The sequence below is a fragment of the Triticum aestivum genome, chromosome 5A (assembly GCF_018294505.1).
Source record: "Triticum aestivum cultivar Chinese Spring chromosome 5A, IWGSC CS RefSeq v2.1, whole genome shotgun sequence".
Taxonomy (NCBI): domain Eukaryota; kingdom Viridiplantae; phylum Streptophyta; class Magnoliopsida; order Poales; family Poaceae; genus Triticum; species Triticum aestivum.
Window position 1 is genome coordinate 572,691,185 of NC_057806.1, and position 71,533 is coordinate 572,762,717.

Genomic DNA, 71,533 nt, shown 5'->3' on the forward strand with positions numbered 1-71,533 from the left:
GCCAGATGATAGGCGTCAGTACAGTACAGGGCGTAGGGTTCCAGTCGACCCCAGAGAACCAGGCTTCGACGCGCGATCCATTATCGTGCAAGGGTTGGTTGACCGGAACAGAGCCCATCGAGGTGGACTCGACAGAGATGTACCCACAAGCAGTCGAGTGCATGTTTCTGGTCCTGAATGTTTCAGCAGAGCTATCAGAGCCGCAGTTATCCCTCCCAATTTCAGGTTGGCAACAGGAGTCAGCAAGTTCACTGGTGAGTCTAAGCCTGAAACTTGGCTTGAAGACTACCGAGTGGCAGTTCAGATTGGTGGTGGGAACGACGAGGTGGCCATGAAGCACTTGCCCCTCATGCTGGAAGGTTCTGCCAGGGCATGGTTGACTCAATTACCTCCTAGCAGCATTTACACTTGGGAAGATCTGTCCCGAGTGTTCGTCAGGACGTTTGAAGGAACTTGCAAGCGACCAGCTGGATTGACAGAGTTGCAAGTCTGCGTGCAGAAAACTAATGAGACTCTCAGAGAGTATATTCAGAGGTGGATCACTTTGCACCACACTGTGGAGAATGTGTCTGATCATCAGGCAGTCTGCGCCTTCAAAGATGGTGTCAAGAACAGAGAACTGAGTTTGAAGTTTGGTCGAACCGGTGACATGACCTTGAGTCGGATGATGGAGATTGCTACCAAGTACGCCAACGGCGAAGAAGAAGACCGACTCCGAAGCGGCAAGCACAAGCCGAGTCAGTCGGAAAAAGGAAACACCAGTCGGAAACAGAAGCGGAAGGCTGAACCGGCAGCTCCTGGAGAGGCTCTGGCCGTGACTCAAGGAAAGTTTAAGGGGAAACCAAAAGGATCCTGGAACCCCAAGAAGGTAAAGGATAAAGAAGGGAACGACGTGATGGATATGCCATGTCACATTCACACGAAGAAAGACGAAGAGGGGAATATCATTTACCCGAAGCACACCACTCGCCAATGTCGACTCCTGATCCAGCAGTTTCAGGGAAAACAGTCTAAGGACAAGGAGAAGGAGTCGGACAAGGCCGAAGACAAGGAGGACAGTGAGGAAGGATATCCGCATATCAACTCCACTCTGATGATCTTTGCAGATGTGGAAAGCAGAAGTCGACTGAAAGTGATTAACCGAGAGGTGAACATGGTTGCCCCCGCAAAAGCAAATTATCTGAAGTGGTCTCAAACACCCATCACATTCGACCAATCTGATCACCCGACTCATATTGCCACCCCTGGGAGGCAAGCTTTGGTGGTCGATCCAGTTGTCGAAGGCACTCGACTGACAAAGGTGCTGATGGATGGTGGAAGTGGGCTGAACTTATTGTATGCAGACACATTGAAAGGTATGGGCATTCCGATGTCCCGACTGAGCACTAGTAACATGAGCTTTCATGGAGTTATACCAGGGAAGAAGGCCGAGTCACTCGGCCAGATAGCTTTGGACGTGGTGTTTGGCGATTCAAAGCATTTTCGCAAAGAAAAGTTGACGTTTGAGGTCGTGGATTTTCAGAGTGCATATCATGCCATTTTGGGGAGACCAGCTTACGCGCGGTTCATGGCTCGACCATGCTACGTATACCTCAAATTGAAGATGCCCGGTCCCAAAGGAGTGATCACTGTCACCGGTGATAGGAAAAAGGCAGAAGAGTGCTTTCAGAAGGGCTCCAAGATTGCCGATTCCCAGGTGACAGCAGTCGAGTTCGAAGAATACAAGCAAAACGCAGATCCGAGTGACTTGCTGCGATCCAAGAAGCCCGCCACAGAGTCTGCATTCCAGTCGTCCGGTGAGACGAAGCCTGTTCACATTCACCCGACCGACCCCGAAGCAGCTCCGACCCGCATCTCCACGACACTCGACCCAAAATAGGAAGAAGCGCTCATCCAGTTCCTCCGTGAGAACTGGGACATTTTTGCATGGAAGCCCGCTGACATGCCAGGTGTTCCCAGGGGACTGGCTGAGCATCGCCTAAGAGTCGACTCATCTGCAAAACCAGTCAAAGAGCATCTTCGGCGGTCCGCCGTCCAGAAGAGAAAAGCCATTGGCGAAGAAGTGGCTCGACTGTTGGCGGCAGGATTTATCCGAGAGATATACCACTCCGAGTGGCTCGCTAATGTCGTCATGGTTCCTAAGAAGGACAAGTCGCTCCGAATGTGCATTGATTTCAAGCACATCAACCGGGCCTGCCCGAAAGATCATTTTCCTCTCCCTCGCATAGATCAAATTGTTGACTCGACCGCGGGATGTGAGAGGTTATCTTTTTTAGATGCCTACTCCGGGTACCACCAGATCCGTCTGTACGGGCCCGACGAGGTAAAAACAGCTTTCATCACTCCATTCGGGTGCTTCTGCTATATCACCATGCCATTCGGCCTCAAGAATGCCGGAGCCACATTTATGCGAATGATTCAGAAGTGTCTACTCACTCAAATCAGTCGGAATGTGGAAGCTTATATGGATGATATCGTTGTCAAGTCGCGAAAAGGTTCCGACCTGCTCGCTGACCTCGCCGAAACATTTGCCAACCTCAGAAGGTATGATATCAAGCTCAATCCATCAAAGTGCACATTTGGAGTTCCTGGTGGCAAGTTACTCGGTTTTCTCGTTTCCGAACGGGGAATCGACGCTAACCCAGAGAAGATTGGCACTATTCTCCGAATGAAACGCCCTGTGCGAGTGCATGATGTCCAGAAGCTTACTGGATGCTTGGCCGCATTAAGTCGATTCATCTCACGACTCGGTGAAAAGGCATTACCTCTTTACCGACTGATGAAGAAGACAGACAAGTTCGAGTGGACTCCAGAAGCTGATGCAGCGTTTGCCGAGCTAAAAGCTCTGCTCTCCACCCAGCCGGTGCTTGCTGCTCCAATCAGCAAAGAGCCTCTGTTGCTCTATATCGCAGCCACAGGACAAGTCGTCAGTACTGTGCTAACGGTCGAGCGGGAAGAAGAAGGAAAAGCTCTCAAAGTTCAGCGCCCAGTGTATTATTTGTCTGAAGTCTTGACTCCATCCAAGCAGAGATATCCTCATTATCAGAAGCTTGTGTATGGAATATACATGACCACAAAGAAGGTTGCTCATTATTTCTCTGATCATTCCATCACAGTCGTCAGCGACGCTCCACTATCAGAGATTTTGCACAACAGAGATGCAACTGGTCGAGTGGCCAAATGGGCGATTGAACTTCTTCCCCTTGATATCAAGTTTGAGGCAAAGAAAGCCATTAAGTCCCAGGCAATAGCAGATTTCCTTGCCGAGTGGATTGAACAGCAGCAGCCGACTGAAGTTCACTCGGAGCATTGGACCATGTTTTTTGATGGCTCTAAGATGTTGAATGGTTCCGGTGCTGGGGTTGTCCTGGTTTCCCCCAGAGGAGATAAGCTCAGATATGTGCTCCAGATTCACTTTGATTCCTCCAACAATGAGGCAGAATATGAAGCCCTCTTATATGGGTTGCGCATGGCCATTTCACTCGGCGTCCGTCGCCTGATGGTCTATGGCGACTCGGATTTAGTGGTCAATCAGGTGATGAAAGAGTGGGACGTGAGAAGCCCAGCCATGACTGGATACTGCAGTGCAGTGAGGAAGCTGGAAAAGAAGTTCGAGGGGTTGGAGCTCCATCATATACCCCGACTGAAAAATCAAGCAGCTGATGATCTAGCAAAGATAGGTTCCAAGAGAGAAGCCATTCCGAGTGGTGTGTTCTTGGAGCATATACACACTCCGTCAGTCAAAGAAGATCCTTTCACCGAAGAAACTCCACAGCCCAAGAGTGCCACAGATCCGACTGAAGTTGAAGTCCCAGCGGTGGTCGACTTGATCATGGAGGTTTTGGTGGTCATTCCCGACTGGACGATTCCGTATGTCGCATATATCCTGAGGAAAGAGCTCCCGGAGGATGAGGAAGAGGCTCGACAGATCGTCCGTCGATCTAAGGCCTTTACCGTAATCAAAGGACAATTATACAGAGAAAGCGCGACTGGAGTTGGTCAGAAGTGCATAACACCAGAAGAAGGTCGACTCATCCTCAATGATATTCACTCGGGGACCTGTGGTCATCATGCGTCCTCTCGGACCATCGTGGCCAAAGCATACCGAGCCGGATTTTACTGGCCAAAGGCGAATGAGATGGCAAAAGAGATAGTGGATAAGTGCGAGGGATGTCAATTCTACTCGAATATGTCACACAAGCCTGCGTCGGCTCTGAAGACCATTCCACTCGTCTGGCCTTTCGCAGTATGGGGATTGGACATGGTCGGTCCTTTGAGAACAGGACGAAGTGGCTTCACGCATGTACTGGTGGCAGTCGACAAGTTCACCAAGTGGATCGAGGCTAAACCAATCAAGAGCCTTGACACCGGTACTGCTGTTAGCTTCATCAGGGAACTAATATTCAGATATGGAGTCCCACACAGCATCATTACGGATAATGGGTCGAACTTTGACTCAGAGGAATTCAGAGCTTTCTGCAACTCCCAGGGCACACGGGTCGACTACGCTTCAGTCGCCCATCCGCAGTCGAATGGACAAGCAGAGCGAGCTAATGGACTGATTCTTAAGGGATTGAAGCCTCGACTGATGCGTGATCTCAAACACGCGGCTGGAGCTTGGGTCGACGAACTTCCCTCAGTACTCTGGGGACTGCGGACCACACCTAATCGGTCGACCGGAAGAACTCCATTCTTCTTGGTCTACGGAGCTGAAGCAGTCTTGCCGAGTGATCTTCTCCACAATGCTCCTCGAGTTGAAATCTACAACGAAGCAGAGGCTGAACAAGCGCGGCAAGACGCAGTCGACCTTTTAGAGGAAGAAAGGGAGATGGCTCTGATCCGGTCGACCATCTACCAACAAGATTTGCGTCGTTTCCACGCCAGAAATGTGAGAGGTCGAGCCTTCCAGGAAGGAGATTTGGTTCTCCGAGTGGATCAGCACAAACCACACAAGCTTGCTCCTTCTTGGGAAGGCCCCTTCATCGTCACCAAGGTTCTCCACAACGGGGCGTACCGTCTTTACAACGTCGAGCATAATATCGACGAGCCCCGAGCTTGGAACGCGGAGCTACTCCGCCCATTTTACACTTAAGTTTTATCACTCGGATGAGTTGCAATAAAGTACTTCTGTAGTTCATGGACCTCAAAATAATAGTGTCATAGTCCCTCCATAATTTCTGTCGCTTTTTATTTTTGTCCAATAAAATTCCCCCTCAGTGGGTGACTTAGCTGCGAATCCGTTTCGCCTAAGTTTGTAAAAATCCTACCGAGTGGCGAGCCAGACTCCCACTCGGAGGCTTAGCTGCGAATCTGTTTCGCCTAAGTTATCAAAATCCTACCGAGTGGTAAGCCAGCCTTCCACTCGGGGGCTTAGCTGCAGCCCTGTGCTCGCCTAAGTTATAAAAATCCTACCGAGTGGTAAGCCAGCCTTCCACTCGGGGGCTTAGCTGCAGCCCTGTGCTCGCCTAAGTTATAAAAATCCTACCGAGTGGTAAGCCAACCTTCCACTCAGGGGCTTAGCTGTAGCCCTGTGCTCGCCTAAGTTATAAAAATCCTACCGAGTGGTAAGCCAGCCTTCCACTCGGGGGCTTAGCTGCAGCCCTGTGCTCGCCTAAGTTATAAAAATCCTACCGAGTGGTAAGCCAGCCTTCCACTCGGGGGCTTAGCTGCAGCCCTGTGCTCGCCTAAGTTATAAAAATCCTACCGAGTGAAGAGCAACCCTCTCACTCGGAGGCTTAGCTGCAGTCCAAGCACTCGCCTAAGTTATCAAAATCCTACCGAGTGAAGAGCAACCCTCTCACTCGGAGGCTTAGCTGCAGTCCAAGCACTCGCCTAAGTTACCAAAATCCTACCGAGTGTAGAGCAACCCTCACACTCGGGGGCTTAGCTGCAGTCCAAGCACTCGCCTAAGTTATCAAAATCCTACTGAGTGTAGAGCAACCCTCACACTCAGGGGCTTAGCTGCAGTCCAAGCACTCGCCTAAGTTATCAAAATCCTACCGAGTGTAGAGCAACCCTCTCACTCGGAGGCTTAGCTGCAGTCCAAGCACTCGCCTAAGTTATCAAAATCCTACCGAGTGTAGAGCAACCCTCTCACTCGGAGGCTTAGCTGCAGTCCAAGCACTCGCCTAAGTTATCAAAATCCTACCGAGTGTAGAGCAACCCTCACACTCGGGGGCTTAGCTGCAGTCCAAGCACTCGCCTAAGTTATCAAAATCCTGCCGAGTGAAGAGTAAACCTCTCACTCGGGGGCTTAGCTGCAGCCCAGTGCTCGCCTAAGTGGACTGAAGAATAAGTCGATTGCAGTAAAGGCGCCTTGCTTTGAACCTGCAAAAGACATTTCGAGCCAAAGGCAATCATATTCAAGCACCAAATTCAAGTTTGAATCGATATCTAAAGGAACCGAGAGTGCTCAGGCGTTAAGCCTGTTAAGGTTTATCGGTTACAATTCCACTCGGCATACTGAGGCAAATTTAAAAGCGTCGAGCCAGAAGAAGTTTTTTACCCCTCCTGTGGAGGGCTGGAAGGAGCAACGAATTCATCAAGGTCAATTCCGTCGGCGATCCGAGTGGCAGCTGCAAGGAAAGTTTCCATAAAGGACCTGAAGTCGTGCTTCTTGGTATTGGCCACCCGAAGGGCCGCCAGCTTCTCTTCTCGTGCATCCTTACAGTGGACTCGGGCAAGACACAGAGCAACATCTGCACCACACCGAGCCGAGGACTTCTTCCATTCCTGCACTCGACCAGGGATCGTGTTCAACCGGGCCATCAGCGATTCAAGGTCATTCTGAAGTGTCTCCTCAGGCCAAAGCGTCGAGTCGATGCGAGATGTGGCGGCCTTCAGCCTTGCGAGATAGTCCACGACAGCTGCAACACGGGACTCCAGTCGGAGAACATCCATGGCAACTTCATCGTTCACCGGAGAATTGACGGGGTCGAGGTTTGGCTCCAGCCGGCTAGTTTCTTCTTCAAAGTTTTGACAAAATTCTGCAAGGGTGATCACTAAGTCAAGGAGATGGTCGAATGGAAAAATCACAATTGGAAATGTCTGCCAAGCATAGAGGTTTACCTTCAAGCATGAGAAACAGCTTCTTGGCAAGTCCACTCAGGAAGGCCTCCAGATCAGTTTTCTTCCCAGTCAATTTGGCGACTTGGTCGGTCAGGGCAGCTTTATCAGTTTTCAGTCGACTGACCTCCTTGTTGGCAATCCCAAGAGCAGCTTTCAGATTGGTATTGTCTTGTTCGAGCTTGGTGACTGAAGCTAACTTCTCGTCAGCAAGCTTGATCTTCTCAGCTAGCTCAAGGTCTTTCTTCTGTTGGGCCTCCCTTACCTTACCTACAAGTTACAGCAAGATCAGATTTTGAAACAAGCAAGGGGAAAAGCAGTCGTCAGGGTCTCACCAAACATACCTTCGGTCTCCTCCTTTGCCTTTGTCAGCTTCTCCTGAACCAGCTTCAAGCTCAGCTCGACTTGAGTATGCTTGTGTTCCAGCTTCGAGTAGCGAGCCACAAGATCACAAGAGTTCTGCGAAGAACCAATCGACTAAAATGTCAAATATAACTCACTTCCGAGTGAAAAAGGGAAAAAATTCACGTTTCTAAGACTACAGCCGAATACAAGCATTCGACCGTAGTCTCGGGGACTACACCCAGTGGGTGCACTCAGCGTGCCCCCACTAATCCTGTTGAAGACAAAGTCGACCAGTCGACCAGTCGACCTCAAAAAAAAAGTGCGAGATGCATTCTCTAAGACTGTGATCACCTACAAGCAGTCGACCACAGTCTCGGGGACTACACCCAGTGGGTGCACTCAGCGTGCCCCCACCAGTTTGTGAAATCCAGTCGACATAGTCGACTGACAGAAAGACTGAAATTATAAAGCCTAAGGCCGACTGCCAGCAGTCGACCTTAGCCTTGGGGACTACACCCAGCGGGTGCACTCAGCGTGCCCCCGCTAATACGGAGCTTAATCGACAACACCCATTGGGTGACTACTATAAATTCTGGAAAGGGAAAGTGGTCGACTGACCTGAACATTGCTTTGGAGGGCAGAACTGGCGTCATAAGCTGCCTGGTTCGCATCCCGGATGGTCTTCAGCTGCTCCATCATGAGTCCCGCCTGGCGTATCGCCTCCTTCGCTGCGCCAGCTTGGTCCTCTGGGACGTGGTGCGTCGTGAAGAGGGAGGGTTGCTGAGCACTCGTCAGTGGATTTGCGAAGGACACTGTATGTCGAGTGGTGTTCTCTTCCTCCACAGTCAGAATCTCAGGCGCCGTCACATCCCGAGGCACCTTACTGGCGGACACTTTCCGACTCCTCCTGCGCTTCAGCGGTTCTTCATCCTCGTCATCATCAGGAAGATTGATAACAGTATTGGGTGGAGCTGCGGAGAAGAATCAGGGTCAGAGATCACGAGTCAGTCGACTAAGAACGACGTTAAGAATACAGTACCTGGGTTCGAAGTTGCTGCGTCCTCCATCTCTTGGTCATCAGCCCGGGCCGAAGTTTCAGAAGTGGCAGCACTGCAACTCCGAAGGGTCAGTCGACTAACTTCAGCGTCGACCAGAGACAAAGTTCACACAGAATAAGAAAATATGAGCAGCACGGTTACCCTGATATGGTGGGGATGGACACCTTCATCTTCGGCAGGAGCTTGATCGGCTTCGACGAGGCCGCCCTGAGCTGCTTCGGCGCCTTTTCAGTCAGCACCGGAGAGGTGGTCCGAGGGCGCTTGGTCGACTGAGTGGCGGTCGCAACCCCCTTACCACGTTCGCTCGAAGGGTCGTGGACAAGCTTCGACCGCCTTTCTGAGCGCGGTGGTACGACCTCCTCCTCCTCTTCTTCCTCGTCCTCGACGTCATCTTCATCACCGTCATCATCATCGTCGTCGTCATCATCCTCTGCAACATCCGAGTCCCATTCCTCCTCTTCCTGGCTCTCGCCCCCGCTCGCCTTGCCCTCCTCAGTCGAAGCTTGTGCCCCATTGGGCATCGAGTACAGCTCGGTGAGGGCCTAGCAGATGTCCAGACAAGGATCAGTCGACCAGTCGGCAGGGTAAACAGAAATGAATGCGACAAGAGCGCAGTGGAGAGCAGGGCAAGTGTACCTTGTTTGGGTCGCTGTTGTGGTCGAGTGGAGGAATCCTTCTGGCTCCGCGTGGGTTATCCTTATTTCCGGTAACGGCTACCATCCATCTTTCCAGAGTGACGTCGTCGACTGCTTCTGGATGGACTCTAGTCTCGTCTTCGGTCCCACAGTACAACCACATGCAGTGGCTCCGGAACTGAAGGGGCTGGATGCGACGCCTGAGGAAGACCTCCAGGAGGTCCATGCCCGTCACTCCCTCCCGAACCAACTGCACCACGCGCTCCATCAACATCTTCACGTCAGCTTTCTCCTCCGGAATCAGCTTCAGAGGGGAGGGCTTGTTCACTCGGTCCATGGTAAACGGAGGGAGTCCACTCGACTGCCCTGGCGTCGACTGGACCTGGCAGTAGAACCAAGTCGACTGCCAGCCTCTGACGGACTCGGGAAAGGTCATGGGCGGGAAGGTGCTCTTATTCCTCACCTGGATCCCCAGGCCCCCACACATTTGGACGACTCGGGTTCTCTCATCACCTGGGCTCGCCTTCTTCACGGTCTGAGAGCGACACGTGAATATATGTTTGAACAAACCCCAGTGCGGTCGACAGCCCAAGAAACCCTCACACATGGACACGAATGCAGCAAGATAGGCAATGGAGTTTGGGGTAAAGTGGTGGAGCTGCGCTCCGAAGAAATTCAAGAAGCCACGGAAGAAAACACTCGGCGGCAAGGAAAACCCACGATCAACATGGGTGGCCAAAAGCACACACTCACCCTCTTCAGGCTGAGGCTGCCACTCCTTCCCCGGAAGCCTCGCAGCTCCGTGAGGGATCAAGCCCTCGTTGGCCATGTCGAGGAGGTCATTCTCTGTGATGGTCGACTGGATCCAGTCTCCTTGGACCCAGCCCTTCGGCAGGCGGGATCTGGACGAGGACCCTCCGCGGCTGGTGGATCTCCCCTTCGCCTTCTCCGACGCCGACGCCTTCTTTGCGCGCTCCAGCGCCGCCGTCTTCTCCTTGGCCATGGTCGCCGGCGAGATGCGCGAAGGGAAGTGGTGCGGGGGCGAGAGCGAGCACGCTGGGCGGGAAGAAGGAAGCAGAGAGAGGGAGAGAATGCTGAGGCGCAGCACAGAAATCCTCGCCGGGCACATTTATAAGGTTCCTTCCGAGTGGATGACAGGTGGGCCCGTCGATCTAATCATATCTGGGAGCAGTTATGCAGACGGGATACGTGGCGAAAAAGGCGGCGCGGAGATCGAGGCGTCTATGCCCCGTCCCATCCGAACGCCGCGGTCCGCCCCGCTTCGCGCGCGTCCCCAAATTTCGCATCCCGCGGAATCCGCGAACAGCAAATCAGTTTGTCAGACGCGGTGTTTCCGGCGATCCGTCGCTCGGAGATCGTCGAAGCCCGAAAGATCACTCGACGCAAAAATAGAATGGATCGAGTCGACTGAAGGCGAATTGCTCCCTGTCGACGAAGAGATTCTTTGGTCCAGGACACACACACGACCAGGGCACAAAGGTTAATCGGAAACGACATCAACTCCTTCCTCACTCGAAGCCTCAATCCATTCGGGGGCTAATGATGGGGTTATGTACCTAGGGTAGGGTCATGGACCTGATCTAAGTACCTTACCCAAGGACACCCTCAGAAGAAGTCGCCTTCCAGTCGACTAACGAGGGACACACTCGACTGACTTGAAGGACTCGACCACGAAGACTCACTCGACCACCAGAAGGTCAAGAGGCACTCTGCACTGCAACGGCCTGTAATCAAGTAGACTTTATGATAATAAAGGCACTTTATGTGGGGCGTTACCAGTAACGCCCCAGACTTAACTCACCTTAAACCCTCTCCTACGTGGGCTGGCTGGGGTCCTAGCGCACTCTATATAAGCCACCCCCCTCCACAGGCAGAAGGGTTCGGCACCTTGTAACTCATATACTCATAATCCACTCGACCGCCTCCGGGCTCCGAGACGTAGGGCTGTTACTTCCTCCGAGAAGGGCCTGAACTCGTACATCCTTTGTGCTTACAACCTCTCCATAGCTAGGACCTTGCCTCTCCATACCTACCCCCCACTCTACTGTCAGGCTTAGAACCACGACAACTACCGCTGCCTTCCAAGCACCGGAAGTGCTATCTCCAACCACCGGTCTGTACCAGACGAGCGGTACAACCGCTCCCCGGAGCGGTTCTATTGGGGCGTGTCTACGGGCCTATATATACTCAACGGGGATGAAGGGTTTTCTTTTTCCCTTCGCCCTCGTTCCTCTTCTCTGTGCCCTAGCCGCCGACCCTCTTTGCCCCTGCCCCGGAGTGTGTCTCACACTTCGAATCCTTGGGCTCTCCGTGGATTCTCTCCGTGGAAGCCTCCCGGTCTCTTCCCATGGATGGTGGTAATGCCTCGTGCTCTTTGCTCCTAGATCTTTCTAGGGTTGTCTAGGTCATTACTTAACTTTCCGCAAATAGTGTTTGATCTATGGAGTAGAAGAGATCTTTGTTTGCCTCCTGTCTTGTTTGCAGCACTTAGAATTTGGAATATTACTTGTGTGATTAGTATGCCTCGGTTAGACCTCTCTCCCCTGGTAGTGCCACTGTCAGCGGTTCTACCGCCCCTACGGGCGGTACAACCGGTGGAGGAACCGGTACAACCGGAGTATATCAACCACCCAGCACTGTTCTATCTTCTCTGTTGCCGCAACATGTTCCTTTTTTGCTGGTGTGTGCAATCCTCTCATCCTTGCTGGGTTTTGTGTGCTTTTTCGTGTGTGTGTTCAGGGGGCTCTAGTTCTCGCTCTGCTCCTCGCAAGACCAAGAAGAGGGCACGAAGGACCTTGCGCCCGGTTGTGTCTGATGATGAAGAAGAAGTTGTGATTCCCACCAAGCCCACTCGCCGTGAAAAGTCTGCAGCTGCTAAGCAATATGTGGTTATGCCGTTACATCGTTGGAAAGCCAATGATTGGGAAGCCTTCCGATCAAAGAATCCGTATGAGGTTCCCATTGCTCCCCGTTGGACCACCGTTCAGTTCCGGAATGAGATGCAAGTGCGGATTGTTCATGAACTCCTTGAGCACAACAAGAACAGATATGCCAAGCAGTGGACAATTGATCTTGACCATTGGAGGAACAACATGGAGTATTTTGGTGAGGCGCTGGCTCTCTGCGAGGAGTTTGATCTTGTCAAGCTCATGTCAGTCAACTGTGACCTTGATGTTCAACTCATCCATCAGTTCTATGCCACGGTTCATTTTGGGGAAGATGATGCGCGCACTCTCACCTTCATGTGTCGCGATGAATTGTTTCATGTTCCCTGGAGGGCATTCTGCGATGCTATTGGGTACGAGGATACCGGTCTGGAAGGAAGGGGAGGCATTCGTCCTCATGACTTTCCTGAGTCCATGCTTAAGGAGAAGCTTGCCCCTCTGTACATTCGGGGCCATGGGATTATTGGAGAATCCAAGGATTTGGAGAAGGTCTATGACATCATGCACCGAGTGTTCCGCAATGTGCTCTTGCCCAAGGTGGGCAATCAAGATGAGATTCATGGTTATCTGGTTGATTTGATGGTTGCTATGAAGACCATGGTGGGGACAGGGGCAACGTTTGATGTGTCAAATTGGATGTGGCATGAGATGTACAACATGGTCATCTACCGTAAAGTCCCAATCTATGCTCCATTTTTTGTGTGCTTTCTGAACTCTGTGTGGGCTGTTCGTCGTCCTGGAGAGCTCCTCACTTCTCCAGACAACCTCAATGTTCATGAGGTCAAGCTCCTTAAGAAGAAGAAGCATGCCGAGCCTCGCTTCCCTGCAAATGCTCCTGAGGATGTCTATGCTACTTCTGACGATGAGGACTTTGAGCTGGAGCCAGGGGCCAAGCCTTCGTGGGTGGCCAAACTCACTGCCAAGGTGAAGAAGACCTTTTGTCTCCAGGCTGACATCCAAAAGAGGATGTATGAGGCACATGTCAATGAGAAGCTTCCATGACGTCGCCAAATTGCAATGATGAAGCACCTCAACATGTCGGTTCAGAGTGGCTCTGAGAAGAGCATCACCCCAGAGGAGCATTGGATATCTACCCATAGCACCTGGACTGATGATGAAGCCCCTCCCCAGCCATCCTCCTCGTTTGCAGCAGCTGACAATGCCATGGAAGAATCTGATCACGACGACGATGACGACTCTGATGATGAGGATCCAGATGCGACCGAGGAGTCAAAGGAGGATGCCTGAGCTTTGGGACACTAGCTTCGCTCTTTTCCTTTTTGGTGTCTTGATGCCAAAGGGGGAGAGGGTTCTATAGGTCTCGGGGATGGGTTTTTCTTTTTCTCGTTTTCTCGTGTTGGTCTTTGTTCGTGGACTTGTTTCGTTCCTTGCTGTTTGTGAGACTTGTTACTCCTATTCCTTTCCGTTCATCGGTCATTATCGTTATTATTGCACTCTAAGCTTTATATTGTCAGAGTGGTGAGTCTACAAAATCTAGGGGGAGTCTAGTCTTGAAAGTGTGCCCATGCTTTCTAACAGCTAGTTCCTATTGGGGCACATATTCAGGGGGAGTTCCGTCTAGATTTTGTTAACTTATCTCTTGCAATTCGTGTTGTTGTCATCATCCACCAAAAAGGGGGAGATTGAAAGGGCATTTCCCTACTTTATGTTTTGGATGATGATGACAACCCTTTGTTGGTCTAATCGTGTGCTATATGTTTCAGGTTCTCGATGCTTAGGCTTACATCGGATTGCTATTGCCTCTCGTAGGAAAAGATCGAAGACGTGTCCTCTACGCTTTTATTCTCTTTGGTCGTAGGGAACCCGTACTATCAAGAGGGAATCCTCATTAGAAAGCACTGGGGGAATCTTTTCACATACACATTCATCACCCCTCTTTGTCTTCCTCAGGTGTTAGAGAGTGAGAGTTTTTCCTTGTCTCTTCCCCTAACCTTCCTGCTCACTGTTTCTGCCCAGCGGTTGTACCGCTCTCTGGAGCGGTTGTACCTCTGGGTCTTGTCGCTCACCAGCTTTGCTCGAGCGGTTGTACCGCTGCCTCCGGGCGGTGGTACCGCCACCATGCTCTGCAACTGCTGGGGCGGTGGTTCCGTCCATGTACCGCTCAAGTACCGCTCGCGCTTCTGTTTTGATGCGGTTCTTGGGCGGTAGTGGCCCGGTTGGTCCAGTCGTTCCACGATGACCGGTACCACCGGTGGTCCGAGCGGTTCTTCCGCTCGGAACTTAGCTGCCCAAGAGATCAAGGCCATGCGGTTGTTCCGGCCAGGCACCGCCCAAGTACCGGTCAAGCTCCTGTTTTGATGCGGTGGTTGTGCGGTGGCCAGGCGGTTAGTACGGTTATTTTTCTTAACTGGTACTACCGCCCACCTGTCCGGTTGTACCGCTTGGTAGGGTTCTGTAGATACACCGTGAGTCCCGGTTGTACCGGGACGAGGACCGGTTGTACCGCTGCAGTGCAAAAAACGCAGTAACGGTTGGAATTGAGGGCTACTATATAAGTGAGCTTCTCCCACCTACCACTCTTACCTTTGACCTCTCTCACTCCACCATTAATGCACTTCAAGCTCTCTTGCCTGATCTCTTTCTCTCTAGCCACTCAAACTTGTTGATTTGCTAGGGATTGAAGGAGGAGACCTAGATCTACACTTCCACCAAAGGATATTTGCTTCCCGCATACTTTCTTGTGTGGATTTTGTTACTCTTGGGTGTTTGAGCACCCTAGATGGTTGAGGTCACCTCGGAGCCATATTCCATTGTGGTGAAGCTTCGTGGTTTCGTTGGGAGCCTCCAATTAAGTTGTGGAGAGAGCCCCAACCTTGTTTGTAAAGGTTCGGTCGCCGCCTTCAAGGGAACCAATAGTGGAATCACGGCATCTCGCATTGTGTGAGGGCGCGAGGAGAATACGGTGGCCCTAGTGGCTTTTTGGGGAGCATTGTGCCTCCACACCGCTCCAACGGAGACGTACTTCCTCTCAAAGGGAAGGAACTTCGGCAACACATCCTCGTCTCCACCGTCTCCACTCTTGGTTATCTCGTGCCTTTATTTGAGCAAGCTTATTTGTTTCATATCACTTGCTTGCTTGTGTTCCTATCCTTGTTGCATCCTATAGGTTGCTCACCTAGTTGCATATCTAGACAACCTACTTTGATGCAAAGTTTAAATTATTAAAGAAAAGCTAAAAATTGTTAGTTGCCTATTCACCCCCCTCTAGTCAACCATATCGATCCTTTCAACTGGGCTCTAGATCAATATGTTAGTCCCAAAAATAGTATAAAAAGTTACCAAAAAGTATATGGAAGTTGTAGAATAATGGCATGGAACAATAAAAAATTATAGATACGACGGAGACGTATCAGCTAGCTTAGCACGATGATCGTTTAGTTTACTGCTATTGCTTTCTCCATAACTTATACATGTTCCTATGACTATGAGATTATGCAACTCCCGAATACCGGAGGAACACTTAGTGTGCTATCAAATGTCACAACGTAACCGGGTGACTATAAAGATGCTCTACAGGTGTCTCCGATGGTGTTTGTTGAGTTGGCATAGATCGAGATTAGGATTTGTCACTCCGTATATCGGAGAGGTATCTCTGGGCCCTCTCGGTAATGCACATCACTATAAGCCTTGCAAGAAATGTGACTAATGGGTTAGTTACGGGATGTTGCATTACAGAACGAGTAAAGAGACTTGCCGGTAACGAGATTGAACTAGGTATTGAGATACCGATGATCGAATCTCGGGCAAGTAACATATTGATGACAAAGGGAACAATGTATGTTGTTATGCGGTTTGACCGATAAAGATCTTCATAGAATATGTAGGAACCAATATGAGCATCCAGGTTCCGCTATTGGTTATTGATCGGAGATGAGTCTCGGTCATGTCTACATAGTTCTCGAACCCGTAGGGTCCACACACTTAACGTTCGATGGCGATCGATATTATGAGTTTATGTGTTTTGATGTACCGAAGGTTGTTCGGAGTCCCGGATGTGATCACGGGCATGAAGAGGAGTCTCAAAATGGTCGAGACATAAAGATCGATATATTGAAAACCTATGTTTGGACATCGAAATGGTTTCGGGTGAGTTCGGAAATATACCTGAGTACCGGGAGGTTACCGGAATCCCCAGGAAAGTATATGGGCCTTATTGGGCCATAGTGGGAGAGAGGAGAAGGGAGCCTAGGAGGGGGCGCGGCCCCCAAGCCCAATCCGAATTGGGTGGGGCCCCCCCTTTCCTTTCCCCCTCTCTCCCCCTTCCTTCCTCTCCTAATCCAACTAGGGAAGGGGGGGGGTCCTCTCCTAATCCAACTATGGGACTCCCTTGGGCCGGCCCTCTCCCTCCTCCACTCCTTTATATACGGGAAGGGGGGCACCCCATAGATACACAAGTTGAAAATTGTCTTGGCCGTGTGCGGTGCCGCCTCCACCATAAATCCACCTCGGTCATATCGTTGCAGTGCTTAGGCGAAGCCCTATTCCGGTAGCTTCATCATCACCGTCATCACATCGTCATGCTGACGAAACTCTCCCTCGACACTCAGCTGGATCTAGAGTTCGCTGGACGTCTCCGAGCTGAACGTGTGCAGATCGTAGAGGTGTCATACCTTCAGTGCTAGGATCGGTCGGATCATGAAGACGTTCAACTACATCAACCGCATTGTCATAATGCTTCCGCTTACGGTCTATGAGGGTACGTGGACAACACTCTTCCCCTCTCGTTGCTATGCATCACCATGATAGATCTTGCGTGTGCGTAGGATTTTTTTAAATTACTACGTTCCCCAACAGAAATGTGCCGGACTGGTGGGTGCCCCATACCCGGCAGGCATCCTGGTTGTGACCTCAGGTCTTAGATGTTAGGTTTGGCTGCGAGATCTGTTTGGTATTAGGCCGAGACTATCGGCATCCCTACATCAACTGGATAGGATTAGCGACAGATGTTGCCTAGACGGTGGCTTTAGTCTTACTGTTGTATGACTTTATAAGGTCTTGTGTGAATAATTAATAAAGTGGCTGCATGCATCATGCAGATGCAGAGGCCAGGAGTCCTCCTTCATTTCTAAAAAAAGAAATGTGCCCAACAACTCCAAAAGTAACAAGTTTAGAGCAACTCTAGCACACCCCGCAAAACGCCAGCCCGCAAAACGCGTTTGCAGTTCGCGCAAAACCGCTTTTGCGGGCCGACGAGGGCTAGCACAGATGCAGACCCCCCAAACGGACCCGTAGAAAAGTATATTCGCGGAATATGCTTTTTTACGGGTCGGCTATGCGGGTTTTGCTCGGGCAATAGCACAACGACCCGCAAACAGAAAAACTACAAATCTGAAATTTGTCATAGGGTCTCACAAACAAGTTCAAATTCAAATGACATAAACAATTTGCGCACAAATAAAAGCGAAGTTCATTACGCAAAAGAGGGCATGCAAAGGTATGCGCCCATGTCTGGCATCATCTTGGGGGTCGATCTTCACTCTGCGCCATGGAGTCCATCTTAAAGTTCATCGGCGCCACCGTAGCCACCTCTGTCGCTTGTTCCAACCCCCGCACCGAAATCATCCACATTGCCACCATATGGAGCAGAGAAAACATCACCGGAACTGGCAGACGGACCGGCCGAGGCGACCATTCTCCTCTTCAAGATCTCTCTCCTTGCCATATCATGCCATGTTTTGGTGATGTCGTCCATGTCATTGCGGTTCATTGACATGATCTTGTTCTCTTCAGCGAGCAATAATGACAGCGATTTGTTTTCAGAGGCGCGTGCTTTTCTCTCCTCAATGGCAGCTCTGCGCAGCCCCTCTTCCTTGAGCATTTGCCATTTTTCTTGCTTCTCTTTTGCCTTCTTTTCGGCCAACTCTTTCTTGATCTCCAACAACTTCAACAACATCAACTCGTTTGATTGCACCATGGCATCAATCTTATCCCTCAAGCTCGATGCTTCTTGCTCTCTCTTTATCTTCTCTCTAGTCTTCTTGTCGCCATCAGGCTTGTTCAAATTTCTTGGGCCATCATCATCCTCATCTTCATCCATGTTTGTAAGTGAGCCTCTCTTTGGTGGGGACTCTTTGTCAATCAACTTCCACTTGTCGCACTTTTGGAGAAACTCCCAACAATGCTCTAATTTGAAGAATCTGCCTTCCGAAGCTTCCATGTCCTTGTATCTATGTTGAGCAATCTTGTCCTACACAATGTGAACAAAGTGATGCAATCATTTTTCATGATACATTATGATGATGCACAACTTTAACAAAGGCAAAGCAAACTCACATAGTTGGACTCCACGGTGCCACTTGGAGGTGCATTGCGTACTTGCTCCAAGCAAGCTGCCCAACGGCTGCACATAGGCTTAATGTTCTCCCAATGACCTTGAAGAGACCGAAATGTGCGTGGAGTATTATTGGGGTAGTTTTTCATAATGCGGAAGTATTGATCTTCAATCCTTTGCCAATATCTCTTGGAGGTTTGATTAGTACCCGTGCATGCATCAAGAGACACCGCACTCCATGCTTTGATCAAAGCTTGATCTTCCAAGATAGTGTAGTTCTTTGATCTTTGGCTTTTCCCAGTTTTTGCTTGTGAATTCTCAAACACTTCCACTTCGATCTCCGCCAAGTCGTCCGCACAACCATGATCGTCCATGCCGCCCTCCGTTTCATTGTAGTCAAAAGGTTCGAAAGGGGCTTGATCAATGTCAACCGCGTTCGTGTCCAACAAGTTCATGAACTCGATTGTTGCATTGTTTGAACCACCGCTATAACAAACGATAACAAGTCACGAGCTATCGAAAACAATGGCGAAAATGAAAGAGAATCGCCAAAGCCCGAAGAGATATACCTTGTGGCCATTTCGTCGAACACATCGCTCGCGGGTGGAGCGACACCGTTGAACGGCATCGCCGGAGCACCTCCTTGCGGGGGGATGGAGTGAGAGGTTGAAGAAGATGGCTTCCTTGAAGTCGGAACCTTACTCCGCTTTGCGCCCGCGGCCTTGCCGGCCTTCTCCGCCGCCGGCCAGGATCGCACAACGGCATTGGCGCCCGGAGCGCGGGCCATCACGGCGGGGGTAGCCGGATTCCCGCCTTGCACAACCACGTTGCCCTGCCGCTTGCGGGCAGGCGCGACGTGTGCTTGGGCGACGCCGGCGGGGCCAACATGGCCGGCGACGAGATCCACCCGAGGGGAAGGGGCGTGCGCGACCTCGACGGTGACAGGGGACAGCATGGGGTCGTCCATGGCAGCGAGGGACGGCCGGGGAGGAGCATCCGGAGCTTTCGGAGGGGGGGCAATGGTGGCGGAGAGTGCGGAGAGCGGGAAAGGGCGCGCGCGGAAATGTCCCTCCCGCCAAATCTCGCGCCGGATGGGGGTTGAGCTCGGGTCGGCCTCCCAGCCCGTGAAGATAGAGGTTGGGGGAGAAGATTTGCCGCGCCCCGCAAAAATTTTTGCGGGCCGGTGCCGGATGCGGGGTCTGGTCGTGCATATTTTTGGCGGTTATTTTGCGGGCGGGGGCGTTTTGCGGGGTCTGCTAGAGTTGCTCTTAGTATAGCAAAGGTAGTAGAACACGATTTTTTTGGTGGAAGTGTTGATTTTGGGTTCCACTTTGTATCCTCGAAGTTTAGAGATATGTGGTTGTAGGAATCAAAGTGGAGTGACCTTTACAAGCTTGACAATGTGTGTGTGTGTGGTGGTGGTGATTTTGTGGACAGTGATGGAGGTACAATAATGGATCTTATGTAGCTCCCCTCGAAATCCTGCCATTAATCCTTCACTTGGCGTATCCCAAAGATCTGAGAGGTCTAGACCCCGAAGTTCGACATGTCTACTACCGAACCCATGACTAACACAGACTTGGGGGCACAGAGCCCAAAGCTTTAGAGCGTTCAGAGCCGAAACCAACCAATATGACATCAACAATTAAGTAAGAGTGACAATGGGGTCCCCTTATCTTGAACCCCTATTCGTAAATAAAGAATTATCCTTCAGAATCATCCACCTTGACTCCTAGAGAGCCTAGATGTATTATGCTATGAACTCAGTTTATCCATGTAGACCTGAAGCCTGTGAGACCAAGCATTTCCACAACAAATCTAAATCTACGTTATCAGAAAATCTCATAATCTACCTTAACAACCAAACCTTTTTCTTTTTAACTGATCTATAACATGAATCATTTCTGGAGGCAATGTGAATTCATGTCAAGTGCATATCAAGTGATGAACATTAGCCCCACAAGATTATGCTTCAGTTCTTTCCCCTAGCCAGTTCACTTTTTTGATGAAGGATCAATTTTTGTTTGCGCCCGAACAAGATGACATGTGCCAAAAATTCATTTGTTGTTTTGGTTAGTATATTGTGTTGTCCCCCTCTCATTTATGTCATATAGCAATGAACATGATCAAGTGTAACGTGTGGCATTTTCTCAGTTGCCAAAGCTAAGGGAAAATCCATCGGTTCCTCTATGATTTCTCTCATAGATCTCAAAACCGTGGACTTCCTAAAAGTGATTCTTCATTGTTACAAAACATTTTCTAAAAGAGGTGATGAGGCAAGCGATCACGAAGCCCTAGCCACCACCCAACACCAACACCTCTCGCCGCAGGTAGGGCGCGTGGTGCAGGTGGCGGCGAGGATGTCCGGTTCAGGGCGGTTTTTTAGGGGAAGGCCTGTAGGTCTTGGAGGGCTGCTGCAGTCGGAGAAGGAGATGAGGGCTCGAGTGAAGGTATTTTCCAGGCGGTGCTTGATGACTGCGTTGGTGAAGCCGGTGGCAGTCAGACGAATCCAACACGATTGCTTTTCTACAGTTGCTCGACCTGGCTAGGCCACCGAAGAAGACATGATAGATGCATGGCCCTGAACGTCGGTGTTCGATCTCAAATTCTGAATCTGGCGTACATCGGCATGAGAAATTTGTCTTATGTTTTCATTAGGGAGTCTTCATGTGGTTTGGTGCGATATATTGGAGACAATTTCTCATATCAGGAATAATGTCTTCCTCGCCTTATCCCCGTTTCGTTGGTGTGCTTATCCCCATCCAGGGCGTGTGGTCTCTTATATACATGCCCTCATCAGCATTCTCTTCTTTGGGGGTGGCAATTTGCTTTGCAAATCGCAACAACCGACGTCACCTGATCTAAATCGATGACTTCCTGATCGTTGCCTCTATAAGGTCGTTGTCGAGCTATGCTCACGTGCGTTGACGGTGGATGCATGAGGCAGAAGACTCTGGTACTCCCAAATCTTTGATTGTATTTTTATTTTTTCTATATAACGACGTTTGTAAGGTTGCGTGAAGCTTAATGTATGGTCTTAGCCCTTTTTCGCAATAAGAATTAAAATAAAAAAGATTATTCTTTAAAAGTTGTCAACTCCAACCCAGTTCAAATGCTTCAATTCGACATCGCATTTTCAGGTTGTCCACTTTCTCCTGGCCACCGCTTCGTCCCCGCCGCCAACAGCCCGCGCCGGCCGGATCTGCCGCCTCCGCGCCTCTCCTCTCAGCTGCTCCACGTTCGCCGGAGCCCCCCCCCCCCCCCCCCCCCCCCGCGCAGGTCAACCTCTCCGCCTCCCTCGATCTGAGAAAAAAATGGCCAAGGGGCGAACTTGCGAGAGACGGAGCGACTGCACGCTGGCGGGCAGAACCGCCTACCATCCCCATCCCTAAACCCTAGCAATTATCCCCTCTTATTGCAGGCAACCGACGGCATCTAGGCAGAGCCGCCCACCATTCCACCGGAATCGGAAAACCTAGTCGCGGCGCCTCGATCTCGCCTGAACTTACCGTCGATGGCGGCCGCTGCGGGGTCGTACGGCAAGCTCCACAAGTCATTCAAGCTTGCCGCTCGCTCCATACTCACCGCCTTCTCCCGCGAGGTTGGTTCCCTCCCGCCTAGTGAAAAAGCTTCAGGCCCACGCCGTGAGTCAGATCAGTTCCTCTTATGTGCTCTTGGGATGAATTAACTCGTGTGTTATTCTTGCATCTTAGGATCTTAACAATGCTTTCCCATCATTCACTGATGCTGAAAGGGAGCGCCTGTACCAAATGTTCATCTATGTGAGTGTTCCAATCTTTCCTCAGTCCACAGTTACTGCTAAATCTCACAATGTTTGCCCTACGTGCAACTCAATATGCCATTAAAAGTTTGGATTGTGTATCTGTGTCTGAATGTAGCTCTTAACTTCTGATCTGTTTTCCTTTTTATTTTATTTCAGGTGATCAAGTCTTTGCATGGCAACATTGTGGTACAGTTATTGCGCCCAAGCTGGTTTCTACTTTCCAGTATGATGCAAATATCTAAGGCTGCACTGAATACTTAATTTTCAGCAGAGTTTAACTGGCTGATCAACTCCTGCATATGTTGAAAAAAACATACATTACGTGCATTTCTAGATATGTGTGGTGCTAACTGGCTGGTGACACAATCTTATCTTCAGAAACAGAAATACCCAGCACCTTGTCTTGTCCTTTTTTCATGGAATTGTATTACTTGTAAACTGTGCAATTACTCACAAAAGTGTCATTTCACTTTACTATGCGCCTTGGGGTATGGCAAGACATACTCAATGTCTAGGCTATCAAACACCATTTCAATGGTTAAAAAGAAGGCGATGAGCTAATAACTATATAGTGCAGGATTAATTCATAATTAGTAGTGCCAATTTTGCTAGTATCTGCTCTCCTTTGATCCCTTTACATGTGCCTAACCACAATATTTTGAGCGGACTGGGCGCTTAATTTGTTTACTTTTGCATATGCAGCTGAACTACGAAGCTGATATATCTTATGTTATGTTTGCTGAACCTGATGATGTTTTATTTATTTCTTGCATGTGCCAGCACTGTATTAATGCCATTGTATTGAAGTGATTCCTCTTGTTCATGCTGCAGGAGGAGTTCCGAAATGTGTGCGACGAAATAGAAGTAATTTCTTGACCAATACTTCCTGACGATGCTGATAGATTTTGAGCACACCTTTGGGCTCAACATAATCAGCGTCAAGTTTATTAACACCCGCGACAAATGCTGTGATTTGTAGCAGCATTTTTAAATGTTTAATGACATGACTATCAATTGTTTTAGATTGCTACTGCCCTTGACAAGGTAGATCAGTTTGTTGAAGAACAAACTCTGGATGTTTTATCTTCAGACAAGTATGAACTTTTTCCTTTGGCTTTGAGATTCTGTTGTGGAATTTCTGGGTTCTAAATAGTGTTTAATCTTCTAAGAAATTTGATCATACGGTATGGATAGGCTGGGTAGGATTTGCAATTGCAGTGGAGGTTCTCTTGTGCATGCTACTCATTACCAAACCTATATAAATGCATGAATATGTTCTTTCTGGAAATCCAGCACAGCTTTCCTTGAATTATCCTTTGTCCAGGGTTAACCAAATACAGTTCACTTGGAATGAAAGCTCATTCAATTATGAGCCTATATAAATGCATAATGATGTTCTTTCTGGAAATTCAGCACATCTTTTCTTGAATTGTTGCTGTTTGTTAAAAGTCACAGAATATAGTTTATTTGAGATGACAGCTCATTCGTTTACAGGACTAGCATTGAAGACATCAAAGAAAGGATATCAAAGGAGAAGAAGGATGAAATTGAACGTTTAAAAGGTTTACTAGAGAAGGTATTATCCATCTGAAAAGCAGATTTGCAACCTTTAAGTTTATCATTGAAATGGTCCTTCAGCACTCCATGCCCTGTGGTTGAGTTTTGAATTTGTCTTTTTTAAGTTTTGACTAAATAGCAGTTGAGTTCTTATCACTCCATTGCTGTCAACATGATATTTAGTTGCAACATGTTACCCTCCCCACCACAAAAAAACAAAAACAAAATTTATGGTGCTGTTACTGCTGTAAGTGTTACATGATGGTCACCTTAAGAAGCGCCGACAACGCAATTTATCTTCGTCTCAAACTAATATTGATTAGCTTTCTGCTCACACCATAACGCAGACTCAAGAAAGGAACAATGCCATGAAGGCCCGAATCGAACCCTTGAAGCAAGGGGAGGATTTCAATGACACAAGAGATGTTCTCACGAAGGTCTTACTTTAGGTCTATGTTTCTGTCGTGCTTTCTTCTTATTACCCTTCCTGTTTTGATTCGATTTCTTGGGACTTGTTTTGCAGCTGAAGCAATGGAATTCTGCGTGTCAGAGCTACGATGACCATTGAGCTTCTCTGGTGGAATCAAGAGACATCTGCTGTGTAGCTTTGTGTGGTTGTAGAGTGGAGGTCGAGTCAGGAGTCATGCTCCCCCATGAACCAATGGTGCTAACCAATTGTAGCGTGATTCTGTTTCTGAGTTGCAAGACGTAGCTGTTGCGTTTCTGTATTTTTGTGGCTCCTGTTTCCTGCACCCATAATTGATGCTTGCTTTAGTGATCATCCAGATGACACTCCTGGTTCCATTTTCTCCCTTGACATTTGTTTTTCACTTTGGTGTCCAAGTCTTAATGAGAAAATCCCAAGAAAAAAAATGCATGTATTCCCCAAATTACTGCAGTTATATACTCCCTCTGTAAAAAAATATAAGAGCGTTTAGATCACTAAAATAGTGATCTAAACACTTATATTTCTTTACTGAGGGAGTAGAAGGAAATCTGTCAAAAAGGAAATAATGAACACATTTTGATTCTGAAGTTGAAATCTCAGAGGGGTTGCTGTAACACCCATAGCATAGCCGTTTTACCTCTTCTTCTTCTTCTTCATTTTTTTTTCTTGTAAATTTCCACCCTAATATGGTGCCAGTTGTTGCCTCCTTTTCTTAGGGAAAAATTTCTGATCTGAATCATGGCATAGGTTTAGCTGCTCCTGATATGCTACTAGCATGTAGTGTAAAAAAACATACAAGGAACAGCTCCCTCGTATGCTGAATGATAAACTGAATTGAACTTACAGAAGGATTGCAGCTAGGGACGGGATTAAAATTGGTTGGTTTGGGATGTAATCATGGTGGGGTGTGGAGTCTGAAGGGAATGCAGCAAGTGACCAAGTGCTCTACACAAGCAGCTTCTTTGGAGATGAAACTCTGGCCGGCAGAGAAGCTGGGGTTCACCAAGACAACCATCCAGGCAAATCCAGACTCTGTTTACTTTGTATAGTAAGCAGGCGTTCTCCTCGCCTTTTGCGTGCATAGTTAGTTTGTTCAGAGATCAGTCTCAAGTCTGAATTTTAGGAAAATTATTTCCCTGTAAGATGGGGTGGGTTTCCATTGATCCTGAGGTCTTTGTGAAATTCTCATTTTGCATGATGAAATCAGGGGTGGTGGTGATATTGGCCAAAAGTTGACTGGTTCACTCACAGAAGGTAAGATCAAGATAGTCTACTGAGTTCTCTTGTGGACCTCAATCTTCCAGGCTAGGTTGTGGATACATACATGTACTTGCTGAGACATGTTTTTCCTTAATTCAATTAGCAGGAATCAGCTTTTCCACATGTGTAGTTTGCCTGATGACTCATGGCCGATTTTCTCATTCTTAGCCTGATTATTGAATGGTGTTGTAAATGCATGAATATGACCTGACCTTTAAGCATCCTATTTATATGCCATGTTTCTCCAGGATTTGTTCATCTACCAGATTAAAGTAGGCTCACTGCCTCCACTATACTCCAGGACAGTAGACATCAGCATCCACAAGCACAGGTAGTTACAATTAGTTGCAACCAGAAGAAGCTGATGAAACCTGCATTATATATTTATATTGTCATCTTCTACGGCTAGCCCACTACTACTTATTAGCTGCAAGATCAGAAGCGACATAGGGAGCAAGCTGAACGAAGAGGCTGCCATGAGCTACTGGGGCACCTCGCCATCGTGGGGGGCGGCCCGCCACGGGCCATCTCCGATGGTGCCCCTCATGGTGGTGCTGGCCCTGGGGTGGGTCATCTACAACGAGACCCTGCTTGAGTGTTATGAGCGGGTGACTGAGGTGCGGGACACCGTGGCCGACAATGCCATGGTCTTCATCCTCGCCGCCGGGTTCCTGCTGCTCGCCGTCGTCCTCCTCAGCAACCAGATGGAGGTGGTCCTGGTGCCGGCGGTGCTGGTGCTGGTCATGCTCCTGATCCAGAACATCGTTCTTGCCGCGCTCCTGCTGCTGCTGGCGGTGTACCTGGCTGGGATATACTACTACCCGCCTCACCGGGGCTACGGCTACGGCGGCGGCGGCGGCGGCGGCGGCTTCAGCGGGGCCGGGGGTGACTGGACGGGCTGGGGCTGCGGGCTGGGGTTCTACATGCTGCTGCTGCTCTGCCTGGTGCTGTGCGCCATGTTTTCGGAGGAGGGCGGCAGCTGGTGGATCCCGGGCGTGCTGCTGGCTGCGTGCCTGCTCTGCCTCAACCTCTTCTCAGGTGGCAAAGTCTTGGGCCAGGAGTACTTTTAACCCTTGTGTTCTTCGGGACAGAGCTTAGTTATTGTTGTCTCGTGGCATTACCAGATGGTGATGTAGCCGCTCATGGCTCCCTCCTTAGATTTGTCTGCTACCATCATAAGAATTTTAGCAGACGCGTGGTGACCGGTGACGCTCTGCTGCAAGGATTTGGAAAGTAAAATGGACCTTTAACAGCGTCCCATGCATCCCATTTGGTCATGTTGAGCATGCCGGGTCGAGCTTCAGATGATTAAAACAACGGGAAAAGGCATACAACTGAACTAGCACTCTCAACATGAGCTTCAGATGATTAAAACAACGGGAAATGTTGTAAGATGGGCCACTAATAGCACCTTCATATGTGGAGTTTCAGGCATACAACTGAACTAGCACTCTCAACATGATTCGGCAAGTCTATCTGCAGGTGAAGTTTGCTCGCGCCCAAGGGTAATCGATTTGGGATGTCGTTGCACTTCGTAAGGTAAATAACTCTTATCAAGTACATGCAGACTAAGGCATAGCCTAGTGTTAGAAAGGGGCTCATGCCTTCCCACCCACCCTCATGTTCTATTACTTACAATTTAAATTTGTTGCATCAATTATACTGTAGGACAATAAGAGCAACTCCAACGGCCGCGCCAAAAGACGCGCGCGCGGTAAACCCAGCTTTTAGTGCGCGCGGGACGTTTTGCCGCGCTCCAGCGGTGGCGGGAAACTCACACGCGCGGGAACCGTTTGCGCGCACGCACGAAAAGGCGCTAGCTCGCGTGCCATTTTTTGCGCACCGCTTTCGGCGCGCGCCACGTGCCTTTTCCACGCCTCCTCTTCTCCTCTTCCTCTCCCTGTCTGCCACGCGCCGCTCCAGCGCCCCGCCACCGACGTGCCTCCACCGCTCCAGCGCCCCGCCACCGCCGCGCCGCCGTGCCGCCGAGGAGCGTCCGGCTACCGCAGCGTCCGCCTACGCCCTAACGGCGGCTACTACTTGGAGATACGCTCCGGCGATCTTCGGCTTGGCCTCGGCACCTACAGGACTGCGCGCGAGGCCGCCTGCACGTACGACGCGGCGGCGTGGCGCCTAGGCCGGCCGCGCGGGCAGATGAACTTCCAAGATGTGTACACGCTCCAGCAGGCGCTCGACGTCGCCCCGCCGCCTCGTCTGAACACGGCACAAGACCGTACGGAGCACGCCGAGCGGCAGCGCCACCTCCTCGTCGCCCAGGAGGACGAGCGGGTCATGGCGGAGTGGGGCCGGCGCCACCCGGAGGACGTCGCCTACGAGCCTACTGGGCAAGGCGTCGCGAGGAGGATACGCGAAGGCGCCGCGAGGAGCGGTTGGACAGGTGTCGGCAGAAGGCATTGGCGAATGCGCAGCCCGATCTCGTTGCAGCAGGTGGGAGGTCGTTTTTCACGAAAGACGATGATCGTTGGTTGGACATATGGCTAGATATCTCGGACGACATCGCCGAGGATGATAATGATGATAGCGACTTAGAGTAGTTTTCTATGCAATCTATCTAGGCCTCCTTTGGTTTAGAGGAATTTCATAGGAATTCTAGAGGATAGGATTCTTATAGGATTTTTTTCCTTTAGAGCCCTTTGGTTCATAGGAATGGATTCCTATTCTTACATAGGATTGGTTCCTATCCTCCACATTTCATAGGAAAATAAAAAAGAGCCTAGACTCAATGGAAAAATTCCTTTGGTGTCAACCAAATGACATCTTGTTTCCTATTCCTATTTATAGGATTTGAGATACATGTCATCTCATTTCCTACAAGATTCCTATTCCTATGATAATCCTATCCTATGAACCAAAAGAGATACAATCTATGTTTTCAATGTAAAATACCTTTATATTGTTTTAAAAATATATATGCAATCTATCTAGTTTCTATGCTTCCGATGCATACATCTAGTTTGTAGAATGAGCGCGCGTTGCTGGAGTGGCGCGCGCGCTGCATTTTAGCGCGGCTGCTGGAGCGGGCGCTGCGCGCCGCGCCAAACCAGACAATGGGCGCATGCTAAAGCTGTTTTTTGTGCGCGGCGCGTTCGGCGCCTGTTGGAGATGCTCTAATGCTAAACGTATAAAGAGTTACACTTAATTACATGCTGACTAGGATTCTTTCTTTCTAACTACCCCCCTCCCCCCCACACACAAATATCCAATCAAAACTCACGAGCGTGTAAATCCCCCATAACTCTTTGTATGTCTAGCATTACTCTACTGGAGGGGCCTCCTTTACAGTCCTTCTGTCAAAAAAGAAAAACCTACCAAGAACATATTGTATTTAAGAGCATCTCTAGTCCTTCTCCCATCCTTCAATTTTCTAAAATTTGAATTTATTTCCACCTAATCTTTTCCCTAAACTTAATCCCTCAAATGATCTCAACCCTACATGTAAGCCTCACTTCATCTTCTTCCTTCTTCCTCTCCTTCCTTCCAAGCGACCAACAACTACTTCTGGCCAGTAGACGGTGTCCATGGGCTAGCATGGGCCTGGGATAGATGATCCTCAAAAATAATTTTATAAAGGCTCACCGAACACGAAGTACGAATGCGAGAAAGTAGAGGAATTTTGTCCTCCATGGGCCTTGGTTTGGGCAGTTCTTCGTTTGAATGCTTTCTTATCCTCTTCCTTCTTCTCCTAGTGGCATGACCATGTTGTCCAAAATAGAACGATTCATCAGAATCTGCAATGGCAGCCGTTGGCCAATGTGTTCTTCTTTATGTGATGTTTTTCCTTTGTGCGTGCTCCTCCACCCATATTGCAGCTTTGCTCATGGCGGGAGACTACGGGGAAGAAAAAAAAAGTGAATAAGTCGGAATTTTGCCGGAGACGGTGGGGGTGGGGGATGTGGGGTCGCGGGATAAGCCAAGGGGTGGCTGACGGCAGGTGCCAGCAATGGTCTTGCCCAACCGAGTCATGAGCATCCCCTTATTTTTACTAAGAGTAGGTTAGTAAGAGAAACTTTGGGGCGGGCGGGGGGGGGGGGGGGGGCAGTAAAGGTTTTGGGGAGGGCTAGGGTGGGTGATAATCCTGCCAACTATTTTTTAGGGGGGGGGGGGTTAATGCTTTTAAGAGGAAGGGCTAAAGATGCTTTGATATATCACACCCATTTAATACTCACACGATTCAACTCAATAGACAAATGCCAAAGAAGGGAAAACGAGTACTACCGTGTTAAAAATGAAAAGAAAGGGATATCTTACATTTTTATTCGTTTTTTTAGCCCAACCTCTAGATGTAGTATTACAATATTAAGGACCAGTAACCCGTAAAAAGGAATGAATGCAATAGACAGTAGGTGGCATCGGCACTGGCAAGGGGGGCGGAAACCCTAATCGCCTAGGAGGTAGAGGAGAACAAGTGGGGTAAGAGGATTCCAAATGCATTTTACAACATGACTATCATGTGGGTTTCTTGCATAAGTGATTATTATGTTTCTTGTATAAAGGACTATATATGATTTAATATGTTTTTTCTTGGGCGCGCGGGGGGGGGGGGGGGGGGGGGAGGATTTTAGTGTGTCGTTATGGCCCAACGATTGTGCTAATATGTTGTGTATCATTCAATACTACAAAATGTCCCTTGAAAGATATGGTTTTAATCTATATTAAGAGTTGAATGGTATATTTCCCATCCTAACCTTCAAAAAAAATTATATTCTTATTTTCTAATTTGTATGTGGTTGTTGTGCACATAATGAGATGATTCCTCTATCACTCTTATAATGATTTCATGATTGCACTCACACTCTATGTGTACCTTCTATATTCCATAGTATCACCCCTTACAACAAATATGCGATATCTTATGTTACAATGTTACCAATTCTTGAGAACCATATGACTCATAGAAGATTGAGGACATTTTGATCAGCCTAATTTTAAAAATGCAGGAACCATGATAACATAAGAGTTGGAGTGGCGTGTTCTCTTGAATTTTGTAGGATTAGAAAACCACGGGAATTTGGATGACGAGTCTTTGATGCTATAGGAAAAACAAAGAAATGTACCGAAAGGTTTGAGTGGATAGAGGTTTTCTTCCAAAATAGAAGACCAAAACAGTTCTTAGGAATATTTCCGAAGGTACCAATCCTACAAATCAGGTGGAGGAAGAGGAGGACAAGATGGACATGGCAACGTCGACAACGCCGCAGTCCACGGAGCTCAAGCCGTGGGAGGAGGTTCAACGTGAGCTCGAGGAGGGGGAGCTCGAGGAGCACCTTGGTAAAGCACACGCCGAGCTCGCCGTCATCCACGCCGACCAAGAGGCGGTTGAGCAGCACCTTGCTGTTGAGGCGTTCTTTGCGGGCTTCGGTAAGGGGCGTGAGCCCAACGCAATCCCCTCCGACAAGGAGGAGAGCCATAGCTGAGCTTAATTAAGTGATAGTTTAGGTTAATTTGAGTGCCTTGTGCAGACTTGTGATCTGGGAAGTTAAATTTGGAGGAAGGACTATGTGCCAAAAGTTCAAATTCTTAAAATTTAAGGAGTTAAATTCTCAAAGGTGGTTTGGAGAGCTAATTATATAAGGGCGGAAATAGTTTGCTTGGTTTTTCGAGTCTCAAACAAGAGCGTTGCTATATACTCTCTCCGTTCCTAAGTATTCGTCTTTCTAGATATTTCAACAAGTGACAACATACGAAGCAAAATAAGTGAATCTATACTCTAAAATATATCTATATACATCCGTATATGATAGTCCATTTAAAATTAAAAAAACAAATATTTAGGAACGGAAGGAAGGAGTAGACAACAAGTTTATGGCCGACGCCTGCACGATCTGTGTCAAAGTCCACGCAATTAAGTGGTAGCTTAGGTTAATTAGAGTTAAAATACAAGGGGAGGTGCTAGGAGTACTGTGTCAAAGTCCACGCAAAGACTACACGACTCTGCTCACACTGCTCAGCTTAGAAGTTGATTGATGATACTAGCCGGTTGGCAGTCGACGGATTGGTCTTTGCTTGCCCAAGCAAAAACTCGATGTCGGCTCGCTATTGGCATCGACTTTTTCTTCTCTCGAAAACACTTCAAATAAAATTGCTTGTAATTTATGTACTACTATATTGTAAATGGCATCGGTATAATCGGCGTATGTGAGATGGGGTTCTAGCCTCTTGTCCGGTGCCCATTTGCACAATGCATTGCGATAGAATTTTCTTGGTAACTGACGTGACAATACAATATTTTCCTTGGAAGAAACGGAAAGTTAAAGAATTTGCAATCGCCATTTCCACCTGCAAATTGAGCTGCAAGCGCGCATCCTCTGCTTTCTTGCAAGAATTCAAGTCCTACCAACTGTAACAAGCACGCATCGAAAAAGAAGGCACGCTAAGCTAATGGGACGGCGGCATCCGCGGGCACTCCGGCCGTGGCAGCCCTGGCAGCGGCGCCGGCGGCGGCCCGAGCCCTCCGCGGCAGAGCGGGCACGTCCGGCGCTTCCGGAGCCACTTGTCGACGTCGCAGCTCGCGTGGTAGAAGTGGCCGCAGGCCGGCACCACCCGCACCAGCTCGCCGGCCTCGCCCTCGCCGTACTCCGACAGGCAGATGGCGCACCGCTCCTCCTCTTGCTCTTCCTTCGCCTTCTCTTTCTCCTTCTCCTTCTTCCTGGCGGCCGCCTGCTTGTACGTCATGAGCGTGTCGTCGCCGAGGGCGGCCTCGACGTCGGCGTCGTGCACCGCGGCGCTCCCCATGGCGCCGGCCGTGTCGTCGCAGGCTCCGCCGGAGGCCGCGACGGCTAGAGCGACGATGATCACCGCCATGACGACCACCGCGGCGATCTGGAGGTGGAGTGCGACATCCGGGTCCATGCTCCTTGCCTCCTTGGCCAGTGCCAATGCCGGCGAACTACCGCTCCAGTCGAGCCTTTGTATAGGAGCTCCGGTCCCAGAATGTTTCCGCTGATTTCCGCCTTTCTTCTTCCACTCGACAATTCCCTTGCGGCTGTCTTGTTTCGCCACTCTGGTTTTGGACTTAATTCAATTGTCTTCTTCTTCACTCTTTTTTTCCCTTTTGAAAATGAATCAGTGTGTGATTACGCGTAACTTGTATCCCTTTGCCATTCCTAATAAAATGAAATGAAAAAACACGCAGTATTATCTCTCGTCATACGCCTGAGAAGACCTAGCCAGCCGCCGCCTACACAATAAGTTAGGGTTTCTTAGCCTCCCGCCTCGTCTTTCTATGGCCTTAAGGTTATTGAGGCAGAGTGGATCCCGGCTCTTACAGGTGTGAGGGCTTCATTTTTAGATTTTTTTTTGAAATTTGTTAGGGTGTGGGTTCTACTCAGGAAGGCGAAACGGCGATGGCTCTCTAAAGATGAATATAAGATCTTCCTGCCTAGCCCCCGTTCCGGTGACACGTCTAGCATCGTCGATGGGCGTGTGGAGGTGCGTCTCTAGTGGATATGGCTTTGGTGGATTTGCTCGGATTTGTTCGTCGTTCGTCTTTGTTCGTGTGTCTTCAGGTCCGTCTTATCTACATCTTCATTGGCCACGGTTGCTGTTCTGTTGTGTTGGTTTTATGAACCTTAGCATGACGACTTTTCGACTGTCTACACAATAAGGTTTGCCCGGCTCCGACAAGGGAGGGGCGATGACAGCGACACGCCTTCGACTCGCTTCAGTGCTTGCAGTCGTCGCTAGGTGGTCTATGAATCTGGATGTAATTTTTATTATTTTTAGTATTTATTGTACTATTATGATTAAAGATGAATAGATTAAAAGTTTATCTCGTAAACAAAAATGAAACGGAAAACAACGTCGCTGTCTTCCATTTACAACAGCCTCACTGGCTATGACAACCGAAACTTTTGTTCATCAATTGACTTCTGTATTTTTCTAAAACCCAATCATAATTTTTATTCCTTTCAATAACAAAATAGCTATCACATTAGTTTTTTTTTTCTTGCGATGCACATTGGGTTACATATAAAGAACTGTTCTAAAATGGATTGTAGTACGTCAGATAGAGCATAGAAATCGATTGAGCCTCAGTCACAGAATAGCGAAAAGGCGAAAGGAAATGGAAGACAACGATTTATCCATCTACCTCTTTGGGGCAAGATTTTGGTTACCGGTTGAAAATTTCAGATTTTTTTATGGTTACTGTGTATTTCTGTGCCCCTCGGTAAATCTTCATACAGAGTAAAAAAGTATCTTTTTTTAATTTAAACACTTGATTTATAGTAAAGTCGTAGGATCTACTTAATGCCATGAGAGTTGGTTCTGGCTGTCTGTAGCAACCTAGTTCCTGTTTTGAGAAGTCTCTAGTTCAAATGTTCGTTCGTTCACTTATTTGAATTAAAAATTTAACTATAAAATTCATTCGAGATATTCTTGATGTTTCTCGGTAACCGTGGTAACCACGTTTACCAGTGTGCCTGGGTAAAAATGCCTCATTTTCATTCGGTAACCAAAACCTTGCTCCGGGGTATGTTGGTGCAGAACTTAACGAGATTCGTGGATTTATCCCTAGCATCCGTGGATTTCGCCCACATGATTAGTTGATGCGCTCGCTCGCGTGCCGACTACATACTACATAGATAGAAAAGCAAAAGGACTAAGATTGTGTCAACTCACACTGAGTAGTACTAGTGCACTTCCTCGGACAGTTACGTTTTGGCTTCTAAATACTCCACGGTGACATTCGCAGCAAAATCGTCGAACTTTTCAATCGTGTCACAGGCCGGCCCCGCTCGAGGAAAACCTTCTCGCTTCTAGAACATCTAGTTCTTGTGTTGCTTTCCTGGTGAGCTCTTTGACTCAGGTGACATGTCGTTTCAGGCCGACATCTCTCGGGTCGGAGTCCTTCCTCTTCCGACTGGAAAGAATCTCAGCTAAGTCGTAAGGAGAGAGTAGCCTAGTTAGAACCTGGCAAAGTCAACTGGTCTGGCACCTTCACATGTAAGTGTTGGTAGATTGATGGCGATGTTATGAACATTTTGATAATCAACTTAACGGTTCCGCTGACGATTTACAAAACGCGTAGAGAGTCACAGGCGAGTGGAAGGAGCACAGGAGCTCCGAGGCCGATCGAAGACGGCGGGGACGCCGGCGAGGTCTCGGACCAGGAACCTGCGATGACATGGCTGGTGAGTATATTAGCAATATTTCAATTAATTTAATCCATGAATAAATCATGAGCATGGCATCGATAGAATTAAATACATGTTGATATTTGATCACGCAAGCACATATTATGCTGATAGCAGTCTACGTATAACGCTAGTATGGCTAAGACAGAAATAAATAGGAGCGAGACAAACGAGTTATACCCTTCAGTAGACCATGACGAAGCCGCTGCTGTGGCGACGACGGCGTCCTCGGCAACCTTCTTCTCGGCGACGATACAATCAGCTTCAGTGGCGGTGGACATGGTGATGATAAAGACGATGCAGACGTAGATGAACGGCGACGAGCGATCACGTAGGAAACACTTTCCAAAAAGCTAATCGCCCCTCTACCGTACATGATCTAGAGAGGTGGGGTCATCACTGTCATCGACGCCGTCGCGTCGTACCGCACCTCCCGTGCCTGTGACCGCGGCATGCAGGCAGAGACAGAAACCGAGTGCACGGAGAGCAACGAGTCGGTGGCCAGCGCCTCCGCGTCCGTCGTCGTCATCGAGAAGAAGTAGAACATAAGAGACCGCCGCCGCTTGAGTACTATGAAGGCCACCGCCGAGGCAACGCCGGCGTACACAGTCGGTGTCTTGCCCGGTTCTTCTCTTACGAGGACCTCCGTCGATCCCACATGGGCTCCACGGAAGCCAAGGAGCCGTCTTTCCCTCCCGCTGAAGCATCAACCGGATTTCCACTCCGCTGAAGCGAGTAAGCCCTTGAAGATATATTTTTATAGCAGTTTGTCTAATTCACATCTAGATGTTTTTTAATGATGTCACATCTAAGCTCTCACAAGTATATAATGCACCAACAAAAAACAAAAAAAATTAGGATAAAAAAATAGATCACAAACAGAGTAAAAATTAGCTTAGATGTAATATAACTATGTCATATCTAGATGTGTCTTAGACAGACCCCTTTTTACACAAGAAAATCTTGCATGGTGCGTCACCTACTGGACTCGCATACGGGGGCCCTTACTCGCTCCGTGCGAGCCGAGCCAACAGGCGTGACGCAAAAACTAATTCGCACCAGAGGCAGTAAAATTCTTGGAGCAAAGAAAGGCTGTTCCATTTCACCGGTAGCAAGCTGACGTACGCGCGTGCCCAATTGGAGGTGTACAATGCATCTTTCTCTACTACTACGAAGCTCGAAGCAGCTGAAGCTGATCGGGTACAAATGATCGACTATGTTACTACGACGACGGCCACGACGACGGCGCGGGCGGCTAGAGCGGGCAGGTCCGGCGCGTCCGGATCCACCGGTCGGCGTCGCACGCGGCGTGGAAGAAGCGCGCAATGCTGCAGCATCCTCTGCACTCCGCGAGAACACAAATCCTAACAAGCATCCGTCGGAAAATGAGACACGCTAAGCTGAGGACGGCATCCGCGGCGGCATCGGCGGGCACTCCGGCCGCGGCAGCCCCGGCAGCGGCGGCGGCCGGCCGAGCCCTCCGCGGCAGAGCGGGCACGTCCGGCGCTTCCGGAGCCACCCGTCGATTTCGCAGCTCGCGTGGTAGAAGTGCCCACAGGCCGGCACCACCCGCACCAGCTCGCCGGCCTCGCCCTCGCCGTACTCCGACAGGCAGATGGCGCACCGCTCCTGCTCCTCCTCCTCCTCCTCCTTCGCCTTCTTCTTCCTGGCGGCCGCCTGCTCGTACGACATGAGCGTGTCGTCGCCGAGGGCGGCCTCGACGTCGGCGTCGTGCACCGCGGCGCTCCCCGTGGCGCCGGCCGCGTCGTCGCAGGCTCCGCCGGAGGCCCTGACGGCTACGGCGACGATGAGCACCGCCATCACGACCACCGCGGCGATCTCCAGGTGGAGCGCCAGGTCCGGATCCATGCTCCTTGGCCAATGCCAGCGAACTACCGCTCCAGTCCAGCCTTTGTATAGGAGCGCTCCGGTCCAGAGCCTTCTCGGCCAAGTCAGGACGTAGTGTGTAGGAAAGGGGTTGAGCTTTCCCAGAATGTTTCAGCTCATTTCCGCCTTTCTTCTTCCACTGGACAATTCCCTTGCGGCTGTCTTGTTTCACTTCACTACTCCGGTTTTGGACTTAATTCAATTGTCTTCTTCTTCTCTCTCTTTTTTTCGCTTTTGAAAATGAATCAAGATGCGATTACCGCGTAACTTGTATCCCTTTGCCACTCCTAAGAATAAAATGAAAAAAACGTCGTGTCTTCCATTTACAACAGCCTCACTGGTTATGACAACTAAAGCTGTTTGCTAATCAATTGACTGCCTCCGCCTTTGAGGGAGTATTTTACATCATTTATTGGAAATGCTCTCATAGAGTAGCAAAAAGACAGAAAGTAGTATACGATTATCCCCGGTATTCGTCATACAGTAATACCATATGATTAGTTGATGCGCTCGCTGGCGTGCCGACCACATAGAAAAACAGAAGCACTAAGATTGCAGTAACGCGCTTTATTTAAACCGTATGTACATATACTGCACTTGCTCGGACAGTAACGTTTTGGCTTATACATACTCCACTGTGAAAATTCGTCCTTTTAAAACAAACTGCGAAAATTCGTGGCAGTTGACACTGGCAAAATCGTGGAACCTTCCAATTGTGCTCCGAGGCTGAAGACGGCGGGGACGCCGGCGAGGCCTCGAACATGAGTGACCAGGAACCGGCGATGGCAAGGCAAGGGCGACACAGGTGGAGGGGAGTCGAGGTTGACGGTTTCGGATGAGGGGGGGGGGGGGGGGGGGGGGGGGGTACGCACTCGCCGGAGAAAATCTACCGTTGGCATATCACCTAATCTCGATTAATTAAGCCGTTGGCATGATGCTTGATGCACCGTAACAAATTCGTATCGGAACCAGCAAAATTCTTGAAACAAAGAGCGAGTGTTACATTTCACCAGCAAGCTGACGCGCATATAGGCCCGGTTTGTTTTGGATTCTGGAACCGGATTCGGCTTTGCCAGTGAAGCTGAATCTAGAACTTGAATCAAACAACTATTTGGAACCAGCTTTGCTAGTGAAGCTGAATCTGGATTTAGGATATTTTTAGTGCAATTTTCTAAAGCACATCAAAGTGTATTTCAGTGGCCAAGCTGTGAATTAGTTTTGCCAATGAAGCGAATCCACATGTGTGATTAAAATCCAAACGAAGCAGAAACAAACAAGGCTTAAGTGAGACGAGTGTATAATGCATCTTTCTCTACTAGTGCGAAGCAGCTGCAGCTGATCGAGAAGAAACTGATCGACTATGCTACTTCTACGATGATGGCGGCGCCGCGCGGCTCGGCTCAGCTCGGCCTAGATCCATCCAACATATAACAAGGTAAACTGAATCCATGCCAAGAAATATAAAGGATGGGCTCGATTGAAACCATATGGACTAGGTGCAGAAGACCACGGCAACACACCTGAATACCAGATGTTTCTCCCCAGATTTGAATTTGGAGAAAGGGCTGGGTGCCAAAAAGTTTAAATTATTAAAATCCAACTTATGCAGATTTTTTCGAGTTTCAAGCTAGGAACACTGTGGCTGGAACGTTTCAAAGTCAACTCAAAGACTCTGTCCACACTGCTCAGCTTAGATGCTCATTGATAACGTGTTCAAAAAAAAATTATGCTGATTGATGATAGGTGTGTTTTCTGGTTAGTGATGGTAGTCGACGTGCTGGTAAAAACTCGACGTATCGCTCGCTCTTGCTATCAACTTTTTCCTTTTTTTCTTTCTATCAATTAAAATTGCTTGTGATTTACTTCTTTCATCTTATAATATAAGATGTTTTCTGACGTTAGTGTAGTGTTAAAAACGATCTTATATTATAGGACTAAGAAAGTATATTGTGAAGACATCAATCTAATCGCCTGTTTGTGAGACGCCCATTTTCATAACGCATTGTTGGCATGATTTTCTTCGTAACTGACGTGGAAGCAACGGAAAGTAAATAATTTGCATTCACAATCTCATCCTGCAAAATGAGCCGCCTCACATGCGCAAGCGCGCAATGCTGCAGCATCCTCTGCACTCCGCGAGAACACAAATCCTAACAGGCAGCCGTCGAGAAAGGAAACACACTAAGCTGAAGACAGCATCCGCGCCGGCATCGGCGGGCACTCCGGCCGTGGCAGCGCCGGCAGCGGCAGCGGCGGCCCGAGCCCTCCGCGGCAGAGCGGGCACGTATGGCGCTTCCGGAGCCAGCGGTCGACGTCGCAGCTCGCGTGGTAGAAGTGGCCGCAGGCCGGCACCACCCGCACCAGCTCGCCGGCGTCGCCCTCGCCGTACTCCCACTGGCAGATGGCGCACCGCTCCTCCTCCTTCCCCTTCTCCTTCTTCCCGGCGGTCGCCTGAGCGTACGTCATGAGAGTGGCGTCGCCGAGGGCGCTCTCGACGTCGGCGGCGTGCACCGCGGCGGCGCCGGCCACGTCGTCGCAGGCTACGCCGGAGGCCAACACGGCCACGGCGACGATGATCACCGCCATCAGGACCACCGCGGCGATCTCGAGGTGGAGCGCGAGTTCCGGGTCCATGCTCATCGCTCCTTGGCCAATGCCAATGCCAGCGAACTACCGCTGCAGTCCAGCCTCCAGCCTTTGTATAGGAGCTCCGGTCCAAACCAGAGCCTTCTCGGCCAAGTCAGCCCTGTAAGCGTTGGTAGCTAGACTGATGGCGATGTTATGAACATTTTGATAATGAACTTAACGGTTCTGCTGACGTTTACAGAACGCGTCGAGAGACGAGTGGGAGGAGCAGCCAAGCCCTGAGGCCGAAGACGGCGGGGACGCCGGCGACGGCGAGGCCTCCGACAGGAGTGACCTGGAACCGACGATGGCACGGCGACGACTGACACATGTGGAGGCCTGGAGGGAAATCGAGGTTGGCGGGTTCGGGTGGACGGTGTGGCCTCGCCGGAGAAGAAGATGAGCATGCCAGACGTGAGCAGGAGGAAGGGATGGCGGCCGTTAGATTTTAGTAATTCACAGCTGGGACAAAATCGTCCGATGCAAATACAGTAGTTTTTCCCAGGCAACTGTGGCATGGGTGCCTCTCACCCAATCCCGATTAGTTAAGCCGTTGGCGTGATGCACCGTAACAAATGAAATTCGCGGGACTGGCTACTGGTCAATCGACTGATTTTTTCTTGGGTCAGTCGATTGACCTCAAACTGTTTCAGTCGAGCCTAATTAATTAGGCAGTCCAGTTACGGTAGTTGCAGCAGCAGAAGCCCAACGCACAGGTGCAAGCTGCAGTCCAGTACTGCCAAGCGGGTCTGCTTTTTTGTACAATGATTATGGCTGCTCTAATATATTGTTGGACAAGCCTTTGTAGATGATCGATGAATAGCACTCTCACACATATTCGCTTTGCTCAATAAAAGAAAAATCTCACATGTTGGCAAACAATATGTATATTTATTTTATACATATAAAAATATATACATACGTGTATATATAAAATGTATTGTTACTATGCAAAAATGAGCATATAATAGTGATATCTCCAAAAACAAGTGTTTCCTAAGAAGTAATGGATTAGGGACATCGATGTTATCCTTACAAAAGAAAAGAAAATCAAAACTAAAACAAAGTAAAAAAGAAATAAAAACTAAAAAAATAAAAAAGAAGTTTTCTATGAAAGAAAGAATTCGTGGCATTGGTATTACCCTTCCAGATGAAAGAAAAAATGAAATAAAAATACTGAAGTTTTCTAAAAATAAGTGAAACCCTTTCAGAATAAACTAAAACAAAACTCAAAACAATAAAGTTTTCTAAGAAAGAATGAAACCCTTTAAGAGGAAAGAAAATGAAAAGGGAAGAACTTTCAAAACTTGCACACAATTTGCACTGAAATTGCACTTTTTGGAATATGCAAATAATAAGCATATAATAGTGCAATTTTTGCATTCTACTATAATTTACACATAGTGTAACAGAAATTATGTATTTCCTTTAAGAGGAAAGAAAATTAAAAAGAACTTGCGCATAACTTTGCACTGAAATTGCACTTTCTCGTAATATGCAAAAATAATCATATAATCATGAAATTTTGGCACATATTTTATAGTATTTGTTTTTATATAATTACAGTGAGCCAAAAATGCACAAAAAACAAAAAATAACCAATAAATGAAAGAAAAAAGGTAAAATAAAACTCATAGAAATAGAAAACAGAAATAAAAAATAAAGTAAAATGAGCATATTATAGTGAGATTTCCACAAGAAAAGTGTTTTCTCAAAAGTAATGGATTAGTGACATCGGTATTACCCTTACAAAAGAAAAATAAAACAAAATAATAAAAAATGTTATAAAAACTGAAACAAAATAAAAAATGTTTTCTACGACGATTGAATTCGTGGCATTGGTATTGCCCTTTCATAAAAGCCAAAATAATGTAGTTTTCTAAGAAAGAACGGAACAGTTTAAGCAGAAAGAAAATAAAAAGAAAAACCTTTCAAAACATGCACACAATTTGCACTGAAAATTGCACTTTTTGAAATATGAAAAGAATAAGCGTATAACAGTGCATTTTCTGCATTATACTATAATTTACATATAGTGTAACTGAAATATTGTATTTTTCTTGAAGAAGAAAGAAAAATAAAAAAACTTGCGCGCAACTTTTCAACAAAATTGCATTATCGTAATATGCAAAAATAATCATATAATCATAAAATTTTGGTACATATTATATAGTATGTGTTTGTATATAATTACACTCAGCCAAAAACCCACAGAAACAAAAAAAATATAATCAATAAAAGAAAGAAAGAAAAACTGCATAGAAACAGAAAACAGAAATAAAATAAAAGAAAAATACCCACAAAAGAAAGAATTAAATTTCCTAGGAAAGAATGATTTAGTGGCATTGGTATTACCATTTAAGAACAAAGAAAATGGGAAAAAGAATCTAAAACAAACACTGACAAAATTTACATGAAATATACATAAAATTGCGCTTCAAAAAATATGCAAGAATATGCATATAAAAGTTGAACTGTTGCAAAAACAAAATCTGAGAAAAAAATGAATAGTGGAATTGGTATTAACCTTAAAGTAGAATGAAAATAAGTAAAGAGTAAAACATTATCGAAATAATGATTTTTCCTGAAAAAATGAATTAGTGGTGTTGGTATTTCTTTAAGAAGAAGAGAGAATTAAAAAAAAATGTGCACACAACTTTGCACCAAAATTGCATTTTATCATAATGTGCCAAAATAATCACATAATCATGAAATTTTGGCACATATTTGTATGTATATAATTACACTCAGCCAAAACCCACAAAAACAAAAAAAATAACCAAGAAAGGAAAAAAAGGAAAATAAAAACGGATCCCAGAAAAACAAAAACAAGCCCATGAAGCAATTTGACTGACCCAAAATAGGGGTCAATCAATTCCACAGAGCTAAATTCACCACCAAAATGACACAGAAAAAAAATAGAAAACAGCACACATCTTAAAGCAAAATCAAAGGGTCACAAAATCGACTGACCAGAAAAGGAATTTTCAGCTGACTGACATATAGCTAATTCGGAAATTCGCACCGGAGCCAGTAAAATTCTTGGAGCAAAGACAGAACGTCCCATTTCACCAGTAGCAAGCTTGCGTAAGTGGAGGTGTGCAAGTGCAATGCATCTGTCTCTACTACGAAGCTCAAAGCAGCTGGAGCTGATAAGAAAGAAAGAAAATGATCGACTACGGTACGACCACTACGACGACGGCGGCGCGGTCCAGCGGGCGCGGCGCGGGCGGCCAGAGCGCGCCCCGGCAGAGCGGGCACGTCCGGCGCGTCCGGATCCACCGGTCGGCGTCGCACGCGGCGTGGAAGAAGTGCCCGCACGCAGGCACCACGCGCACCAGCTCCTCGGGCGCCTTGGCGTACTCCGACTGGCAGAAGGCGCAGCAGCGCTGCCGCGCCCTCGCCGCCTCGCCCACCTGCGCGTACGCCACCAGCGTCGCGTCGCCGAGCGCGCGCTCCACGTCCTCAGCGCCGCCGTCGTCCCTGCAGGCGCCCGAGGCGGCGGCGGCGAGGGCGACGATGAGCAGCGCCAGGGCGACCACCGCCGCCACCTCGAGATCGAGCGCCATGGCGGGGCTCATCTCTTCCTTCCTTCCTCTCTGGCCTGATCGGTCGATGGAACGAACGGCAGGGCGCGACGCCAACCTTGTATGCGCAGTGTGCGTCCTCTTCCAGTCTCCCCTTCCTCCTTGGGCTGACCTCCTTTTGTAGTAGTATCTTCCGTGTTTCAGCGAACCAAATTAACTAACGGCAGCCGGCAGGGCTCGCGATCTGCTTTGTGTACGAGCTGGCGGTTACCACGAAGGAAGGAAGAGATGAGCTAAGGCTGGTCGGGGTGAGTATCATGTATTAGTATCATCATGCATACGATACTAGTGTATGATACTACATCTGTAGTGTATAGTATCATATGTTAGTATCATAGATGACTTCATTTATTGACATGCATGACACATAGTAGCATAGCATTTAATATGATACGGTATTATGATATGATACTCAACCCTCTTTTTTTAATTTAATTCTATGTCACCTCATCAAATTTGCCTAGGTGGCATGTATGATACTATTTATGATACTCCTATTACAACCAGCCTAAGGCCAACCAGCACGACACACACAGCTGCGAAAAACAACACAATGAAGGGGATTAAGATCAACATGCAAATGCCAGCACGGGCACATAATCCAGATAACTTTTGTCAATGTTTGTCATTAAAAAAATAGAACTTTTTGAAAAATTTCACTATTTTTTTGATTTTACTTTCCACCCGAGATCATTTGAACTCAAGACTAGAAGAGTACTTTCGTCGATTTCCTTCATTCTTCCCGTGGACAATTCTGTTGCGGTTGTCTCGTTGCTACTCCGGTTTTGGACTTGGTTGTCTTCGTCATTTTCTTCTCTCTTTGCTTTGCACTGCGGCAGATTTGGACTTAATCAGGATGTGATTACCATGTAACTTGTATCCTTTGCCTCCCTAAATAAAATTAAATGGAAAACAACGTCGCGGTCTTCCATTTACAACAGCCTCACTGGCTATGACAACTAAATTGTTTGTTCATCAGGCGACTTTTGTAAAAAAAATGATATTTTTTTTATTCTTTCACTAGAAAAATTGGCTATCCATATTAGTTTCGAGGAAAACCTTCTTGCTTCTAGAACATCTAGTTCGGAGTCCTTCCTCTTCCGACCAGAAAGAATCCATGCGACCTGCCTCGCCAGGAGAGCGTAGCCTCGTTTAGAACACGTCGTCAAAGTCCACGCGAGGACTACTATTTGGTACGTACTCCGGTGCACGTGTTGCTTGATTGATGCCGATATTATTTGATCATTAACTTAGGGTTTCGCTAATACTCAGCCAACCGGAACTAATCTTTGCGTCAACCGATTTCCAGAACGCGTAGAGAGACGAGGGGAAGGAGCATCGAAGCCCCGAGACCGGAGACGGCGATGCACGAGGACGCCGGCGAGGCCTCGGACGGAAGCGAGCCCGAAACCGGCGATGACGCGGCAACGGACGACGCAGATGTTAAACGCATCAGGTGTATGATGAAATGTTATCAGCTGGGCACGTGGTCACCACCTAATGCCGATTACTTAATTATTACGCCGTTGGCGTGACGCGCCGTAACAGATCCGTGCAGGAGCCAGCCCACCAAAGTTCTTGGTGCAAAGAAATGGTGTACCGTTTCATTTCACCAGCAAGCTGACGTGCGTGCCCAAGTAAGTGAACAATGCATCTTTCTCTACGATGCAGCTGAAGCTGATAGGGAAAAGAATGATCGACTATGTTCAGCATGTCTGGAAGCACGGGAGAACGTTTTTTTGCTGATATTATTAATGCAAATACCTAACTAAATACTAATAAAATTCTTTGAAACTTCTCAAGAAAAATCCCGAATTGGATGAGGGGTTTCTCTGTCTGGATGATGGGGCGACCGTCGTGGCTGGCCGCTGGAACACTTTGCTGCCTTTTTATCACCTTTAAATTCGGGCGGCGCTAATTCGAATCCCCCGGGCAAAATAAGAACAGCACCTACATTCAACCATAGGGATATATCTATCCGGATAGACAATTTTGAGAAAAATCAAGCAAGAAGTGTAGGTCTTTTTCGGCCACCGAGGACAAAACGGCCTCTCCAGCGCATAAATGGTCAACCAATTAAATAGTAGCGTAATATTTAAGAGTTCTACGTCAATGATCTATTAAATGAATTGATTATTAACTATATTATAAAAAATAAGGTGAATAACTGGTTTAATCTAGGTATATATTAAATATGTTAATTATTTAATATTATATATATTAACTATATATTTAATTTAGGATCTATTAAATGAATGATAATATATATATTAAATTGGTTAATTATTTAATAGAGTTCATTGATATAATTGGATCCAATTTTTTTGACCACTTTACCCTGCACGCAACCCACAGTACACATTAATTCCTCCCCGCAAAAAAATATATTCATTAATTCCAAGCACATGATGCAACAGCTCGAGCCTTCCAAAAATTTTCTTTTGCGCTAAGAAAAACTTGAGGCCTTTTCCCTCCCAAGTAGAGAACTGTTACAAATAAGAATTCAAATTCAATTGATGCCGCATAGGCTGACCATTTAAAATAGGGAATTTTTTATTCCATTTCTTAGCCAGGGCAAAGCCCTACCGACCTACGACCGGAGAAGATCCTTCTATCTATCTATCTATCTATCTATCTATCTATCTATCTATCTGTATTGCCACTCCAACGGTTTTTTCTGAATAGAAAGTCGATGTATCTAACTTAGCTGCCCGGCGCTCCTATTGGCATAACAACCGGAATAAAAGTAGGATTGTTTATCCAATCCAAAACAGAAACCGAGGAAGAGGAAACCACACCCCCTTGTTGAGGTCTTACTCCAAAGATTATACATTTTTCTTGATCTATATCGAGCAGGTTTCCATGAAGAATATCTTGTTCAACCCAAACCTGGTTATGGGCTTAATGAAAAAAAAGTAAAAGGCTTAAAGGCTCTGATCAAGGCAATGAACATTTTGCACTTGGAAACTAATAAGAAAATATTCTGAATTTCTTGAAGACCAAAAGTAGAACGAACCTTCAAAATGAGCGAATCGTAATAAAAAGATGTTGGGGGGGGGGGCGAGGGTAGTAGTTACGAATCCAGGGCAATCAACCACTATCTAAAAACCCGCATTTCAGGGAGAACCAGCTAGCTCTAGGTTTGAGTGCCATTTCACCCCCTACTAGTACCAGGAACGTCATCTACTACTGCGAAACTCCCGGGGGACGCTGTTGTTCTAGTGATTAGATCAAAATAGAGTTCTTTCTACAAGAGCATCTCAAGTTGGTCAGGCGTCGTCCAGTCATTAATAACTTGATTATTTTTATACCGTTGAGTTCCTTAGTGTTGGGGAACGTAGTAATTTCAAAAAAAAAATCCTACGCACACGCAAGATCATGGTGATGCATAGCAACGAGAGGTGAGAGTGTTGTCTACGTACCCTTGTAGACCGAAAGCGGAAGCGTTATGACAACGCGGTTGATGTAGTCGTACATCTTCATGGCCCGACCGATCAAGCACCGAAACTACGGCACCTCCGAGTTCTAGCACACGTTCAGCTCGATGACGATCCCCGGACTTCGATCCAGCAAAGTGTCGGGGAAGAGTTCCATCAGCACGACCGCGTGGTGACGATCTTGATGTTCTACTGTCACAGGGCTTCGCCTAAGTACCACTACAATATTATCGAGGAGTATGGTGGAAGGGGGCACCGCACATGGCTAAGAAAACGATCACGAGGATCAACTTATGTCTAGAGGTGCCCCCCTGCCCCCGTATATAAAGGAGAAAGGGGGAGGCCGGCCGGCCCTAGGCCGCGCCAAGGAGGAGGAGTCCTCCTCCTAGTAGGAGTAGGACTCCCCTCTTTCCTACTCCTACTAGGAGGGGGAAAGGAAGGGGGAGAGGGAGAAGGAAAGGGGGGCGCCGCCCCCCTCTCCTAGTCCAATTCGGACCAGAGGGGGAGGGGGCGCGCGGCCCACCCTGGCCGCCCCTCTCTCTCTCCACTAGGGCCCATAAGGCCCATTACTTCTCCCGGGGGGGGGGGGGTTCTGGTAACCCTTCGGCACTCCGGTTTTCTCCGAAATCATCCGGAACACTTCCGTTGTCCGAATATAGCCGTCCAATATATCAATCTTTATGTCTCGACCATTTCGAGACTCCTCGTCATGTCCGTGATCACATCCGGACTCCGAACAACTTCGGTACATCAAAATATATAAACTCATAATGAAACTGTCATCGTAACGTTAAGCGTGCGGACCCTACGGGTTCGAGAACAATGTAGACATGACCGAGACATGTCTCCGGTCAATAACCAATAGCGGAACCTGGATGCTCATATTGGCTCCCACATATTCTACGAAGATCTTTTATCGGTCAGTCCGCATAACAACATACTTTGTTCCCTTTGTCATCGGTATGTTACTTGCCCGAGATTCGATCGTCGGTATCTCAATACCTAGTTCAATCTCGTTACCGGCAAGTCTCTTTACTCGTTTCGTAATACATCATCTCGCAACTAACTCATTAGTTGCAATGCTTGCAAGGCTTATGTGATGTGCATTACCGAGAGGGCCCAGAGATACCTCTCCGACAATCGGAGTGACAAATCCTAATCTCGAAATATGCCAACCCAACATGTACCTTTGGAGACACCTGTAGAGCTCCTTTATAATCACCCAGTTACGTTGTGACGTTTGGTAGCACACAAAGTGTTCCTCCGGCAAACGGGAGTTGCATAATCTCATAGTCATAGGAACATGTATAAGTCATGAAGAAAGCAATAGCAACATACTAAACGATCGGGTGCTAAGCTAATGGAATGGGTCATGTCAATCACATCATTCTCCTAATAATGTGATCCCGTTAATCAAATGACAACACATGTCTATGGTTAGGAAACATAACCATCTTTGATTAACGAGCTAGTCAAGTAGAGGCATACTAGTGACGTTTAGTTTGTCTATGTATTCACACAAGTATTATGTTTCCGGATAATACAATTCTAGCATGAACAATAAACATTTATCATGATATAAGGAAATAAAATAATAACTTTATTATTGCCTCTAGGGCATATTTCCTTCAGTCTCCCACTTGCACTAGAGTCAATAATCTAGATTACACAGTAATGATTCTAACACCCATGGAGCATTGGTGCTGATCATGTTTTGCTCGTGGAAGAGGCTTAGTCAATGGGTCTGCTACATTCAGATCCGTATGTATCTTGCAAATCTCTATGTCTCCCACCTGGACTAGATCCCGGATGGAATTGAAGCGTCTCTTGATGTGCTTGGTTCTCTTGTGAAATCTGGATTCCTTTGCCAAGGCAATTGCACCAGTATTGTCACAAAAGATTTTCATTGGACCCGATGCACTAGGTATGACACCTAGATCGGATATGAACTCCTTCATCCAGACTCCTTCGTTTGCTGCTTCCGAAGCAGCTATGTACTCCGCTTCACATGTAGATCCCGCCACAACGCTTTGTTTAGAACTGCACCAACTGACAGCTCCACCGTTTAATGTAAACACGTATCCGGTTTGCGATTTAGAATCGTCCGGATCAGTGTCAAAGCTTGCATCAACGTAACCATTTACGATGAGCTCTTTGTCACCTCCATATATGAGAAACATATCCTTAGTCCTTTTCAGGTATTTCAGGATGTTCTTGACCGCTGTCCAGTGATCCACTCCTGGATTACTTTGGTACCTCCCTGCTAGACTTATAGCAAGACACACATCAGGTCTGGTACACAGCATTGCATACATGATAGAGCCTATGGCTGAAGCATAGGGAACATCTTTCATTTTCTCTCTATCTTCTGCATTGGTCGGGCATTGAGTCTTACTCAATTTCACACCTTGTAACACAGGCAAGAATCCTTTCTTTGCTTGATCCATTTTGAACTTCTTCAAAATTTTGTCAAGGTATGTGCTTTGTGAAAGTCCAATTAAGCGTCTTGATCTATCTCTATAGATCTTAATGCCCAATATGTAAGCAGCTTCACCGAGGTCTTTCATTGAAAAACTCTTATTCAAGTATCCCTTTATGCTATCCAGAAATTCTATATCATTTCCGATTAGTAATATGTCATCTACATATAATATCAGAAATGCTACAGAGCTCCCACTCACTTTCTTGTAAATACAGGCTTCTCCAAAAGTCTGTACAAAACCAAATGCTTTGATCACACTATCAAAGCGTTTATTCCAACTCCGAGAGGCTTGCACCAGTCCATAAATGGATCGCTGGAGCTTGCACACTTTGTTAGCTCCCTTTGGATCGACAAAACCTTCTGGCTGCATCATATACAACTCTTCTTCCAGAAATCCATTCAGGAATGCAGTTTTGACATCCATCTGCCAAATTTCATAATCATAAAATGCGGCAATTGCTAACATGATTCGGACAGACTTAAGCATCGCTACGGGTGAGAAGGTCTCATCGTAGTCAATCCCTTGAACTTGTCGAAAACCTTTTGCGACAAGTCGAGCTTTGTAGACAGTAACATTACCGTCAGCGTCAGTCTTCTTCTTGAAGATCCATTTATTCTCAATTGCTTGCCGATCTTTGGGCAAGTCAACCAAAGTCCACACTTTGTTTCATACATGGATCCCATCTCAGATTTCATGGCTTCAAGCCATTTTGCGGAATCTGGGCTCACCATCGCTTCTCCATAGTTCGTAGGTTCATCATGATCTAGTAGCATGACTTCCAGAACAGGATTACCGTACCACTCTGGTGCGGATCTTACTCTGGTTGATCTACGAGGTTCAGTAGTATCTTGTTCTGAAGTTTCATGATCATCATCATTAGCTTCCTCACTAATTGGTGTAGGTGTCACAGAAACCGGTTTCTGTGATGTACTACTTTCCAATAAGGGAGCAGGTACAGTTACCTCATCAAGTTCTACTTTCCTCCCACTCACTTCTTTCGAGAGAAACTCCTTCTCTAGAAAGTTTCCGAATTTAGCAACAAAAGTCTTGCCTTCGGATCTGTGATAGAAGGTGTATCCAATAGTTTCCTTTGGATATCCTATGAAGACACATTTCTCCGATTTGGGTTCGAGCTTATCAGGTTGAAGCTTTTTCACATAAGCATCGCAGCCCCAAACTTTCAGAAACGACAACTTTGGTTTCTTGCCAAACCACAGTTCATAAGGCGTCGTCTCAACGGATTTTGATGGTGCCCTATTTAACGTGAATGCGGCCGTCTCTAAAGCATAACCCCAAAACGATAGCGGTAAATCAGTAAGAGACATCATAGATCGCACCATATCAAGTAAAGTACGATTACGACGTTCGGACACACCATTACGCTGTGGTGTTCCGGGTGGCGTGAGTTGCGAAACTATTCCGCATTGTTTCAAATGTACACCAAACTCGTAACTCAAATATTCTCCTCCACGATCAGATCGTAGGAATTTTATTTTCTTGTTACGATGATTTTCAACTTCACTCTGAAATTCTTTGAACTTTTCAAATGTTTCAGACTTATGTTTCATTAAGTAGATATACCCATATCTGCTTAAGTCATCTGTGAAGGTGAGAAAATAACGATATCCGCCACGAGCCTCAACATTCATCGGACCACATACATCTGTATGTATGATTTCCAACAAATCTGTTGCTCTCTCCATAGTACCGGAGAACGGTGTTTTTGTCATCTTACCCATAAGGCACGGTTCGCAAGTACCAAGTGATTCATAATCAAGTGGTTCCAAAAGTCCATCAGTATGGAGTTTCTTCATGCGCTTTACACCGATATGACCTAAACGGCAGTGCCACAAATAAGTTGCACTATCATTATCAACTCTGCATCTTTTGGCTTCAACATTATGAATGTGTGTGTCACTACTATCGAGATTTAATAAGAATAGACCATTCTTCATGGGTGCATGACCATAAAAGATTTTACTCATATAAATAGAACAACCATTATTCTCTGATTTAAATGAATAACCGTCTCGCATCAAACAAGATCCAGATATAATGTTCATGCTCAACGCTGGCACCAAATAACAATTATTTAGGTCTAATACTAATCCCGAAGGTAGATGTAGAGGTAGCGTGCCGACCGCGATCACATCGACTTTGGAACCATTTCCCACGCGCATCGTCACCTCGTCCTTAGCCAATCTTCGCTTAATCCGTAGTCCCTGTTTCGAGTTGCAAATGTTAGCAACAGAACCAGTATCAAATACCCAGGTGCTACTGCGAGCATTAGTAAGGTACACATCAATAACATGTATATCGCATATACCTTTGTTCACCTTGCCATCCTTCTTATCCGCCAAATACTTGGGGCAGTTCCGCTTCCAGTGACCAGTCTGCTTGCAGTAGAAGCACTCAGTTTCAGGCTTAGGTCCAGATTTGGGTTTCTTCTCTTGAGCAGCAACTTGCTTGCTGTTCTTTTTGAAGTTCCCCTTCTTCTTCCCTTTGCCCTTTTTCTTGAAACTAGTGGTCTTGTTGACCATCAACACTTGATGCTCCTTCTTGATTTCTACCTCCGCAGCTTTCAGCATTGCGAAGAGCTCGGGAATAGTCTTATTCATCCCTTGCATATTATAGTTCATCACGAAGCTCTTGTAGCTAGGTGGCAGTGATTGGAGAATTCTGTCAATGACGCAATCATCTGGAAGATTAACTCCCAATTGAATCAAGTGATTATTATACCCAGACATTTTGAGTATATGCTCACTGACAGAACTGTTCTCCTCCATCTTGCAGCTATAGAACTTATTGGAGACTTCATATCTCTCAATCCGGGCATTTGCTTGAAATATTAACTTCAACTCCTGGAACATCTCATATGCTCCATGACGTTCAAAACGTCGTTGAAGTCCCGATTCTAAGCCGTAAAGCATGGCACACTGAACTATCGAGTAGTCATCAGCTTTGCTCTGCCAGACGTTCATAACATCTGGTGTTGCTCCAGCAGCAGGCCTGGCACCCAGCGGTGCTTCCAGGACGTAATTCTTCTGTGCAGCAATGAGGATAATCCTCAAGTTACGGACCCAGTCCGTGTAATTGCTACCATCATCTTTCAACTTTGCTTTCTCAAGGAACGCATTAAAATTCAACGGAACAACAGCACGGGCCATCTATCTACAATCAAACATAAACAAGCAAGATACTATCAGGTACTAAGTTCATGATAAATTTAAGTTCAATTAATCATATTACTAAAGAACTCCCACTTAGATAGACATCCCTCTAATCCTCTAAGTGATCACGTGATCCAAATCAACTAAACCATGTCCGATCATCACGTGAGATGGAGTAGTTTCATTGGTGAACATCACTATGTTGATCATATCTACTATATGATTCACGCTCGACCTTTCGGTCTCCGTGTTCCGAGGCCATATCTGTATATGCTTGGCTCGTCAAGTATAACCTGAGTATTCCGCGTGTGCAACTGTTTTGCACCCGTTGTATTTGAACGTAGAGCCTATCACACCCGATCATCACGTGGTGTCTCAGCACGAAGAACTTTTGCAACGGTGCATACTCAGGGAGAACACTTCTTGATAATTAGTGAGAGATCATCTTAAAATGCTACCGTCAATCAAAGCAAGATAAGATGTATAAAAGATAAACATCACATGCAATCAATATAAGTGATATGATATGGCCATCATCATCTTGTGCTTGTGATCTCCATCTTCGAAGCATCGTCATGATCACCATCGTCACCGGCGCGACACCTTGATCATCATCGTAGCATCATTGTCGTCTTGCCAATCTTATGCTTCCACGACTATCACTACCGCTTAGTGATAAAGTAAAGCATTACAGCGCAATTGCATTGCATACAATAAAGCGACAACCATATGGCTCCTGCCAGTTGCCGATAACTCAGTTACAAAACATGATCATCTCATACAATAAAATTTAGCATCATGTCTTGACCATATCACATCACAACATGCCCTGCAAAAACAAGTTAGACGTCCTCTACTTTGTTGTTGCAAGTTTTACGTGGCTGCTACGGGCTTAGCAAGAACCGTTCTTACCTACGCATCAAAACCACAACGATAGTTTGTTAAGTTGGTGCTGTTTTAACCTTCGCAAGGACCGGGCGTAGCCACACTTGGTTCAACTAAAGTTGGAGAAACTGACACCCGCTAGCCACCTTTGTGCAAAGTACGTCAGGAGAACTGGTCTCGCGTAAGCGTACACGTAATGTCGGTCCGGGCCGCTTCGTCCAACAATACCGCCGAACCAAAGTATGACATGCTGGTAAGCAGTATGACTTATATCGCCCACAACTCACTTGTGTTCTACTCGTGCATATAACATCAACGCATAAAACCTAGGCTCTGATACCACTATTGGGAACGTAGTAATTTCAAAATTTTCCTACGCACACGCAAGATCATGGTGATGCATAGCAACGAGAGGGGAGAGTATGATCTACGTACCCTCGTAGACCGACAGCGAAAGCGTTATGACAACGCGGTTGATGTAGTCGTACGTCTTCACGGCCCGACCGATCAAGCACCAAAACTATGGCACCTCCGAGTTCTAGCACACGTTCAGCTCGATGACGATCCCCGGACTCCGATCCAGCAAAGTGTCAGGGAAGAGTTCCGTCAGCACGATGCTTGGTGACGATCTTGATGTTCTACTATCGCAGGGCTTCGCCTAAGCACCACTACAATATTATCGAGGACTATGGTGGAAGGAGGCACCGCACACGGCTAAGAGAACAATCTTAGAGATCAACTTCTGTGTCTAGGGGTGCCCCTTGCCCCCGTATATAAAGGAGCCAAGGGGGATGCGGCCGGCCCTAGGAGGAGGCGCGCAGGAGGAGTCCTACTCCTACCGGGAGTAGGACTCCCCCCTTTCCCTAGTTGGATTAGGACTTGGGGAAGAAGGAAGAGAGGGAAGAAAGGAAAGGGGGGGGGGCGCCCCCCTCCTTGTCCAATTCGGACTTGGGGGGGAGAGGGCGTGTGGCAGCCCCTAGGCCTCCTCTCCTCTTCCTCCACTAGGCCCATTAAGGCCCATTAAGTTACCGGGGGGGTTCCGGTAATCTCCCGGTACTCCAGTAAAATGCCGATTTCACCCGGAACACTTCCGATGTCCAAACATAGGCTTCCAATATATCAATCTTTATGTCTCGACCATTTCGAGACTCCTCGTCATGTCCGTGATCATATCCGGGACTCCGAACTAACTTCGGTACATCAAAATATATAACTCATAATGAAACTGTCATCGTAACGTTAAGCGTGCGGACCCTACGGGTTCGAGAACAATGTAGACATGACCGAGACATGTCTCCGGTCAATAACCAATAGCGGAACCTGGATGCTCATATTGGCTCCCACATATTCTACGAAGATCTTTTATCGGTCAGACCGCATAACAACATACTTTGTTCCCTTTGTCATCGCTATGTTACTTGCCCGAGATTCGATCGTCGGTATCTCAATACCTAGTTCAATCTCGTTACCGGCAAGTCTCTTTACTCGTTTCGTAATACATCATCTCACAACTAACTCATTAGTTGCAATGCTTGCAAGGCTTATGTGATGTGCATTACCGAGAGGGCCCAGAGATACCTCTCCGACAATCGGAGTGACAAATCCTAATCTCGAAATACGCCAACCCAACATGTACCTTTGGAGACACCTGTAGAGCTCCTTTATAATCACCCAGTTACGTTGTGACGTTTGGTAGCACACAAAGTGTTCCTCCGGCAAACGGGAGTTGCATAATCTCATAGTCATAGGAACATGTATAAGTCATGAAGAAAGCAATAGCAACATACTAAACGATCGGGTGCTAAGCTAATGGAATGGGTCATGTCAATCACATCATTCTCCTAATAATGTGATCCCGTTAATCAAATGACAACACATGTCTATGGTTAGGAAACATAACCATCTTTGATTAACGAGCTAGTCAAGTAGAGGCATACTAGTGACGTTTAGTTTGTCTATGTATTCACACAAGTATTATGTTTCCGGATAATACAATTCTAGCATGAACAATAAACATTTATCATGATATAAGGAAATAAAATAATAACTTTATTATTGCCTCTAGGGCATATTTCCTTCACTTGATCCGTTGAAATCCAATAAGAGCAAAGCTATTCCGTCCTTGCCTGGTAGGAAGGAAGCTGGGTATGTGCGATTGTTGAAAGCACTCGTTGTTCCAGTCTTTTCTACCGACTAGGCGCTCCACAATGATCTGACTAGGACTTGGAGCCAATTATCGTATGCCGAATCCCATATAGGTCTTAATTATCTCTTCCATTCTAGGGACCCGAGAACCTCCTTCGAACACTCTCACACAGGAACAACGTTCAATCTATTTTCCTTAATGGTCAAGCAGGTTTCAAAAGATCTTAGAATAAGAATTCTACGGCAAAGGATCTCAACGCAACAGTTCGTCCCAAACTGTAGCAATCCTCTTCTAAAATTGTGTCTTCCCCTTAACCAATAGAGTTCACCTGACCATCCTGTGCAAACTAACCCAAGGTAGGATCGAGAGGAGAAGAATATGACTCTTGCTAGTATGACCGAAGCCCCGGTGAACGGCGAAGGCATTGTTGGAAATATGCCCTAGAGGCAATAATAAAATGGTTATTATTATATCTCTTTGTTCATGATAATTGTCTATTGTTCATGCTATAATTGTGTTATCCGGAAATCGTAATACATGTGTGAATACATAGACCACAACACATCCCTAGTGAGCCCCTAGTTGACTAGCTCGCTGATCAAAAGATAGTCATGGTTTCCTAACTATGGACATTGGATGTCATTGATAACGGGATCACATCATTAGGAGAATGATGTGATGGTCAAGACCCAATCCTAAGCTTAGCTCAAAGATCGTGTAGTTCGTTTGCTATAGATTTTCTGAATGTCAAGTATCATTTCCTTAGACCATGAGATTGTGCAACTTCCGGATACCGTAGGAGTGCCTTGGGTGTGCAAAACGTCACAATGTAACTGGGTGACTATAAAGGTACATTACAGGTATCTCCGAAAGTGTCTGTTGGGTTGGCACGAATCGAGACTGGGATTTGTCACTCCGTATGATGGAGAGGTATCTCTGGGCCCACTCGGTAATGCATCATCATAATGAGCTCAATGTGATCAAGTGGTTGATCACGGGATCATGCATTACAGTACGAGTAAAGTGACTTGCCGGTAACGAGACTGAACAAGGTATTGGGATACCGACGATCGAGTCTCGGGCAAGTAACATACTGATTGACAAAGGGAATTGTATACGGATTGATTGAATCCTCAACATCGTGGTTCATCCGATGAGATGTGGAGCATGTGGGAGCCAACATGGGTATCCAGATCCCGCTGTTGGTTATTGACCGAAGAGGCTTCTCAGTCATGTCTGCATGTCTCCTGAACCCGTAGGGTCTACACACTTAAGGTTCGGTGACGCTAGGGTTGTAGAGATATTAGCACAGGGTAACTCGAAAGTTGTTCGGAGTCCCGGATGAGATCCCGAACGTCACGAGGAGTTCCGGAATGGTCCGGAGGTAAATATTTATATATAGGAAGTCCAGTTTCGGCCATCGGGAAGGTTTCAGGGGTCACCGATATTGTACCGGGACCACCGGAAGGGTCCCGGGGGTCCACCGGGTGGGGCCACCTATCCCGGAGGGCCCCATGGGCCGAAGTGGGAGGGGAACCAGCCCCTAGTGGGCTGGTGTGCCCCCCTTGGGCCTCCCCCTGCGCCTAGGGTTAGAAACCCTAGGGGTGGGGGCGCCACCCTTGCCTTGGGGGGCAAGGCACCCCCCTTGGCCGCTGCCCCCCCTAGGAGATTGGATCTCCTAGGGCCGGAGGCCCCCTAGGCACCCTATATATAGTGGGGGGTGGGGGAGGGAGGGCTGCGCACCCAAGCCCCTGGCCTCTCCCTCTCCCTCCTGTGACACTCCTCCGTCTCCCAGCGCTTGGCGAAGCCCTGCCGAGATCACCGTTGCTTCCACCACCACGCCGTCGTGCTGCTGGATCTTCATCAACCTCTCCTTTCCCCTTGCTGGATCAAGTTGGAGGAGACGTCTTCCCAACCGTACGTGTGTTGAACGCGGAGGTGCTGTCCATTCGACACTTGGTCATCGGTGATTTGAATCACGTCGAGTACGACTCCATCAACCCCGTTCTCTTGAACGCTTCCGCGTGCGATATACAAGGGTATGTAGATGCACTCCTCTCTCCCTCGTTGCTAGATGACTCCATAGATTGATCTTGGTGATGCGTAGAAAATTTTAAAATTCTGCTACATTCCCCAACAGTGGCATCATGAGCTAGGTCTATGCGTAGTTACTATGCACGAGTAGAACACAAAGTAGTTGTGGGCGTCGATATTGTCAATTTGCTTGCCGTTACTAGTATTATCTTGATTCGGCGGCATCGTGGGATGAAGCGGCCCGGACCAACCTTACACGTACGCTTACGTGAGACCAGTTCCACCGACTGACATGCACTAGTTGCATAAGGTGGCTGGCGGGTGTCTGTCTCTCCCACTTTAGTCGGATCGGATTCGATGAACAGGGTCCTTATGAAGGGTAAATATAAATTGGCAATTCACATTGTGGTTTTGGCGTAGGTAATAAACTTTCTTGCTAGAAACCTATAGCAGCCATGTAAGAACTTGCAACAACAATTAGAGGACGTCTAACTTGTTTTTGCAGCAAGTGTTTTGTGATGTGATATGGCCAAAGGATGTGATGAATGATATATGTGATGTATGAGATGATCATGTTCTTGTAATAGGAATCATGACTTGCATGTCGATGTGTATGACAACCGGCAGGAGCCATAGGAGTTGTCTTTATTTATTTATTTATGACCTGCGTGTCAACATAAACGTCATGTAATTACTTTACTTTATTGCTAAAGCGTTAGCCATAGTAGTAGAAGTATTAGATGACGAGACAACTTCAAGAAGACACGATGATGGAGATCATGATGATGGAGATCATGGTGTCATGCCGGTGACAACGATGATCATGGAGTCCCGAAGATGGAGATCAAAGGAGCAAATGATATTGGCCATATCATGTCACTATTTGATTGCATGTGATGTTTATCATGTTTTACATCTTATTTGCTTAGAACGACGGTAGCTTAAATAAGATGATCCCTCATAATAATTTCAAGAAAGTGTTCCCCCTAACTGTGCACCGTTGCGAAGGTTCGTTGTTTCGAAGCACCACGTGATGATCGGGTGTGATAGATTCTAATGTTCGAATACAACGGGTGTAAGCCAGATTTACACATGCAATACACTTAGGTTGACTTGACGAGCCTAGCATGTACAGACATGGCCTCGGAACACAGAAGACCGAAAGGTCGAGCATGAGTCGTATAGAAGATACGATCAACATGAAGATGTTCACCGATGTTGACTAGTCCGTCTCACATGATGATCAGACACGGCCTAGTTAACTCGGATCATGTTATACTTAGATGACTGGAGGGATGTCTATCTGAGTGGGAGTTCATTGAATAATTTGATTAGATGAACTTAATTATCATGAACTTAGTCTAAAATCTTTACAATATGGCTTGTAGATCAAATGGCCCACGTTGTCCTCAACTTCAATGCGTTCCTAGAGAAAACCAAGCTGAAAGACGATGGCAGCAACTATACGGACTGGGTCTGGAACCTGAGGATCATCCTCATAGCTGCCAAGAAAGATTATGTCCTAGAAGCACCGCTAGGTGACGCACCCGTCCCACAGAACCAAGACGTTATGAACGCTTGGCAGACACGTGCTGACGATTACTCCCTCGTTCAGTGCGGCATGCTTTACAGCTTAGAACCGGGGCTCCAAAAGTGTTTTGAGAGACATGGAGCATATGAGATGTTTGAAGAGCTGAAAATGGTTTTTCAAGCTCATGCCCGGGTCGAGAGATATGAAGTCTTCGACAAGTTCTCCAGCTATAAGATGGAGGAAAATAGTTCTGTCAGTGAGCACATACTCAAAATGTCTGGGTTGCATAACCGCTTGACTCAGCTGGGAGTTAATCTCCCAGATGACGCGGTCATTGACAGAATCCTTCAGTCACTTCCACCGAGCTACAAGAGCTTTGTGATGAACTTCAATATGCAGGGGATGGAAAAGACCATTCCTGAGGTATATTCAATGCTGAAATCAGCAGAGGTGGAAGTCAAAAAGGAACATCAAGTATTGATGGTGAATAAAACCACTAAGTTCATGAAAGGCAAGGGTAAGAAGAACTTCAAGAAGGACGGCAAGGGAGTTGCCGCACCCGGTAAGCAAGCTGCCGGGAAGAAGCCAAAGAATGGACCCAAGCCCGAGACTGAGTGTTTTTATTGCAAGGGAAGTGGTCACTGGAAGCGGAACTGCCCCAAATACTTAGCGGACAAGAAGGCCGGCATCACTAAAGGTATATGTGATATACATGTAATTGATGTGTACCTTACCAGTACTCGTAGTAGATCCTGGGTATTTGATACCGGTGCGGTTGCTCACATTTGTAACTCAAAGCTGGAGCTGCGGAATAAGCAGAGACTGGCGAAGGACGAGGTGACGATGCGCGTCGGGAATGGTTCCAAGGTCGATGTGATCGCCGTCGGCACGCTGCCTCTACATTTACCTACGGGATTAGTTTTAGACCTCAATGATTGTTATTTAGTGCTGGCTTTGAGCATGAACATTGTATCAGGATCTCGTTTAATTCGAGATGGCTACTCATTTAAATCCGAGAATAATGGTTGTTCTATTTATATGAGAGATATGTTTTATGGTCATGCTCCAATGGTGAATGGTTTATTCTTAATGAATCTCGAGCGTAATGCTACACATATTCATAGTGTGAATACCAAAAGATGTAAAGTTGATAATGATAGTCCCACATACTTGTGGCACTGCCGCCTTGGTCACATAGGTGTCAAACGCATGAAGAAGCTCCATGCAGATGGACTTTTAAAGTCTCTTGATTACGAATCATTTGACACGTGCGAACCATGCCTCATGGGTAAAATGACCAAGACTCTGTTCTCAGGAACAATGGAGCGAGCACCAACTTATTGGAAATCATACATACTGATGTGTGCGGTCCAATGAGTGTTGAGGCTCGTGGTGGCTATCGTTATGTTCTCACCCTCACTGATGACTTGAGTAGATATGGGTATGTCTACTTAATGAAACACAAGTCTGAGACCTTTGAAAAGTTCAAGGAATTTTAGAGTGAGGTTGAGAATCAACGTGACAAGAAAATCAAGTTCTTGCGATCAGATCGTGGGGGAGAATACTTGAGTCACGAATTTGGCACACACTTAAGAAAATGTGGAATAGTTTCACAACTCACACCGCCTGGAAGACCTCAGCGTAATGGTGTGTCCGAATGTCGTAATCGCACTCTATTGGATATGGTGGGGTCTATGATGTCTCTTACCGATTTACCGCTGTCATTTTGGGGCTATGCTTTAGAGACTGCCGCATTCACTTTAAATAGGGCTCCATCGAAATCCGTTGAGACGACACCGTATGAATTATGGTTTGGGAAGAAACCTAAGCTGTCGTTTCTAAAAGTTTGGGGATGCGATGCTTATGTCAAGAAACTTCAACCTGAAAAGCTTGAACCCAAGTCGGAAAAATGCGTCTTCATAGGATACCCTAAAGAAACTGTTTGGTATACCTTCTACCTCAGATCCGAAGCAAAGATCTTTGTTGCCAAGAATGGGTCCTTTCTAGAGAAAGAGTTTCTCTCGAAAGAAATAAGTGGGAGGAAAGTAGAACTTGATGAAGTATTGCCTCTTGAACCTGTAAGTGGCGCAGCTCAAGAAAATGTTCCTGAGGTGCCTGCACTGACTAGAGAGGAAGTTAATGATAATGATCATGAAACTTCAGATCAAGTTACTACTGAACTTCGTAGGTCCACGAGGACACGTTCCGCACCAGAGTGGTACGACAACCCTGTCTTGGAAATCATGTTTTTAGACAACGGTGAACCTTCGAACTATGAAGAAGCGATGGCGGGCCCGGATTCCGACAAATGGCTGGAAGCCATGAAATCCGAGATAGGATCCATGTATGAAAACGAAGTATGGACTTTGACTGACTTGCCCGATGATCGGCGAGCCATAGAAAATAAATGGATCTTTAAGAAGAAGACAGACACGGATGGTAATGTGACCATCTATAAAGCTCGGCTTGTCGCTAAGGGTTATCGACAAGTTCAAGGGGTTGACTACGATGAGACTTTCTCACCCGTAGCAAAGCTGAAGTCCGTCCGAATCATGTTAGCAATTGCCGCATTCTATGATTATGAGATATGGCAAATGGACGTCAAAATGGCATTCCTTAATGGTTTCCTTAAGGAAGAATTGTATATGATGCAGCCGGAAGGTTTTGTCGATCCTAAGAATGCTGACAAGGTGTGCAAGCTCCAACGCTCGATTTATGGGCTGGTGCAAGCATCTCGGAGTTGGAACATTCGTTTTGATGAGATGATCAAAGCGTTTGGGTTTATGCAGACTTATGGAGAAGCCAGCATTTACAAGAAAGTGAGTGGGAGCTCTGTAGCATTTCTCATATTGTATGTAGATGACATACTGTTGATGGGAAATGATATAGAATTCTTGGAAAGCATAAAGGCCTACTTGAACAAGTGTTTTTCAATGAAGGACCTTGGAGAAGCTGCTTATATATTAGGCATCAAGATCTATAGAGATAGATCGAGACGCCTCATTGGTCTTTCACATAGTACGTACCTTGACAAGATATTGAAGAAGTTCAAAATGGATCAGTCAAAGAAGGGGTTCTTGCCTGTATTGCAAGGTACGAGATTGAGCACGGCTCAATGCCTGACCACGGCAGAAGATAGAGAAAAATGAGTGTCGTCCCCTATGCCTCGGCCATAGGGTCTATCATGTATGCTATGCTGTGTACCAGACCTGATGTAAACCTTGTCGTAAGTTTGGTAGGAAGGCACCAAAGTAATCCCGGCATGGAACACTGGACAACGGTCAAGAATATCCTGAAGTACCTAAAAAGGACCAAGGAAATGTTTCTCGTTTATGGAGGCGACGAAGAGCTCGTCGTAAAGGGTTACGTCGATGCTAGCTTCAACACAGATCTGGATGACTCTAAGTCACAAACCGGATACGTGTATATTTTGAATGGTGGGGCAGTAAGCTGGTGCAGTTGCAAGCAAAGCGTTGTGGCGGGATCTACATGTGAAGCGGAGTACATGGCAGCCTCGGAGGCAGCACAAGAAGCAGTCTGGGTGAAGGAGTTCATTACCGACCTAGGAGTCATACCCAATGCGTCGGGCCCGATGACTCTCTTCTGTGACAACACTGGAGCTATTTCCCTTGCCAAGGAGCCCAGGTTTCACAAGAAGACCAGGCATATCAAGCGTCGCTTCAACTCCATTCGTGAAAGTGTTCAAAATGGAGATATAGAGATTTGTAAAGTACATACGGACCTGAATGTAGCAGATCCGTTGACTAAACCTCTCCCAAGAGCAAAACATGATCAACACTAGAACTGCATGGGTGTTCGATTCATCACAATGTAACTAGAATATTGACTCTAGTGCAAGTGGGAGACTGTTGGAAATATGCCCTAGAGGCAATAATAAAATGGTTATTATTATATTTCTTTGTTCATTATAATTATCTATTGTTCATGCTATAATTGTGTTATCCGGAAATCGTAATACATGTGTGAATACATAGACCACAACACGTCCCTAGTGAGCCTCTAGTTGACTAGCTCGTTGATCAAACGATAGTCATGGTTTCCTGACTATGGACATTGTATGTCATTGATAACGGGATCACATCATTAGGAGAATGATGTGATGGACAAGACCCAATCCTAAGCTTAGCTCAAAGATCGTGTAGTTCGTTTGCTGTAGCTTTTCTGAATGTCAAGTATCATTTCCTTAGACCATGAGATTGTGCAACTCCTGGATACCGTAGGAATTCCTTGGGTGTGCCAAACGTCACAACATAACTAGGTGACTATAAAGGTACATTACAGGTATCTCCGAAAGTGTCTGTTGGGTTGGCACGAATCGAGACTGGGATTTGTCACTCCGTATGACGGAGAGGTATCTCTGGGCCCACTCGGTAATGCATCATCATAATGAGCTCAATGTGATCAAGTGGTTGATCACGGGATCATGCATTACGGTATGAGTAAAGTGACTTGCCGGTAACGAGACTGAACAAGGTATTGGGATACCGACGATCGAGTCTCGGGCAAGTAACGTACCGATTGACAAAGGAAATTGTATATGAATTGATTGAATCCTTGACATCGTGGTTCATCCGATGAGATCATCGTGGAGCATGTGGGAGCCAACATGGGTATCCAGATCCCGCTGTTGGTTATTGACCGAAGAGGCTTCTCGGTCATGTCTGCATGTCTCCCGAACCCGTAGGGTCTACACACTTAAGGTTCGGTGACGCTAGGGTTGTAGAGATATTAGCACACGGTAACCCAAAAGTTGTTCGGAGTCTCGGATGAGATCCCGGACGTCACGAGGAGTTTCGGAATGGTCCGGAGGTAAAGATTTATATATAGGAAGTCCAGTTTCAGCCATCGGGAAGGTTTCAGGGGTCACCAGTATTGTACCGGGACCACCGGAAGGGTCCCGGGGGTCCATCGGGTGGGGCCACCTATCACAGAGGGCCCCATGGGATGAAGTGGGAGGGGAACCAGCCCCTAGTGGGCTGGTGCGCCCCCTTGGGCCTCCCCCTGCGCCTAGGGTTGGAAACCCTAGGGGTGGGGGGCGCCACCCTTGCCTTGGGGGGCAAGGCACCCCCCTTGGCCGCCGCCCCCCTAGGAGATTGGATCTCCTAGGGCCGGCGCCCCCCTAGGAACCCTATATATAGTGGGGGGGAGGGAGGGCTGCGCACCCAAGCCCCTGGCCTCTCCCTCTCCCTCCCGTGACACTCCTCCGTCTCCCAGCGCTTGGCGAAGCCCTGCCGAGATCACCGTTGCTTCCACCACCACGCCGTCGTGCTGCTGGATCTTCATCAACCTCTCCTTTCTCCTTGCTGGATCAAGTTGGAGGAGACGTCTTCCCAACCGTACATGTGTTGAACGTGGAGGTGCTGTCCGTTCGGCACTTGGTCATCGGTGATTTGAATCACGCCGAGTACGACTCCATCAACCCCGTTCTCTTGAACGCTTCCGCGCGCGATCTACAAGGGTATGTAGATGCACTCCTCTCTCCCTCGTTGCTAGATGACTCCATAGATTGATCTTGGTGATGCGTAGAAAATTTTAAAATTCTGCTACGTTCCCCAACAGGCATCGATTTTTGGTACCGGCATGCAAAGGTTCGAAAGTGATTCAATCTTCGCCTTGGAATAAAAAGACTTTCATCGAATACGGCTTTCCACATAATTCTATAGGGATCAAAAAAAAGAAAGCCAACCAAAGCATTCTATTAGACAAAAAAGATCGCATTTTTTGGAAGGTTGTAATTTCTTAACCCCCCCGGAAGGGGGCCTTCTCCGCCTTCCACCTAAGCTGCGCAGGAAAGGCCCAAAGCCAATTCGGATTGGCTCTTGGTCGTTTACAACATGCAGATTCCCTAGATAGGAGAAGGCTAGCTGGGTCATTTGTTTGTATAATTACGAGTCAATTCACTCCCTCGGTGGCTAATTTTTGAATTAAATAAAAAGCCCTTGTAATAAGATAAGTACCTTTGCTAATATCCAAAAGGTTGACCTATTTTGGAATCTCCAGATCTATGCTTATTTTATTTTGTTCCTCGAAGCTCAATCAAACCGCCTTGTGGTATCCAAGTTGAAAGAGATAAGTTGAACAAGTATGGTCATCCTTTATTGGGATGTACTATTAACAAATTTGATTTCGAGTCAAAGCGCGTCAAAAATTCTCGGCGCCGAGGAATCTAGTTTCTTTATCGAAGTAAAGAAGAATTTTAGTTCCTCTTTAGGCGAGCTACTTCGCAAAAATCAATGCACCAATTGCAGTACAATAGAGTCGAATCCAGATTGAGATTGAGGCGATTAAGTTAATTAAATTTTTGAATCACTGACTCGGCCCCAGTGGAAGTGTGTTGAATCAAGAGTAGATAGTAAGCGCCTTTCTAGATTTTTGATCGGATTTTTTGGCGGCATGGCCAAGCACCGTTTAACCAAGCACTCCTATAGTTTTGGAAGCTCCATGTTCAGATCGGTGAGGCAAGAGACGAATAAACCAACTATTGTCATAGTCAACGACGGTTGAAACTTCCACGAAAAAACTTTGAATTGGGAGGGCGATCCTCAGCTTAGACTGGTGTCGCCACCTCTCCCAGGACCGGAATGATTATCCCCGCTCGATGGGGCTTTTCATTTGTGTGTAGAAAAAGCCACATACGCTACCATATTATATTACTTACACTGAAAAATACTCGACAATCTTATTTTTTGCACATACAGAGACAAGATGGAGGATATATGACCCCTCGCGTAAATTGCTTTGAATAGGTAAATCAATCATTTGTCCTTGATAGCAAAACTCTTTCGATTTATACCTACTTTAAAGTATTCATCATTGCAGTACAACTGTTGCAGTAGAATGATAACAGAGAAGCGAGTGGTAAAGTCACCCCTCGGCTAAAAAAACCGTCCAGACCAGTAAGAAGGAATAGAGAAGTTCGATCTATGATTTCACATTCATGAATGTCGATAAGATGCTTCCATTTAGTAGCACCTTAGAAGGGAGCTTGCTTCTTTGCAACCATTCAAGTAGTAGTTTTTTTCTAAACAGTCGAGTAGGGCTGGCAACAAGGACTAGGAAGAGCAAGTTGGGTTGGGGTATAGAGCCGTGATACGTCCATTTTGCATCATGTTTTCTTACTGTTATTTATAATGTTTTTATCCATAATAATGCTTTTTGAGTAGATTTAATGCCTTTTCTCTCAGAATTTGCAAGGAACGCACCAAGAGGGAGAATTCCGGCAGCTGGAAATCTTGACCTGGAAAAGCTACGTCAGGCGACCTATTTTGCACAACTCCAAATTAGCTGAAACTTTACGGAGATTTTTTATGGATTATTTAAGAAATATTGGAGTCAATAAACACCAGAGGGGGCCACCAGGTGGGCACAACCCACCGGGGCGCGCCAGGCCCTCCTGGCGTGCCCTGGTGGGTTGTGGCCTCCTTGGCCCACCTCCGGTGCCCATCTTCTGGTATATAAGTGGTTTTGACCTAGAAAAATTCAGAGGAGGACTTTCAGGACGAAGCGCCGCCGCCTCGAGGCGGAACTTGGGCAGGAGCACTTTTGCCCTCCGGCGGAGCGATTCTGCTGGGGGAACTTCCCTCCCGGAGGGGAAAATCGTCGTCGTCATCACCACCACCAACTCTCCCATCTTGGGGAGGGCAATCTCCGTCAACATCTTCACCAGCACCATCTCATCTCAAACCCTAGTTCATCTCTTGTGTGCAATCTTGTTACCGGAACTATAGATTGTTGCTAGGGGGTGACTAGTAGTGTTGATTACATCTTGTAGTTGATTACTATATGGTTTATTTTGTGGAAGATTATATGTTCAGATCCATTATGCATATTAACACCCCTCTGATCATGAGCATGTTTGTTGTTTGTGAGTAGCTACCTTCGTTCTTGAGGTCACGGGATAAATCATGTTGCAAGCAATCATGTGAATTTGATATGTGTTCGATATTTTGATAGTATGTATGTTGTGATTCCCTTAGTGGTTTCATGTGAACGTCGACTACATGACACTTCACCATAGTTGGGCCTAAGGGAATGCATTGTGGAGTAGTAAATAGATGATGGGTTGCGAGAGTGACAGAAACTTAATCCCCAGTTTATGCACTATTCCGTAAGGGACCGATTGTATCCTAGAGTTTAATGCTATGGTTAGTATTTATTCTTAATACTTTTCTCGTAGTTGCAGATGCTTGCGGGAGGGTTAATCATAAGTAGGAGGTTTGTTCAAGTAAGAACAACACCTAAGCACCGGTCCACCCACATATCAAATTATCAAAGTAGCGAACACAAATCAAACCAATATGATGAAAGTGACTAGATGAAATTCCCGTGTATCCACAAGAACGCTTTGCTCATAATAAGAAACCGTTTTGGCCTGTCCTTTGCCTCAAAAGGATTGGGCTACCATGCTGCACACTTGTTACAGTTATCGTTACTTGCTCGTTACAAATTACCTTCCCATCAAACTACTTGCTACGTACAATTTCAGCACTTACAGACACTACCTTACTGAAAACTACTTGTCATTTCCTTCTGCTCCTCGTTGGGTTCGACACTCTTACTTGTCGAAAGAGCTACAATTGATCCCCTATACTTGTGGGTCATCAAGGAAATTTTCTGGCGCCGTTGCCGGGGAGTGAAGCGCTTTTGGTAAGTGGAATTCGGTAAGGAAACATTTATATAGTGTGCTGAAATTTATTGTCACTTGTTACTATGGAAAACAATCCTTTGAGGGGTATGTTCGGGGTATCTTCACCTCGTTCGGAACCACAATTAGTTACCCCTCAACCTGCAACACCTACTGAAAATATTGAATATGAAATTCCTTCGGGTATGACAGAACAACTCCTAGCTAATCCTTATGCAGGAGATGAAACTGAACATCCTAATATGCACTTGACATATGTGGAACAAATTTGTGGATTGTTTAAGCTTGCAGGTTTACCCGGAGATGAGGTGATGAGAAAGGTTTTCCATTTATCTTTGAAGGGAAAAGCATTGGCATGGTATAGGCTATGCGATGATATTGGATCATGGAATTGGAATCGTCTAAAATTGGAGTTCCACCAAAAAATTTATCATATGCATCTAGTTCATCGTGATCGGAATTATATATATAATTTTTGGCCTCATGAAGGATAAAGCATCGCTGTAGCTTGGGGGAGGCTTAAGTCAATGTTATATTGATGCCCCAATCATGAACTCTCAAGAGAAATTATTATCCAGAATTTTTATGCTTGGCTTTCTCGTAATGATCAAACCATGCTTGATACTTCTTGTGCTGGTTCTTTTATGAAGAAGACTATTGAATTCCGGTGGGATATTTTGGAAAGAATTAAACGCAACTCTGAAGATTGGGAACTCGGTGAAGGTAAAGAGTCAGGTATTAAACTTAAGTATGATTGTGTTAAATCTTTTATGGATACCGATGCTTTTCAAAAGTTTAGCACTAAATATGGACTTGACTCTGAGATAGTAGCCTCCTTTTGTGAATCATTTGCTACTCATGTTGAACTCCCTAAGGAGAAGTGGTTTAAATATTACCCACCTATTAAAGAAGAAATTAAAAAACCGGTACCAGTTAAAGAAGAAGTTATACTTTATAATGTTGATCCAGTTGTACCTACTGCTTATTTTGAGAAACCTCCTTTTCCTATTAGGATAAATTAGCATGCTAAAGTTTCAATTGTGGTTGATAAAAGATATGTTAGAACACCTAAGCCCGATGAACAAATTAAAGTAGAACCTAGCATTGCTAGGGTTAAAGATCTCTTAGAAGAAGATATGGATGGGCATGTTATTTACTTCTGTGAAGAAGCTGCTAGAATTGCTAAACCTGATGGAAGGGATAAAAATAGACCAGTTGTTGGCATGCCTGTCATTTCAGTTAAAATAGGATATCACGGTTATCATGGTTTATGTGACATGGGTGCTAGTGTGAGTGATATTCCTTACAAGTTATATCAAGAAATTAGGGACGACATAGCACCTACAGAGTTAGAAGACATAGATGTCACTATTAAACATGCAAATAGAGACACCATATCACCTTGTGGGATTATTAGAGATGTTGAAGTCATGTGCGGAGAAATAAAATACCCTACTGATTTTCTTGTTCTTGGTTCCCACAAGATGACTTTTGTCCCATCATCTTTGGTATACCTTTCTTGAACACCGTTAATGCTAAGATAGATTGTCAGAAACAAACTGTGGGTGTTAGCTTTGGTGATGAGTCTCATGAGTTTAATTTTTCCAAGTTTAGTAGGAACCATCATGAAAAAGAATTGCCTAGCAAGGATGAATTAATTAGTCTTGCTTCTATTGTTGTGCCACCTACTGATCCTTTAGAACAATATTTGCTAGACCATGAGAATGATTTACGTGTGCATGAAAGAAATGAAATAGATAATATTTCTTTGAACAACATCCTATGATTAAACACAATTTGCCTATTGAAACTCTGGGAGGTCCTCCTCCACCTAAAGGTGATCCTGTGTTTGAATTAAAACAATTGCCAGACACTTTGAAATATGCTTATCTTGATGAAAAGAAGATATATCATGTTATTATTAGTGCTAACCTTTCAGAACATGAAGAAGAAAGATTATTGAAAGTTCTAAGGAAGCACCGAGCTGCTATTGAATATACTCTTCATGATGTAAAGGGCATTAGTCCGACTCTATGTCAGCACAAAATTCATATGAAACCTGATGCTAAACCAGTTGTTGATCACCAACATTGGTTAAATCTGAAGATGAAAGAGGTGGTTAGAATGGAAATATTAAAACTTCTAGAAGCAGGTATAATTTATCCTATAGCTAATAGTAGATGGGTAAGTCTTGTTCATTGTGTTCCTAAGAAAGGAGGTATTACTGTTGTTCCTAATGATAAAAATGAACTCATTCCACAAAGAATTGTTACAGGCTATAGAATGGTAATTGATTTTAGAAAATTAAATAAAGCAACTAGAAAAGATCATTACCCTCTGCCTTTTATTGATCAAATGCTTGAAAGATTATCTAAGCACACACACTTTTGCTTCCTTGATGGATATTCTGGCTTTTCACAAATACCCGTTTCTCAACCTTATCAAGAGAATACCACTTTTACTTGTCCATTTGGAACCTATGCTTATAGACGTATGCCTTTTGGTTTATGTAATGCACCTGCTACCTTTCAAAGATGTATGACTGCTATATTCTCTGATTTTTGTGAAAAGATTGTTGAGGTTTTTATGTATGACTTTTCTATTTATGGGAAGTCTTTTGATGATTGTTTAAGCAATCTTGAGCAAGTTTTGCAGAGATGTGAACAAAAAAATCTTGTCTTGAATTGGGAGAAGTTCCACTCTATGGTTAATGAAGGCATTGTCTTGGGTCATAAAATTTCTGAAAGAGGTATTGAAGTGGACCAAGCTAAGGATGATGCAATTCAGAAAATGCCATGTCCTAAGGACATCAAAGGTATTCGTAGTTTCCTAGGTCATGTTGGTTTCTATAGGAGGTTTATTCAAGACTTCTCTAAAATTTTTAGGCCTCTCACTAATCTTTTGCAAAAGGATGTTCCTTTTGTTTTTGATGATGATTGTTTAGAAGCCTTTGAAACACTCAAGAAAGCCTTAATATCTGCACCTATTGTTCAACCACCTGATTGGAACATGCCTTTTGAAATTATGTGTGATGCTAGTGATTATGTTGTTGGTGCTGTTCTGGGACAAAGAGTTGATAAGAAACTTAATGTTATTCATTATGCTATTAGAACTCTAGACAGTGCTCAAAGAAATTATGCTACTACTGAAAAAGAATTTTTAGCAGTGGTGTTTGCTTGTGATAAATTTAGACCTTATATTGTTGATTCCAAAGTAACTGTTCACATAGACCATGCTGCTACTAAATATCTTATGGAAAAGAAAGATGCTAAGCATTGACTTATTCGTTGGGTTCTCTTGTTACAAGAATTTGATTTACATATCATTGATAGAAAGGGAGCTAAGAACCCCGTAGTTGATAATTTGTCTAGGCTTGAAAATGTGCTTAATGACCCACTTCCTATTGATGATAGTTTCCCTGATGAGCAGTTAGCTGGAATAAATGTTGCTAATGGTACCCCTTGGTATGTTGACTATGCTAATTACATTGTTGCTAAATATTTGCCACCTAGCTTCACATATCAACAAAAGAAAAAAAATCTTCTATGATTTAAGACATTACTTTTCAGATGACCCACATCTTTATAAAGAAGGAGTAGATGTTATTATTAGATGTTGTGTACCTGAGCATGAACAGGGACAAATCCTACGGAAATGTCACTCCGAGGCTTATGGAGGGCATCATACTGGAGATAGAACTGCTCACAAGGTATTGCAATATGGATTTTATTGGCCTACTCTCTCAAGGATGCATGTAAGTTTGTCTCATCTTGTGATGAATGTCAAAGAATAGGTAATATCAGTAAGCGTCAAGAAATGCCCATGAATTTTTCACTTCCTGTTGAGCCTTTTGATGTTTGGGGATTTGATTACATGGGACCTTTTCCTCCTCTAATCGGTATACACATATTTTGGTTGCTATTGATTATGTTACTAAATAGGTAGAAGCTATTCCAACTAGTAGTGCTGATCTCAACACCTCTATTAAAATGCTTAAGGAAGTTATTTTCCCAAGGTTTGGAGTCCCTAGATACTTAATGACTGATGGTGGTTCACACTTTATTCATGGTGCTTTCCGTAAAATGGTTGCCAAGTATGATGTTAACCATAGAATTGCATCACCCTATCATCCTTAGTCTAGTGATCAAGTTGAACTTAGCAATAGAGAAATAAAATTAATTTTGCAAAAGACTCTCAATAGGTCCGGGAAGAATTGGTCTAAGAAATTAGATGATGCACTTTGGGCTTATAGAACAGCTTATAAAAATCCTAGGTGTATGTCTCCTTACAAAATGGTTTATGAAAAAGCTTGTCATTTGCCTCTTGAGTTTGAACATAAAGCTTATTGGGAAAATAAAGAACTTGCTACCTCTTGATCATGCATTGGTTTCCCTTGAAGAGGAAAGGGTGATGCAGCAAAGTAGCGTAAGTATTTCCCTAAGTTTTTGAGAACCAAGGTATCAATCCAGTAGGAGACAACGCACAAGTCACCTAGTACCTGCACAAGTAATCAAGAAC

The 71,533-nt window shown here is 46.3% G+C and overlaps 5 protein-coding genes across 5 annotated transcripts; 2 read left to right on the top strand and 3 right to left on the bottom strand.

Annotated features, from left to right (window-relative positions):
* Positions 1–21,646: 21,646 nt before the first annotated feature.
* On the top strand, positions 21,647–24,494 carry LOC123104891 (uncharacterized). Its single transcript, XM_044526828.1, has 8 exons — positions 21,647–21,962; positions 22,075–22,143; positions 22,302–22,331; positions 22,977–23,009; positions 23,169–23,239; positions 23,640–23,721; positions 24,050–24,139; positions 24,226–24,494. The coding sequence occupies exons 1-8, from the start codon at positions 21,876–21,878 to the stop codon at positions 24,268–24,270; spliced, it is 507 nt and encodes a 168-aa protein (XP_044382763.1). The 5' UTR covers positions 21,647–21,875; the 3' UTR covers positions 24,271–24,494.
* Positions 24,495–25,686: 1,192 nt separating this feature from the next.
* Positions 25,687–26,727, top strand: LOC123107763 (uncharacterized). The gene has a single exon (XM_044529684.1). It carries the CDS (start codon positions 25,887–25,889, stop codon positions 26,478–26,480), a length of 594 nt encoding a protein of 197 aa, XP_044385619.1. The 5' UTR covers positions 25,687–25,886; the 3' UTR covers positions 26,481–26,727.
* A 5,079-nt stretch (positions 26,728–31,806) lies between these two features.
* Positions 31,807–32,284, bottom strand: LOC123107764 (E3 ubiquitin-protein ligase EL5-like). The gene has a single exon (XM_044529685.1). It carries the CDS (start codon positions 32,278–32,280, stop codon positions 31,807–31,809), a length of 474 nt encoding a protein of 157 aa, XP_044385620.1. The 5' UTR covers positions 32,281–32,284.
* Positions 32,285–35,698: 3,414 nt separating this feature from the next.
* LOC123107765 (E3 ubiquitin-protein ligase EL5-like) lies at positions 35,699–36,439 on the bottom strand. Its single transcript, XM_044529686.1, has one exon. The coding sequence runs from the start codon at positions 36,432–36,434 to the stop codon at positions 35,961–35,963; it is 474 nt and encodes a 157-aa protein (XP_044385621.1). The 5' UTR covers positions 36,435–36,439; the 3' UTR covers positions 35,699–35,960.
* Positions 36,440–38,633: 2,194 nt separating this feature from the next.
* LOC123101578 (E3 ubiquitin-protein ligase EL5-like) lies at positions 38,634–39,086 on the bottom strand. The gene has a single exon (XM_044522962.1). The coding sequence runs from the start codon at positions 39,084–39,086 to the stop codon at positions 38,634–38,636; it is 453 nt and encodes a 150-aa protein (XP_044378897.1).
* Between the last annotated feature and the right edge of the window lie 32,447 nt (positions 39,087–71,533).

What these genes read in the sequence shown, in the direction of transcription:
- LOC123107763 (XM_044529684.1), top strand. Translation starts at nt 25,887, where the DNA reads ATGAGCTACTGGGGCACCTCGCCATCGTGGGGGGCGGCCCGCCACGGG.
- LOC123104891 (XM_044526828.1), top strand. Translation starts at nt 21,876, where the DNA reads ATGGCGGCCGCTGCGGGGTCGTACGGCAAGCTCCACAAGTCATTCAAG. An exon ending in TCACCGCCTTCTCCCGCGAG is followed by an intron (nt 21,963 to 22,074) that starts GTTGGTTCCCTC and finishes CTTGCATCTTAG; the next exon opens with GATCTTAACAATGCTTTCCC. An exon ending in CTTTGCATGGCAACATTGTG is followed by an intron (nt 22,332 to 22,976) that starts GTACAGTTATTG and finishes TTCATGCTGCAG; the next exon opens with GAGGAGTTCCGAAATGTGTG.
- LOC123107764 (XM_044529685.1), bottom strand. Translation starts at nt 32,280, where the DNA reads ATGGACCCGGATGTCGCACTCCACCTCCAGATCGCCGCGGTGGTCGTC.
- LOC123107765 (XM_044529686.1), bottom strand. Translation starts at nt 36,434, where the DNA reads ATGGATCCGGACCTGGCGCTCCACCTGGAGATCGCCGCGGTGGTCGTG.
- LOC123101578 (XM_044522962.1), bottom strand. Translation starts at nt 39,086, where the DNA reads ATGGACCCGGAACTCGCGCTCCACCTCGAGATCGCCGCGGTGGTCCTG.